This window comes from Coturnix japonica, chromosome 2, assembly GCF_001577835.2.
Source record: "Coturnix japonica isolate 7356 chromosome 2, Coturnix japonica 2.1, whole genome shotgun sequence".
Classification (NCBI taxonomy): domain Eukaryota; kingdom Metazoa; phylum Chordata; class Aves; order Galliformes; family Phasianidae; genus Coturnix; species Coturnix japonica.
Window position 1 is genome coordinate 41,985,148 of NC_029517.1, and position 60,948 is coordinate 42,046,095.

At 42.5% G+C, this 60,948-nt stretch overlaps 1 protein-coding gene across 1 annotated transcript; it reads right to left on the reverse strand.

The window, feature by feature from the left end:
- Positions 1-28,280: 28,280 nt before the first annotated feature.
- On the reverse strand, positions 28,281-54,783 carry DCLK3 (doublecortin like kinase 3). Its single transcript, XM_015854247.2, has 5 exons — positions 54,627-54,783; positions 40,853-42,726; positions 34,563-34,695; positions 33,358-33,525; positions 28,281-32,467 (listed from the first exon to the last, which is right to left on the reverse strand). The coding sequence occupies exons 1-5, from the start codon at positions 54,694-54,696 to the stop codon at positions 32,271-32,273; spliced, it is 2,442 nt and encodes an 813-aa protein (XP_015709733.1). The 5' UTR covers positions 54,697-54,783; the 3' UTR covers positions 28,281-32,270.
- Between the last annotated feature and the right edge of the window lie 6,165 nt (positions 54,784-60,948).

Here is a 60,948-nt window from a genome sequence, read left to right on the forward strand (position 1 = left end):
GCAATAATTATCTCAAACAGAGACATTAATGAATCATTCATCAAATGAAAGGGAACAAGTGTTATATAAAATGCTTTAGAAATTTTGCCTTTGTTCCAGTAATTTAGCAGCTGGCAGCTGCCTCATCTTCACACACACACAGAGGGATTAAACAATGAGAGAAAAAATGGGCTTAAAGCTACTATGGCCAAAGGCTAGAGGGTAAAATTTTCAAACAAGCCTATGTGATTTATACACTTGTTTCCTACCCAAGAACACAATTTTGAGCTTTCCATCACAATTCTCTTGCAAATCATTGTGCAGGAATCCGGTTTCCCTGCTGGTACCACAGCCCCCAGTCATGAAGGCAAGTGGACAGTCCTACCCACAACCATCCTTCTCTGGCCCTAGGAGATCTGGCACCCAGATGCGCTCCCCACAAGGATGGGCTCCTCTCACAGACTGGTCCCTATGGACAAAAACCACTACAGTCAAAACAAAAACGCAGCTTCACACCATGCCTGGTGCTGCTTCTCCGGGCTGTGTGGAAGTTCTCTTTTGCAACAAATTCTGCAGCTGAATTACTCCTCCTGCCAAAGGGTCAAGCCCGTCCACTTGGACAGTTGTATCTGCTTGCTTAGTACATGTGTTTTATTATCTTTAACTGCTTAAACAGAAGAGATATGACAGTTTTTGGGCAGGTTTAGGGATTTTTCCGTTTCTCTCCTTAATGTGATGAGTAGTGTGTCATTGAATAAACAGACAAGCAAGACCCTGGGAAAGGTCAGGATTCATTATGAGTAAAAGGAAACAACTTCTCCCCAACATGCATATAATTGAACCTGACTTCCATTAACACAAGGCAAACAGGCAGCTTCCAACTGGATAACTCAAGGGAGTACTACGAAAATAGCTGCAGGCTCAACCAAGTCAAGCCATATAGGACAGGAGATCAGCACATTAACCAACTAGGAGACACAAAGGAGACTAGAAAGAGGTACAAAGGAGACTGCAGGTGACTGTTTGGCCCTAGACATGTTTGCTGCATGCACTGTGAAGAATCCCAAGTTAGTCTGGAAGGGACAGAGCAGGAAATCTTTCCAAGTACTTGTAGTGCATCTTTTGTGCAGGTCTGATACTGAAACAATGCAGGCTCCTTCTAGACAGCACATAGGTATCTTTGGTGTTCTTTCTTTGCTGTTAGCTTTCAACGAGAGGGTCTAGTTTTGTGGTTGTTACCTCAGAAAAATCAGCTGGTGGCATACCGAGTAACTTCAGCCTTATCAGCTTGGCCAATGCTGCAGTCAAGAACCACATATTTAAAGAGCAGATCACTCATCCTAGTAGAGTTCTGGCCTGAGATTTACTTCTGTCATAGTTCCTCACCTCTATTCAACACAGAGGCCCTGCCACAAAGCTAGACTAACTTACTGTGGGGGTAAGTAATACAATAATATAAATAAAAAAAAAGCAGTTTCACAAAATTCAGTTCAAGAAAAAAGTAGAAGATAGATAGTCATGCTTAATGTAAAATTTCTAACCTCATTTCATTTGTAATCAATAAACGGGACTAAGTACTGAACACAACAGAACAAGTAATTACAAAACAAAAAGTACAAGCCACACTTGAACTGAGCACAGTGCAACTCCCAAATACATAAAGGCTGCATCTCCTACCCAGACCCTACAAGATTAAAAAAATGCTTCTTTTCTCCTATTTCACACCCCTGAAACTATCACAGTCTATTAAATTAAGATAGTAGAAAATGGCAGCATTCAGGAACATGTGCTTGTTAAATAAAGTGTCATAAACATGCAATTAAAGTTAGAACATGCTTAAGTCTCATCAATTTTGGACTAGATGTCTGTGCTGTTCTGAAAGGATGCCCAAATACATCACAAGCTTTGCAGAACATCTTGGCCTTGAAGGACATCAGAGCCAGCTGGGAAAACACAGAAATGTGTGACAAGAAGCATTAAGAGTGGTCTTTGAGACATAAGAGCCAGCTCTTCCATGAAAGGTGCTGATACCTCACCCCCCTCTCAGGCAGATTAAGACAGAAAGTGCCATGTCATAAATGGGAGGTCAGGGAAGTAAATGCCAAAGATCTGAGCATTTTCTGGCATCCTACAAAGCTCACCTGCCTCTCTATTGACTACATCTGGTAATGCTGGTTTCTGGCTCAGCAATGATCAGAGTGACTGCAGTCACCACAGTATGCCATGGGATACTAGTACATGTCCACTGACCTTACCATCTTCTGTGGGCATAGATGTGGCTCTAATTAATTAGTGTTAAAACTGATTTGATAAAATGGCCAACAAAATGATGAGACTAAAGGTCTTCACCAACAGCTGCTACTGAAGTGAGCAAGACCTTACCAAATGATGATGCATATGGGGCTGGTAGAGGCAGTGTGGAAGCATAACCTGCTTCTGCTGATTTAGCAGAGAAAGGAATTAAAAGAGAAAGGAATTAAAATTAATGCTTTCAAGTGAACAGAAACATCCCTGAAAAGCAATCAAAGACCCAAGTACTTGATTAGTTATTACTGAGAAAAGTCTGAGCATTGGGAAACCCATCCAAGAGTTTCCAGTAGGTCTCTCACTGTCCATAGATGTGGTAAGGAAAAAAACCAACACGAGTGCTACAAGACTATTGTAAGAAATGCAATATGGTGTTTTGCCTATGACAATTGACAAGTGACATTGCTGTGCCCTCCAAAACACTTTGGCAGCTTCCCCGAAAGGAGATGTGATTTCTTTTTAATCTTTAATGACTCTCAAATCACACAACAGGCAGTTTACCTACTTCACCCAACTACATCACTGCATTTCTTGCCAGCAGCAAACAGAAAAACATAGACTTGCCCTTGCACATTTCTACACCTATTGATTACATCATTAGGTAAGCATAATGGTTACCTCACCTCGGAGTCAGTGCTAAATTACAGTCACTAAGGTTTGTCATCACCTTAATAGGATATTGATTGCAAAGAAAAGAGTATGTTGAAAATCCCTGTATTCTAGGAGAAGATACTGTGAAGGAACACTCTCAGCTGACTCAAAGTAGTACAGATATATTCTATAGCATCATTTTGTAATAAATCGTAATTTATAGCAAGGTCAAAATTCAAGCCATTTTAAGTGCTGCAAGTGTTCATTTTAACAGATTAAATAGGCTTCGTACCAAACACAGGTTTTCCTAATAGATAAATTGCTCTGTCAATGGTCAACACACTAGGCTCCCTGCAGACAAGTATTCTCGATGCATTAGTGATGGATGGGCTTCCTAGAGGCAGAGATGGAGCAGAAATGAGGAAGTTTCCCACAGCAGAGACGCTGCTCTGGTCTTGCCCATCTGACTCTGGGGTTTCATCTCCTTCCCTGCTGCTTCATTCACTCAGAACTTCAGGTTCTGCACACCTCTTCATGAGAAAAGGGGATCAGACTGCTTTCACCCAACTGGAACACATCTCTAGCAGGGGAAAAAAAATTGTCAAAGTGATTGAATCTCATTAGATCCAGGAATTACCTGACTTAATTGCATGCCTGGTTCTTCTTACTCTCAGTATGCATGCTCTGAATGTGAACCACAGCCAGCAAACAATCTTCTTTACCCTGCTCTTACACGCAGTTTTCACCTTATAGCACAGATATAATGAGGGTGTAATGTTTTGCATAGCTGCAATACAAAGGCTGAAGGAAACAGTTCCTTTGCTGTTCACAAGTATCTCAGTTGTCATTATGCCCAAGAAGTGAAGCTGTGCTCTTCCCCTCTACAGTGGAAGAAATCGGTGGAGGACAAAGCACCAGGAGCACCCAACGTGGGAGAGGCTGCAGGTCCAAGGCAGGATAATGAGTCAATGAAACAGAGCATGTTTTTTAGTCCGTGCAGCTTCTCTCTGAACAAACAATATGAGAAATCATCAATAGGAAGTGTCTTATCATACTTACATCACCCTTGAGTACTGCCAGAGCCACTAACTACAGGATAAATACATATTGCCATAAAACTCCCTAGGTTACAGACACTGGACAGTTGTAGTTAGGTTTCTTTGAAAAGACACTAAGGAAGCTTATCATCATCTCCAGCACTGAGTTCAATGAAAGATTCACTCAAGAACACACACAAAAATCCAAGCAGCTGTATGGAAAATAGATAACTCGGTAAGACTGACTCGTGCCCATAGGAATTAGAGTCTGATGCATATTTATTCAAAAAATATACTCTCTCCTAAGAGCAGCCTGATGCATATTGATGCATATGTCTTACTGCCTGCTTGCTAGTCAGACTGACCAAGACCAAGAACAAGACAATATCTATGCTCCAAAATGTCAGGTCAACAATGGGCTGGCAGAAACACGAGCTTCTGACTGACTGATGAAAATGAGAGCCCTGTACCAGACAAATTCAAGAGAAGAGCTTCTTTGAATTCTCTTGATAACATCCATGTGTCTCCAAGAAAGAAAATACTGTTAAAGCAAGTAGAGCTGAATTTCCACAACTTGGGAAAATACTGAAAGCATGAAAAAAAGGGCCAAAATTATCCGAAGTATTACATGAATAGCAAGAAATGCTTTTAGAACAGTGTCCAGGTACTCGGCCTTTGCTCTGAAGTCTAGGTTGGTCCTGTGTGGAATCAGGAGTTGGACTCGGTGGTTTTTGTGAGTCCCTTCCAACTTGGGATAATCTATGAGTCTATGAACTGGTGTCTAAAGAGCTTCAGTACTGCTGGGTCTATTTAATGGGGATCTTTTATGATCCCAGTAGACCAGAAGCATCAGATTTCCCTGCAGGGGCCAACAGGTACACTCAGAAAAGTATTCTGTGGCAAGTTGACACAGATCACAAGTACCCCTTCCCTGCTATTTGATCTCAAAAGGATTGGTTTTTTATGTGCATCCTTTTGTTTGCCTCCTTACTCACATGAAGCATAAAAGCTCACTGCTTTTTCTGGTGTGACATCACCACACCGGTTCAGTGGGATTCAATAACACACGCATGCTTGAGTATGCAGCTCTGAGGGAGTCATCTAACCATCACAGCTGTGCCTGCCCAGAATCAATGCAAGGAATTATAACCCAGCTGATCCCTGCTGATACAACAGCCAAGACTTCCAGTTCTGAGAAACAGAAATCAGCTCAATATAGATATTCCTTCACAGTCCTTGGTAAGGGAACTGGGTAACAAGGGATGATGTGAGAGAGATGCAGAAGTTAACAGTGCATGTGAATAAAGACGCCTGTGCTGAGAGAATGCCTGTCCCAGAAATTCATCTTGCCTCAAGAATATTAACAGAGTAACTTTGGTTAACCCAATGATCATATAGATCAAACAGAAGAGGGGGAATCTCTAAGAGACTTCAGGAAAGGAGTTGGGGGGGGGGGGACTTAGTTTTTAGAGGAAATTTAGACATTCATAGGCATTAATTAACATCTAGTAACAGGGTTTATCTTTTGTATTACTAATACTGACACTGAACATATAGTACACAGACAGACAGTTTATTACATGCCTGGTCCAGACCAAGGAAATGCTTTAATCTTTTCTTGATTTAAACCATGTATGTCAAGTAGATTCTCCCTGCAACACACCAGAAGTTTTCCTGACTGCAGGGGACAGCATAACAGGAAGGTCAGGCTTGTAGAACCAAATCCTTCACTCACTCCTGAATTCATCACTCATCCAGCAGTGAAGATGCCCATCATCTGGAAGTTCAGTGCTTCACAGAATGCTATGAGATGAAAAACGCAATAGAAGTATATTTCATGTTTAACTCTTTGGCAGGTGTGACATTCCATGTAGTGGAAGGCAATCAGGGATATCTGAAGGGTAACACAATACAACTTTATCTAGTAAATCAACCCATCAGAGCTTAAGTTTTTATCCTGCAAGTCAGACAGAAAGAAAAAAAAAAAAAAAAAAAACAGGAACCATCCAGAGGACTTTATTTCTAATATTATGTTTGATTTCCTCTCAAATCTTCTTATTTATTTAGTTTTTTATTTTTAAAGGGCTGAAAGAAGTCATATTAAGTATTTAAACTTGGGTGCCTTTTCAAATGGGAACAAACTCAGAGCTCAACTTTTAAAGCCTACATACACCATTCTCTTCCTTCAAGCAGTTTGTGCTCCATTCAAGGCGAAACAGATACAGTCCCAAACACAAATATGACTAGATAATATTGTCTTCTATAAGCCAGGCATTTTCTGAGCTGGTACAATCAGATATTTTCTAAAATGAATTAGTTGGCAGGCTTATATTCCCACAGTACTTTTATATATTTAGATTAAAGGACCCAGGGAATGAACTGCAGCTTAAGCCAGAGCCTGAAGCTCAGGAACAGGTTGAGACATGAAGGAAGGAAAGGAACCTCTGTTTTCTCTTAAGTTCCTCTGGGTTCTCCAAGCATGTAAAGGAAAAGAAAAAAAAAAAGGAAAAAGAAAAAAAAAGAGAGAGAGAGAAAGGGAAAAGGAAAATGGAAGGAAGAAAGGGAGGGGAAGGATGGGGGGGAGAAGGATGGAAGGAAGGGTTGGGGAGGGGAAAGGATGGGGAGGGGGAGGGGAAGGGAGGGGAGGGGAGGGAGGGGAAGGGGAGTGGGAGGGGGAGGGGAGGGGAGGGGGGAGAGAGAGGAGGGAAGGGAGGGGTAGGAGGGAGAGGGGAGGGAAGGGGAGGGGATAGGGAATGGGAGGGAGGGAAGGGGAGGGAGGGAGGGGAGGGAGGGAGGGGTAGTGGGAGGGGGAGGGAGGGATGGGGAAAGGAGGGGAGGGGAGGGAGGGGAGGGGAAGGGAGGGAGGGAGGGAAGGGGAGGGGAGGGAGGGGAGGGGAGGGGAGGGGAGGGGAGGGAGGGGAGGGAAGGAGGGAGGGAAGGAAGAGGGAAGGGAGGGGAGGGAAGGGAAGTGAAATGGGAGGGTAAAGGAGGGGAGGGAGGGAGTGGAAGGAGGGAGGGGTGGGAGGGGGGGGAGGGAATGGAAGGAAGGAAGGGAAGGGAAGGGAAGGGAAGGGAAGGGAAGGGAAGGGAAGGGAAGGGAAGGGAAGGGGAGGGAAGGGAAAGGAAGGGAAATGCTTATTCTTAAGATTCTTTATTAGACTAATGAAACCCATACAATCCTTAAAGTTCCTCAGTCCTAGTTGCAGTTGAGTGGAAAACAAAGTTCCTCCAAAATATATATCCTGAAAGTAACTCAGTGCTCTGGAAAGTTGGTGATCAAACCCATTTTTCAGTAGTTACAGAAGGGGCAGATGCTCAGCAAATTCCAAGTTTTAATACAAAATTAAGAACCTGTGCCTTGTTCCTATAAACTCTGTCCTGTCAAGGGGACATCTGACACACCTTGCAGCTAACAGCGAATCTGTGGCATGCACTAACCTGCTTTTGAGTAGCATCTCTGTGACAAAGCTAGGAAGCTCATTCATAATTTTCTTGCCCTGAAGATTTGCATCAGATAACAAATGCCTGTAGCACAAGAACGTATATTTTCTCTGTGATTTCAAATATTTTTGCCTTGAGGCTTGCAAAGCAAATTACATTTCGTATGTGGCTTTTATTTTTCCTAAGCTGCATATGTGAAGGGCTTCCTACCTCTTTCAAAAGCATCAGCAGTAACATGATTTCTCATTAAAAATGTGCTCTAGACAGGAAATTTCTTTTAAAGCAAATTACTTACTGACAACTCAGGTCATCCCCTTAATTTCCAGGCTACCAAATCAATGCAATGATGAGTCTTTTGAATCCCCAAATATCTTTTTACTTATTCCACTACCACACTGAATATGTTTCACTCATGCACACATAGGCTCCTGCCTTCAGACCCAGCCTTTAATGCCTACTCAGGAAATTTTAGTGCCCATCATGGGATTTAGAAACCCCAAGGCTCAAGTCTTGTGCCTCTTGTCAAGACTCAATCAGCAGAGCCAAAAAGCTCAGTGAGATGAAGGAAGATGAAGATGGTGCTGAACTGGCAGGATCCACCTTCAGAGGAGTAGGCTTCCCAAAAGGCTACAGCCTGAGTCCTCCCTCAGACCACATGTCTCAGGACTAAGCCTTGTAGGCATTTCCTCATGAGGAGCTCTCCAACTTCCACCCCTCACTGACAGCAGAAAACTTTTAAAAGTATTTTATCTACTCATTACTTTAATGGAGGGTTGTCTTCCCTTGTGTATATCTGAATTCCACTAGTTACGTTCCATCTCAAGAACTGGAAAACCTCGATTTGCCAGAAGACATAGAGGACCTATTAGATCATATAACCTATTTGCTGTCAAAGCTGGATCACTTTAATTCCATCTGAGTTTAAAATCAAGAAAAAACAACATATGTTGCTACAAGGTGATACTGTACGAAGAAAGATCAGAGGGATGTACAAAATACATCTCCCATTACTCTGACACCATTTCAGCTATCCTTTGGAGGGGCTCCCACAAAGCTGAGCTATTTATTACCGGATTCAGCTCACCAGAGCTTTGTAGTAGATGGAGAGACCTCTTGTGTAAGAACAACGCACTGCAAGCATAGATATCACAATAGCTTCAAGTTAATTTTGTGCTCAAATAAGAGGGAAACACCCTCAGAGGACCTGCTCATCCCTGTCCTGCCTGATGAGAAAGACAGCTCTCTAGTCACTTTAAATCAGCAGCGAGAATCAATATTCATCCACTGTAAAAAAAAAATATGTTTATACCAACGCACTTGAAATCAGATCCATCTATGTTTTCAAAATGCTTACAGATACCTCGTTCACCTGATTTTGGTCCTTCAGGAAAGAATGTGAAAAGAAAAAAAGAAAAGAACACACACACACAATAAAAGTGTGTCAGAGAGCAAGGGAAAATGAAGTATTTGGTTACAATAAAGAGACACTGAAAAAGCTGGGGGGAGGGGGGGGAAGGAAAAGCATCTGAACTCAATTTCTCTAATATAAAAGCCCTTCTGTATCACGTAGAGCTTGGGCTCAGCTGGCTGCTAGCAGAACTGGGTGCATTATATACTGACAGCAAAAGTGGTCAGCACATGAGCAGGTGTTACAGTAAATCAAGTTCTCGCAAAGTATCTGAAAACATACACTTTTGGTAAATAGGGTGTTACAACAGCAACAAGTCTGTGTATAAGTGCTCCAACAACTCCTGTGCCCTAACCCAACTCTAGGAGCAGCTTCTTTGGCATCACAGAATGCTTTGTACACAGAGCAAGCCAAGTTACCAAGCTGAGCAAAGAGAGCATGCTCCACCAAGCTCAGTGGTGGTCCTTTCTTTCTCAGGTTCAAACTCTGGCTTCTGAGTTCACCATTACCTGGATAGCAGCTAAGCTGCAGCACTTACTGCTAACTGCACCCACTATGACAATAGTACTGGTTACCCTTGTTCTCTTTATTGAGATACATACAGGCAGCAATTTGGAAAGGTTACCTGTGTCACACCACTGTGTTTACACCATGCTCAAACTGCTACCAACTACATCTTGGCTTCCATCTCCTGTGCTGAGCAGAGGAGTGCTCACCAGCACCTCAAAGGTGACCTCTCTACCTTGCATCTCATCAAGCTCCAGCAGAGCAGGGTCAGCCTCAGTACAGCTCAGGGACAAAGCTCCTCAGTCTCACTCAGAGGAAGGGACACAGCCCACAGAGTTTAGTAAGACGAAGAACAACATATCACATTTTACCTCATTTTACCTTTACCACCTTTGTTCACTTTCAATCTGTTTATGACTGAGACACAACTTATAAGACCATCCTCCTGCTTTCCTCCTTGGTATCTAACAGCACTGGATGGCATCTCACTGATAGTTCATCAGCTTGTCTTGGCAACAGGTACAAATGTTGGTGGTCATCTTCCAAGCAGATAAAATATGGGAAAAAGTCAGTTCTCTCAGTTGAGGACAGCTTGAGAGACACCAGAGGGAAGAGGTGAGGAGGCTGCCTTCATGATCACAATTGCAATGTTGGCCTTGCTTCCACAGACATGAAAAGGAGGTATCAAGAAGATTTTAATTTCAAACTGGTCATTTTCCCATCCTCTGGAGATGCTGGAAGAATATCTATATATATTTCAACTGGTTTTGGTTGTGGGTTTTTTTTCTTTCTGAACTGATTTCAAAGTCAAGGGAATTTGGGGTAACCTGTAGGGGAAAAAAAAAAAAAAAAAAGAAAAGAAAAAGAAAGAAAAAAAGGAAGAAGGCAAAACAAAACACAAAAGCAACAGCTGTTCGTGTTACAGTTCATTTACAAATTTATACTGCAGCCAAAGCAAAACCCTTCTGCAAAGCTAATTCCCAGGCAGGACTAGCACCTTGTACTATCAATTGCTCCCATTCTTGTACCAAGAGCACCACCAGGTGGCCTGCCCCGACCACCGCTCCTTCCCCTAGAAACTAATAAAACTGAAAGATCTGAAGGGGGAAGAAAATCAGAAGCTTAGGGTTGTGCAGAGTTAGGTAAAAGCCCTGTGTTGTATGAAACCCGTCCAGACAAAGAGCAGTGAACAAAATCCCATGTAAGACCACAGAAAACTCATTTCTACAGAGGGTGTTTTACAGGCTTATAGTACATATCTAAAGTTTCAGAGATCTTGAGGTTTAATATTGGGAGTTTAGAATCAGAGAGAATAGCATCAGTAGCTATTCTATCAAGGCAGTGGGGTTTCTGTGTTTATTCACAAGCTGCCTGAAGTAAGAAAACAATGAAATCATAGAGTTGTAGAATGGCCAGAGTTATAAAGGACCACAATGGTCATCTAGTATCAAACTCCCTGCTATGTGCAGGGTCACCAACCACCAGACCAGGCTGCCCAGAGCCACATCCAGCCTGGCCTTGAATGCCTCCAAGGATGGGGCATCCACAACTTCCTTGGGCAATCTGTTCCAGTGCATCACCAACCTCTCAGCAAAAAACTTCCTCTTAATATCTAATCTAAACCTCCCCTGTCTCAGTTTAAGGCCATTCCCTCTAGTCCTATCACTATCCACTCTCGTAAACAGCTGTTCCCCCTCCTGTTTATATGCTCCCTTCAAGTACTGGAAGGCCACAATAAGGTCTCCCCAGAGCCTTCTCTTCTCCAAGCTAAACAAGCCCAGTTCCACCAACCTTTCCCCATAGGAGAGGTGCTCCAGCCCTCTGATCATTTTAGTGACCCTACTCGGGACCTGCATTTTATGACACTGGCTCCAAAAGTAATGCCTCCTAATTGACTGGTACAGAACCATTCCACCAATGTCCTGTTACATGTTGTTGTCATGGGACAGATGACAGCAGAGCAGCTGACTAACAAATGGCATTGAAATGGAAGTGCACCCAAAGCAAAGGTGTGCCTTTGAACAAAAATGGCACCCACTGCTGTTCATTGATGCTCACTGAACGTTTATGGAGACCCAAGAGTGGATGTGAGCACCGTGAGGCAGCGGGTGGTGTGTTTCAGCGGTGGCTGTAGTGGGTCACCTCCACAGGTGCAGGCATGAAGGCATGCAGGCCCTCGTTTCTTGGTGGTAAATATGCATAGGCCAGCGGTGCTGAGTGCTGAAAAGTAGTGTTTTGTAGCTGAGAATGTGTCCTATTAAGCAGTGTTATTGTTCTCTTTGTATCAGTTGTAGTTTCCATGGAAATAAATAGGAGGCATTACTTTTGGAGCAACCTACATATATGCAGCCCAAGACAATTCCTCTTCACTCAATGCAGCCCAGGCAAGACAAAGGGTGGACACCCACCCTCTAGTTCATAGGAGACCTTCCATAAATTAAAGCCAAATCTATTTCCTCATTTTCAACATTATCTAATATGGCTGAAAGAAAAATTCTGCCAATTATTTTATCCTCTGCAGCACCCATACAATGATTTCCACTCTCCAGCTCTATTTACAAAGGTATCTGCTTGAGGCAGGTTTCAATTATTTACCTTCCAATTGGGCGTCTTCTTTGTCACGCATTTCCCAAACATTACCCAAACCAAACACAGTCAGTATCTCTGTGTCTTGGAAGTCAGCAGCTCTGCTTTATTCACAGGCCCATTCAGTAGCCTCTGGAATCAACACCTAACAGCCTACAGCCTATCGGTACCCAAAGCACCATTTTGGTCAGTAAAATAAAGGGTGAGAAGGAAGAAAAGGATAGCCGGGGTTTCTAGAGTTTATAAGTACTCCCTAAAGTGGGATTCACTGTTATCTAACAGGATGAAAAAAGCACACACATAAGGTTTTTCCTTTGGGCCATACTACACTCTCTCCAGTGCTCCAGTGTCTGGTGAGGGATCTCCTCACCAGAATAAAACCATTAAAGGCTGACTTGGTAGCTGTAACACAGTTAGTGATGGGAATGTTCCTCTGTGTTACCACCAAGCAAAGTGTGTTTCACTCTCCAATGTCCAGAGAAAGCTGAGAAGGGCTTCTGAAACAGTAACTTCTGAAACAACCACAATCCTTGGCATATGAGTGAGAATATTCCCATGCAAAGTCTACCTGGGTACTTCACTTACAATAGCAGGAATCAAAAACAGAAATGGAAGACTTAAAGAGAATCTTTAATTTCCTCATGCCTGGTAGGTCTAAAAGTAATAAAGAAAAACAAAAAACAACAAACAACAACAACTAAAGCCCTCATCTTTCGTATCAAAGTTTTTAATCTATTTAATCTTTGTAGCCTGCCTGAATGCCACAGGAAATTTGGGTTTTTCAGTCATGGGGCCATTTACTCAGCACCCAGTCTAATGGCAGCAAGTGGGTGTCACTTGTCTCTAAGAGGGAAAGGGATCCTACTCCAAGAGCCAGAAGGGCTCACTAAGAGGGTTTTAAGCTAGGTTGGAATGGGGATGCAATGAGGCTTGCTAGGACAAAGCAAGCAGCTTGGGATTTTATACTAGATCCAATGGGGGAAAAGAGTCAAGTGCGGCAGGACAAAGAAAGGCTTGAAGTTGCTGTTATGGCAGGAGAATGCAGAGAAAAACCTCTGAAATGTCCTGTAGGATCTTCTGGGAACTCCTCAGAGGAGGTAATGTTGCTAACTCCCTGTCTGAAACCTTCTCATGTCCCTCTAGGAAGCAGTGGGGGAAAACTTCAGATTTCTTTTTTGAGGAAGGGCCCCTCTAGAAAGGTAGTGTGCTGGAAAGCCCAGTTGAGGTGCCTTTCCCTAATGCACACAGCATGAGAAAGAAGCAGGACGACTTGGAAACCATGATGTGCTTGGAAAATTATCATCTGCTTGCTAGAAATGCGGTGAGACAAATCTTGTGACTGGCATACAGTGATTGAGGGTTACAGGCTCTTCAGAAGGAATAGACAAGGAAGCAGGGGAGGTGGAGGTGCCCTATGAGTTAGGAAGTGGATAGGTTGCAAAGAGCTGCGCCTGAGGAACAGCCATGGCCAGGGTGAGAGCTGGTGGGTTAAAATCAGGGATTGGTCCAGTAAAGGGCATCTAGTGCTTGAGGTCTGCTACAGGCTCGGAGGGTTGAAGCTGGCAGGATGACACCAGAGCGTCTGGCTGCAGCAGGGAAGCCCCCAACCGCCCCGACGGCGCTTCCAGGCAGGCCGCAGAAGGCAGCGCCCCGAGCGGCAGCTCCCAGCATTAGGCCGCGGCCCCGCACGGCACAACGCTGGCTGGTACCCACGGGCGAGCGGAGCGGCTCCTCTCAGGCTCGGCCGACGGCCGGACCACGCCGCAGGCAGCGCCTGACGCTGCTGGACACCGCCCAGGCCGCACCGCGCCGCTCAGCACGAGGAGCTCCGTGCCCGGCACGGGCCGAGCAAACGCCGTGCCCGCAGCCTGCCCGGCCCTGCCGTGTGCCCGGCCCCCTCCCCAGCCCTGAGGCCCGGGCTGCGCCTCACCCCGCGGGGCACAGCCGTTCCAATGGGAGGGGACACGGGACGCCCGGGGCAGACCGACAAGTACCGAAAACGACACGAGGCGCTTTCTGGCTTTACTTTGACATTTTATTGTTCCGTTTTCTTTGCTTGTCTTCGCCTGGTTCCTCGTCGCGCCTCTCTGCAGTCCTGACGGAGCACGTGGCACAGCCCTTCCCTCTTGGCGTCCGATGCATCTTCCTCTTCCCCCGGGCAACAGCTGCTTCTGTCGCTTCTGTGGCACCGCCTGGAGGCCGCAGGGAGCGCGGGGCCTTTCTCCGTCCTCCTGCTGTTGGCAGCGGCTCCTCAGAGCCCGCTGGTCCCGGCCCTGCCCTCTTGCTCGGGGCTCGCTCTGAGGCCGCACGGAGGTCGCTCGCGGCCGCCCGCCGCACTCCTCCCGTTGTCCTGGCGCAGCGGCTCGGGACGCCGGTGCCGGTGCTGGTCCTTCCCTTCTCCTCAGAGTTAGGGAAAGAAGAGGGGAGGGGTCTCGGGGCAGGAAGGGAAGGGGGGCAGGGAGCAGCAGCGGGGGCTCTCGGGCGGATGATGGCTCCTCAACGCCCAGATGGAAAGCGAGAGCCCCTGGAGCGCCGTTCCTGGATGCGGCGACGTCGACGGGCGATCATGATGTTATAATGGATGCCCAGCCGTGATGGAGATGGATCCACCTCCATGGGTTCTTCCTCAGGAGGCAGGTCCACCTCCATCGGCTCCACGCCGACGTCGCCATCATTGGAGTCAATCTCCATGGGCTCCGGCTTGCTGCTGCTCTCCTGCAGGCGACGCCTCTTCGCTGGAGGAGGATCCATCGTCCTCCTCCACAGCTCGCCACAGGTGAGACGGGAATTCGAAAGTCGCTCCTTCTGTCAGGACTCTGGCTCTGAAGGCGCAGGTCGAAGACAGTTCTGGGCTCTGGGTCCCCGTATTTATAGGGGTCCAGGAGGGCGGTGGCTCATGAGATCACAAAGCTGTGGCACAGTGACCCCACAAATGTCCCATGACAACCAAACATATCCGTTGGGTGGGGGGCGGCCGTGGCCCCAGCGTTGCCCTGGTGCCGCTCGTTGGATTCCACAGGCCTCTGTGACTTTTCATCCATGGCTCCAATAACGATTTGAACGTTCTATTAAATAACAGTGTGCTCATGTGATGCTAAACTGGGAGGAGGGTTCTGGTTGGTGGCACATTGAATCTGAGCAGGCCCTCAGTCCCACCACTCTTCAGTCCCACCACACCTGGGTCCCCCAGCTCCATGCTGTGGATGTGTGTACACCCACAGTGTGTGTCAGGCCTACAGCTGGACTGCACTGCCCCCCACTTCTCAGGTTGCAGAGGTCTCTCCTCAAACCCAACAGTGAATGTCTCCTTGGTGTGTTGGCAGTTCTAAGGCTTATTTCAAACACATCTTTAAGGTCTGTTTTAATACCCTCATACATTGATTAGCCATAAGATCATAGAATCATAGAATCACAAGGTTGGGAAGGACCTACAAGATCATCTAGTCCAACTGTCTTCCCTTTACCATACCAACAGAAATCCACTAAACCATATCTCCAGCTCCCTATCCAGATGCTTCTTGAACACTGCCAGGGATGGCGACTCCACCACCTCCCTGGGCAGGCTATTCCAGTGCCTGACCACTCTCTGAGAGAAAAAGTTCCTTCTTATGTCCAGTCTAAACCTCATCTGATACAACTTGTGGCCATCTCCTCAGGTCCTGTTTGTTGCCTGGCAGAAGAGACCAAGCCCCTCCTCATCACAGCCTCCCTTCAAGAAGTTGTAGAGTGCAATGAGGTCTCCCCTGAGCCTCCTCTTCTCCAGGCTAAACAATCCCAGCTCTCTGAGCTGCTCCTTATAAGACTTGTGCTCCAGACCCCTCACAAGTTTTGTTGCCCTTCTCTGGACACGTTATGAGGCCTCGAAGTCTTTCTTGTAGTGAGGAGCCCAAAACTGAACACAGTATTCGAGATGCAGCCTCGCCAGAGCTGAGTACAGAGGGATGATTACCTCTCTGCTACTTATACAGGCCAGAATGCTGTTGGCTTTCTTGGCCACCTTGGCACACTGTCAGCTCATGTTCAACTGAGCATCGACCAACACCCCCAGGTCCCTTTCCTCTTTACAGTCATCCAGCCACTCAGCCCCAGGCCTATAGCGCTGCATGAGGTTATTGTGGCTTAAGTGCAGGACCCAGCACTTGGCCTTGTTGAACCTCATCCCATTCACCTCAGCCCAGCGATTCAGCCTATCCAGATCCCTCTGGAGGGCCTCCTTATCCTCAGGCAGATCAACATCACCTCCCAACTTGGTGTCATCTGCAAATTTCATTCCCTCATCCAGGTCATCAATGCAGATGTTAAACAAAAGGGTCCTAGAACCGACCCCTGGGGGACACTACTTGTAACAGGTCGCCAGCCAGACTTAACTGCATTAACAACTACCCACTGCCATCGGATTAGACTGATGCACTGATGTCACAGAAACAAGGCAGGATCTACCACCAGTTCTGTGTTTTTGTTGCTCATTTTTCATGCTTTAATTGAAACAAAAATACTCGGATTTCTTGCTTAGATGCATTAATTCTATTACATACAAAGATTGCTTCACCTTCAACCACCCATTCCACAGCCAAGTAGAGATCAGGCTGAGGACAGCAGCCCTTAATCAGTCTTCCCATCCTCCAGGTGCAAAACCCCAGCACCCAGCCCCAAGGACCTCACAGACCCTCCAATGCACCCCCCTGCAGTCCCAGTGCAGCCACCCAGAGGATACCAGGTCCTCTCCTTCACACCCCTCTCCTTTGGCATCAGGGCAGAAGAGATGACACCTTCTCACACCCCAGGCTCAGAGGTCAGGATGGCAAAGGACAGTCCATACAACTGCAGAAACTCCACTGGTTTTAATGACTGTGTCTCCCTTGGCTGCCTGTGTGATGCCAGTATGCTTTGCTCCCCCTCTGCTGCTATAGGCACCAGGATGGCTCCACCCAGGCAGCTGCAGGGTCTTGAGAACTCCCTGCCCTGACCAGACCCTCTGGCTACATTCTTGCCCCTGCCTCCCAGAAATGGCCACAGGCCCAACTGCCAGCCGCCATGTTTGGGCCAGCCGGTGGCACTCAGAAGCCTGTCGCCATGGCCACCGAACAGCCCTGAACCGCAGTCCCTGAGCTGACCCAGCAGGAGACGCTGCTCTCTCCTGCTCTGCATGAAAAAACTTCCACTTTTTGTTACTTCTCACTGCTGTCTGTCGGCCTCAAACATCACAGGGGCCTGACAATCCTGTAAGTTTACCCTTAGCCAGGAGGAAGAGCCCAACTCAGAGCCATCCCTTGGGCTCCATTTCCTGGTAATCCTCCTCTTGACAGCCAAGGCTCTCATGAGCTCATTCTTCCTGTTTCCATCCATAATCACTCCCCAGGGGGGATCAGAGGAATAAAAAGAAGTCACAGATTCATCTGGTACCGTGGGGAACCAGACTTTGATTCGGATAGGAAGAAGTTCTCAACTTCAGCAGGAAGATCCAGTCCAGATGCTTTGTTTAGACTGTTCTTTCAAGACTGGACTATCAACTCCATTTTCAGCCAACATAAATGCACTCTCTGCAAGTTTTCAAATGGAATCTGTAGAGTTATAATTCCACTCAGTGATCTGATTGTCTCTTTACCAGACCTTTATAAGCTCCCTCTGACCAGATGGGTCAGTTATGCCACAATGTCTTTGCTGCTCCTTTTTATATTTTAACTGAGTATTGTTGCTTATACACATTAATTATAGTACATACAAAGGCTGCTCTGAAAGTAGTGCTTCCTACTTTATTATATCAGCTCACAGCATCAAAGGTGGATGTTGGTGGTATGGCAGAAGAGGCTGAACTTTCTTGCAATGTTTCATTACATTTTGTTGCCATATCACAGATGGCAGCAGAGGGGCAGTCTGAGTACATGATTCTTCTGGACGTTGGCAGGTCTATGATGAAACTCATGTTAGAAAGATCAAAATAGAGAAAGAACGAGGGAGAAAGAGAGAAAAAAAGAGAAAGAATGAAAGCAAGAGAGAGAGAAGGAGACAGAGAGAAGAACACCAAATTATCTGTTTCATTCTTTAAGCTACATGCAAATCTATTCAGATATTTTTTTGTCCTACACCATTAAATCGAAGGTAAGAGATGAGTTATCACTAAAGCATCATTTGCTTTTAAAACACAGTAGCATTATTGTATTCTACTTTGACACGTGTTGTGATTTCAAGAATATAGTGTGACATTTTCCAGCAAGTTAATACAATATTAGTATCTAAGGTATGCCCTCTCTTAAACATAATTTTTCACATAGTCATTTTTTTCCCTCTAAAATGCAATTCATACTGTAACATCTGTCTGCAGCCTACAACTACATCTATTTTTCAAAGCCAGGTTTGCAGGTTCTAGCAATGAGACAGGCAAGAAAATGTTTTCACTGCAGCAGCTGCAGAAATATTGTTTGTTGCTCACTTTCACTCTGAATTTCCACAAAGATTACTTTTCAGCAGCTACACTTTGAGAAAAGTTAATGGATTCTTTTGTTTATTTGTCAGAATCCTCTACCAGCTCAGGTGAGGCCTTTGTGACTTTTTTGCTCTTCTCCACGCCCTTGCTATAGCATGTGGCCTTACACACTGAAGCGCACGGTGTGGGCAGTGCAAGGAAGGAGCTGAGTTCAGATACACAAAGCCAGGTGGATCTGCTCAGCATCCTTCGTACTCTACTTCACTGCAGTACCCTTGGCTGGCCAGGAAGAGTGAATTATAATGCTTATAATGTACACTGACATATTTATGTGGTTATAACTAAAAGATTATATTTGTCAATCAGTCTCCAGCTGCCCTTAAACTCACATGTCCCAGACACCCAGACAGAAGATGTTTTAAGTATAATCTACTGGCACTTCCTTTCCATTAACTTCTTGTGCTGAGCCCCACTGAGTCTGCCTCCAGAAACTGAACTTGCTTGGGGAAATCTATCCAATTAGAGATTTAAGTCAATTAGGATAACTGACAGAAGGATTGTGTCTAGCATGCATTTAATTATAAATGCAAACACTCAGCTGGAATAAATACCTGCCTCATAAGAACTCGTTGAGGCTTAATTAGTTAACGTTTGTGAAAAGAAAAAGAACAAAGTGCTGTACCAGCACTAAGTGCTCTTCTTGCCACTCCCACTAGCTGAGGCTTCAAAGTTGGACATAGCAAAGGCGAAGTGGAAGGATTTCAAGGAGAGGTGACCCTGTGGCAATGCTTCTGCAGACCGCAGGTGCAGGAGTGAGAGAACAAGCTGACGTCAGACTTTGCTCTAAAAAAAGTCTCTGCTCTTCAGCAAATGTAGCCATGAAGTTTTCCGTGTGCCTCTGCAGGATGGGAGCAGCTCCTGAGCTCTCATCCAGACCTCCACCACAGCCCTTTTCCCTGCTCCTGAGCTGCCATGGGATAAGTCCCATCTGGAGGCCAGCTAGCTCCATGTAGGTGTCATGGTTTTGTAATTTTGTAATTTTGCTATCAGTATTCCACATCATGTCCAGTCTAGGATTCTCTGTTTGTGATGTGTCAGTCTCAAGAAGAAAGAACTTACAGTATCCCAGAGAATTCATACAGGAGTAACAATTAGTCACGGGTTAACGCAGGACTCTATATTTGAAATAATCCCCTCCCCCCTCTCCCCCCCCCCCGTTTTTTTTTTTCCCTAGGTCTCCTTTCCGTTCTCTTCCTCTCTTGTGGGGGGGGGAAAATTAAAAAAGAAGAAGGGGTTGCCTCCTTCCTTCCTCTCCGAACTGCCGAGAGTGGGAAGCGTTCCCAGCCGTTGTCGCCTAGAGTTAATCAGTAGGCTTCTCTTCGGTTTTCGGAGACTCTCTTCTCGTCTGTGTTTCGTGTCGATTTGGTTAGCCTTGAATTTATATGTTATATTGGGTGTTATCTTGTATTTCGATTATCATATTTTATAAATAGTTTTTCCATTCCTTTAGTATTTTGATCTCCTGTTTTATCCCACTTTTCCCTTTTGTGCTCCCCTCCTTTTCCGGGCCCTCGGGGGGGGGCGTGTGGGTGGCTTCATCCTGTCACGGGGCAATAGGTAATAGTCTACTAAGCCCCGTGACGAGGATTTCTTGGTGGAGGATGGCGGGCTATATGAAGTCCTTTTTAAGCTGTGGTAAAACACAATTCTCTCGTTTTGTCTCTTAATGAGCTTCGTGTACGGGAGTGTATTGGAGTGGTTTATACTTTCCGTTAGCGCTCACGAGGGAACGTGACCTTGAATAACCCAGACAAATTGTTCAACATTAAGGGCTGCTTACATTCTCAGTCACTGCTTATCTAACTTTTGTGTAGAAGAAAAGGATTCTCTTCTCCCTTAGAGCAGCTTAGCTAGCTATGATCTTTACAGAGACCGCATGCCAGCTATGAGGATGCTTTGAAGCCTTATAATGTTTGATAGTTGGATAATACCGTCAAAATAGGTTTATTTCCGCAGCCCATGAGGATATTTGGCCATGGCGAAAATGTTGTACAGCCTGTATCCAAGCGAGACTTTGGACCCTGAGAGAGTGAGGTGCCGATCCTTGGAAAAAAACATGTGGCAGAAAATTCACAAGACTAGCACCAGGAGGGAGAATTGCACAGTCATTGGTATCTGGAATCTAAAGGGATTCGTGGGACAGATGCCCCGAGTTTGTTGAGCTGATTATAATGCTTTCAAACTCACCGATCATGCAGCTTCCCCCAACTGCATGCCGCAGTTTTTCTGCCTCTCACGGCTAGAAAACCGAGTAGATGAAATGTGCAAGAAATTGTTTCATCAACTTAATTGTAATGATCCCGTAATAGTATCAGAAACAAACTGATGAAGTCATATCCTCGTACGGGCCTTCCGGTCTAATGAAGGATCTGATTCAAACTAGTCCAGTCCTACTCCCCACCTGCTATCATCAAAAGTCTTCAGCTGTTAAAACGCACACGCTTCCCAGTCTCGAGCAAAGAACAACAGTACGTTATTCGCACCGCAGTGTTTCCATGTGGCGCTACCTACGTGGACCGTGGAGAAGACATGAGGAAGTGTGCTGATCAGCCTACTTTCTGGCACTACGAGCCACGGGTGAATAGAACTACTAGAACATCACCAACCACCAGTGGGGTTGCTCCAGTCATCACAAGGTAACCAATAGAGGGGCCCTGCCTCAGTCGAGGGAGGGAAAGGGATAATAGAGTTTATTGGACTGTGTGGATTCGATTGTGCCTTGCAACATGCAGAACCACAGAAATATAAGGCACTGGTGGATACCGGTGCACAGTGCACCCTAATGCCCTCCAGTCATGAAGGGACAGAATCAATCCATATTTCTGGAGTGACTGGGGGCTCTCAAGAATTGACTGTGCTGGAGCTGAAATTAAGCCTCACTGGCAAAGACTGGCAAAACATCATCCTATTGTAACTGGGCCCAGGGGCTCCATTGGTTTACTGGGTATTGATACCTCAGAAGGGGGCATTTCAAGGATCCTAAGGGGTATCGATGGCCTTTGGATAGCTTGCTGTAGACATGGGACAACATTAAGCAGCTTGTCTGTTTGTGCTGGCCTGTCAGAAGGACCCGTCTGTTTGTGGGGCTGCTACGAGTAAAAGAGCAGCAGGTGCCAATTGCTACAAAGACAGTGTCACAGACGGCAGTTATCGCACCAACAGGGGTTCCTTGCTCCCCATTCATGATTTGATTCGCCAGTTGGAGAATCAGGGAGTGATCAGTAAAACTCACTCACCTTTAACAATCCCATATGGCCAGTGCGTAAAGCCAGTGGAGAATGGAGGCTGACAGTAGACTACCGTGGCCTGAATGAGGTCACACCCCATTGAGCGCTGCTGTGCCGGAATGTTGGAACTCCCAGTACGAGCTGGAGTCAAAAGCAGCCAAATGGTATGCCACATTGACATTGCCAATGCCTTCTTTTCTATTCCTTTGTGGCCGCAGAATGCAAGCCACAGTTTGCCTTCACCTGGAGGGGCATTCAGTATACTTGGAACCGTTTGCCCCAGGGGTTGGTAAACACAGCCAACCATTTGCCATGGGTTGGTCCAAACTGTACTGGAACAAGGTGGTGCTCCTGAAACACCTGCAGTACATTGATGACATTGTTGTGTGGGGCGATACAGCAGAAGAAGTTTTCACAAAAGGAGAGCAGATAATCCGGATTCTTCTACAAGCCGGCTTTGCTATTAAGCGAAGCAAAGTAAAAGGACCTGCCCAGGAAATTCAGTTTCTAGGTATAAGTGGGCAGTGATGGACGTCGTCACATCCAGCAGATGTGATCGACAAAATCACTGCCATGTCCTCCACCAACTAGCCAAGAAAGAGACACAATCTTTCCTGGGTTGCAGTGGGCTTTTGGAGGATGCACATTCCAAACTACAGCCTCATTGTAAGCCCCCTTTATCAGTAACGCGGAAGAAGAATGATTTTGCATGGGGGCCCTGAGCAGCAGCAGGCTTTTGTACAGATTAAACAAGAGATAGCCGTGCTGTAGCCCTGGGGCCAGTACGGACTGGACAGGATGTAAAAGAACATCCTCTATACTGCTGCTGAGAGAAAGGCCCCACTTGGAGTTTGGGCAAAAGAGCCTCAGGAGAGACCCGAGGTCGACCCCTGGGATTTGGAGTCGATCATATAAGGGGTCTGGAAGAGTGCTACACCTCCAACTGAGAAGAGAATCTTTAGCCGCGTATGAGGGGGTTCGGGCTGCTTCGAAGTGTATCGGGAACTGAAAACACAGCTCCTTTTGGCACCTCGACTGCCAGTGCTGAACTGGATGTTCAAAGGACAGGTTCCCTCCATCATCATGCTTACGATGTTCACCTGGAGCAAGTGGATTTACGCTGATTACACAGCGAGCGCGAATGGGAAACCTCAATCGCTCAGGAATTCCTAGAGGTAATCATGGACTGGCCTGAAGATAAAAAGTTTGGAAACATCACCAGCAGAAGGAGTATCACGTGCTAAAGAGGCCCCACCATACAACGAATTACCAAGAAAATGAAAAAGAAATATGCCCTATTTCATCTGACGGATCATGTCGCATTGTAGGAAGCATCGCAAATGGAAAGGCTGCTGTGTGGAGCCCCACACGACAGGTTGCAGAGGCCACTGAAGGTAAGGGAGAATCAAGTCAGTTTGCAAGGGTAAAAGCTGTCCAGCTGGCCTTAGATGTTGCTGAAGCGGGAGAGGTGGCCAATGCTGTTATCTTATAACTGACTCTATGGATTGGTGGCAAATGCCTATGGGGGTGTTATCAGCGGTGGGAACAAAAATTAACTTGGCAACGGAGGGGAAAATTCTGTTTGGGCCGCTGAACTATGAAGGACATTGCTTCCCGAACAAAGAATATGGTTGTAAAGGTGCGTTCATGTGGATGCACATGTGCCCAAAAGTCGGGCTACTGAAAGAACAACAAAACAACCATCAGGTAGATAAGCTGCTAGAATTGAGGTGGCTCAAATCGACTTTGGATTTGGCAGAATAAGGGCGAATTATTTCTAGCTCGATGGGCCTCATGAGACCTCAGGCCATCAAGGAAGAGACGCAACATATTAAGTGGGCAGAGACCGAGGGGTGGACTTAACCATGGACGCTATTGCGCAGATTATTCATGATTGTGAAACATGTGCCATAATTAAACAAGCCAGAAGGATGAAACCTCTCTGGGAGGAAAGGGCGATGGCAAAAGTATAAATATGGGGAGGCGTGGCAGGTTGATTATATCACCTTGCCACGATCTCGCAGTGGTAAGTGTTATGTACCTCACTATGGTAGAGGCAACCACTGGGTGGCTTGAAAACATACGCAGTACCCCATGCAAACTGCTCGAAACACCATATTAGGTCTTGAGAAACAAGTCCTGTGGCGACATGGCACCCCAGAAAGAATTGAATCTGATAATGGGACACATTTCAAAAATTCTCTTATAAATACTTGGGCCAAAGATCATGGCATTGGAGTGGATTTATCATATTCCCTACCATGCACCAGCTTCTGGTAAAATTGAACGATATAATGGGTTGTTGAAAACTATGTTGAAAGCAATGGGTGGTGGAAATTTAAGCACTGGGGAGAGAGAATCTGGCAGAAGCCACTTGGTTGGTCAATACTAGAGGATCTGTCAATCGTGATGGTCCTAGTCAATCTAGCCCCCTACACACTGTAGAAGGAGATAAGGTCCCTGTTATACATGTAAAGAGCATGTTGGGAAAAGCTGTTTTGGGTCCTTTCAGCTTCTGGAAAGGGCAAACCTATCCGTGGAAACTGTCTTCGCCCAGGGACCCTGGGTGCACTTGGTGGGTAATTGCAGAAAGGATGGGGATGTTCAATTGTGTGCCACAAGGGAATTTTGATGCTGGGGGAGTGCAGTCAATAATTTTATGTATCTATATATATATATATATGTTTGCATGTGTAGTGTATTTTTAGTTATTATAGTTGTACATTTAGTTATGTTACATGCAATTTTACTATTTAGCTATCACAATTTTACATTACGTGTATATATATGTATATATATGTATTATATTAACCATGATGTAATAATGTAGAATAAGGGTGGAATGTCATGGTTTTGTAATTTTGTAATTTTGCTATCAGTATTCCACATCATAACATCATGTCAAGTATGGATACTTCTGTTGAATGTGCAGTCCACAGAAGAAGACTACATATCCCAGAGAACAACAGGAGTAACAATAAGTCACGGGACCAGGACTCTATATAATCTCGTTCCCAGGCTGGAGTGCCCTCCTTCTTCTCTCGAAACTGCTCGGAGAGTGGGAAGCGTTCCAGCCGTGTCGCCTAGAGTTCACAGTAGGCCTCTCGGTTTTCGGAGACTCTCTCTCTCTGTTTCGTTCGATTTGTTAGCCTTAATTATATTATATTGTGTTTATCTTGTATTTCGATATCATATTTAGTAAAATAAGTTTTTCCTCCTTAGATTGTCCCTGTTTTTATCCCACTCCCCTTTTCCCCCTCCTTTCCGGGCCCGGGGGGGGCGTGGGGTGGCTTCCCCTGTCACGGGCATAGGTAAATCTACTAACCCGTGACAGTAGGACAGCCTTTGCTGACTGCACAGCTCCAGATGGCCAGAACTGCTCTCCAGTCAATACTAACATTGCTCCAGGGAAGGAATTAAGGTTGCTCTGCTTTTACAAACAGCCTATTGCAAAGCCATTTACTGAGGCAACAAGGTGCTACTATCTTATTAATAATCAGGAGCTAAGTTCATTAAGGCTTGTGAGGATTCCCAGAACTACCATTACAGTTACTACAAGCAAGGTAGGAAAGCTTCCTGTTAACAAAAGATATCCACACACCTCAGCAACACAGAGTCTCTTTTTTTCATACAAAGTAGCATGTATAAAATGAGAGGCATCTTGGTATCAAATCTGAATTCTATTTTGCAAGTGATGCTCAGCACTAAAAAAGTCACATCTAAAAACTAGCAACACTACATGAAAATAAAAAAATGCTTTTTTCAGAGCACACAGAACACAAATGTGGCAATGGGTGTGTGTGAACTGGGAAGATTTTAGTTTGGAACTCATAAAATCTAAGAAAATAAATCTCTTCCAAGCTTGCCCTTCCTCTACCAGTTCATCTGACACTGGGAATAAGTTGAAAGGCAGCAAATCTAGATTCCTGATGATTTACCTTGCTGGAATTAAGCTGCTGAATTCTTGGCTATCTTTCCAGAATCCCTGATATGGGATCTGTCCAAAAGGTCACCTGGCATTTCCTCCTGATAAAAGCTGATCTGTTACTGGTCCAAACTGCACTGGTCTCATCAGTGGTTCATGAAAACAATGATCCAATGACACTTATTGTTAGTTCAATTTGAGTAAGGTAATCTTCTTTCTGATACATGGAGAGGTAGAAATAACAGTGGCAAACTGTGTGACTCCAGCAGCAGCTCCATGTATACTACAGAAGAGTATACACATCACAGCATTGATATCATGAACACAAAGTCGCACTTGTTAGAGAAGCTGGTGACCCCAGAAGCCTCAGGGGAATACTTAGCACCCTGCAGAAAAACAATAAATAGTCACACACAACTAGAGCTCAAAAGTTTCCACTATTGTATCACAGAATCACAGAGTCACAGAATTATCAAGGTTGGAAAAGACCTAGAAGATCATCTAGTCCAACCATTACTAATACTTCCAGGATATCAGGTATATCAGTTCCAACCCAGTGAAATCTCAGAAATCTTTTAATTTCAGTGTATATATTTTTGGAGATGTTTGTGATGGAATTTTTGCTGATGGCAACTACATAGATTTCTATGGTAGTAAACTTGGGTCCTGTCTTAAAATCTTAAATAAATAAATAAATAAATAGATAGATAAAAGATTAACAACCAGCAGGAGATGCTTTAAATGAAGAGTGGGATTTCCAAAGCTCATCGTTGCAGAAGCAGAAAGCTTATCAATAGCAGAAATCTTAACATTGTTATCACAGTGATCAGCTGAACCTTTTCATGGTGGTTTCTAAGTTCTTACCCTCAGAATTTCACTATAAAAGAAATACAGGATCATTTGCAACCTGCTTGGCAATTAGAGAATTGACTATTTTTTCCTGGACATTAAGAGCTTTAGCTGCATTATCAAGTTTTCCTTGTATTTCCTGAACCCCTTCTGCAGGTGAACTATGCACCCTCAACACAGTTTCTGAAATATTCTCATTTTACAACCTTATCAGACATCTGCCAAATTTATGTGAAGACACATCTGCCAGGAGGAGTTTATTCCCGTTACATTCTGGCACCCAGCTCTATCTGTGCCTTGAACATTAACTGTGTGAGTTATGAAAGCATTTAAGTATCATAACTTCCATAAAACCCTTCTGCGTCTGAATAATTGCTCCACTATTTACATGGCAGAGCAGTTGTGGTTTTATTTCTTTTCAGGGACTCTGCTCCGGTGCCATTGTTAGGGAGCAACCATGCAGGTGGAGGACATGAGCAGTTGCTATAGCATCTGCTTCCAATCAGCCACCCCCAGGGCACACTGAGCTCACTGGTTTGGGTTTTTTTCCATTCACATTCTTATTTTCTTGGGGCTACTTTACATTCTCTATTTTATTGTTGTTGTTGAAGTATATTGAAATAACACACTGGAATATGTGCCGGCCTTTATCCAAACAGCCTTAAATGCTCACATTTTTAAGGGTGCAGCATTAAACTTCCATTTTAGACGCTGGTCAGTAATAACTTCCAGTCACCCATCAGTCACCACATGAACATTGTATTTGTCAGAAAGCTTTCAGCAAAGAAATGTATCTGAGCCATTTAGTTCCATCCTTGCACTACGGGTAAGCTTGTACGTTGAAGCATTACAATATCATTAAAACAGTCAACACTGCAAGATGTGTAGTTGCAAACGTCCAGCACGATTGAATGGCGCTTTCTGAAAAGTCGATAATAGGATTTGCTAAACAACTCACCATAGCAGTTAATAATTGTATGCTTCCATTTTCTGGAACAATTGCCATCACTGTGATCTTTGTCACTATACATTTTTGGTAATGTTTTATGCTTATTTTCTGTAAGAAAGGCAGATTTACAGTACGATGGCAGTCACTGAAATCTAGAAAACGTTACCAACACAGCAATAACAACATAGAAATAACCTTATGTATATGGTGCACTCCATTTTTCCAGTGCTTAGAAGGAACTTATTCAATCCTATGCTCCTCATTCAGTACAGCATTCTCCAAGCGTTTCTGAAAGTTGATTGTTGCAGCACTTCTCTCTAGCAATGCACTGCATGGCTCTGCATTTCCAGCAGGCAAATAAATGCTCCCATTGCTTGGATTGCTGACATGCTTACTACAGGAATACTTTTTGCATTTCTCTCCATTTCTAGTTGTTTCAGTCCTTCACTTTCCACACTCAGAAAACAAAAGTTACTTGCAGTAACTGTTTAGGGTTATGAACTTTACTTTTCCATTTTTCTAATGTCTACGCTATCTCACCTCAAAAGACAGAGTTCTGCAGGAATACAACACCTGCCTATAAAGCAAGGCACAGTGTGAATCAGCAGATTGGATGATACAGGGGATCGTCTTTTCTGAACTAATAGCACATAGCTGTGACAACACTAATGGCTCATTTCAATAAGATATTGCCAGACTCTGACTTCAGCTATTATTAACATGGGAAACACTCCTAACAGCAATGCATTAAGTCAGTTTTAATTAGCCCCCTATATATAACATTTAAAATGCAGAGCAATAAATTGGTGTGGCTATCATAAAACTCAGTCATTCTTAACAGTCTGCCATCGTTCTAAGAGTAGTGAGGCGGCCGTGGTCTCTTTAATGATTAATATGTAATAAATAAGTACATGTTCTGCTTCTCACTAGCAGACAATTCATTCCACATGCTCACATCCAAAGAAAAGGCAGATTCTTCCAAAACATGACTGATACATTAAATACATTTTTATTTCTACAGTTTCAATCAAGATTACAGACCTGCAGGAAAAGAGCATTTTTTAATAGAAGTTATACACAAGCTACTAAGAAACTCTCTCCTTTGAATCAGACACTAAAATCAACTCAATTTAAAATACTATGCCTGTTTCCCCAAATAAAAACTATTTCTAAATAAACTATATATGTATATACATATATAAAAGAATTTATGACAGAATTCAGTTTTGCAGAATAGCTGACATCAGAAAATGATTAAATCTGCATCTCTGTACAACATTCTAACTGGCATCACAGGTGTATCTGCTGTATCTCCATTATTGCCCTTGTGGTTCTGGGGTATAAGGACAGTGGAATCCTGCACTTACCGTATATGTTTGGATAGTGCACCTTGTGAACGGTTGACAACTTAATTACACATCGCATGTACCTTTGTGCACACTTACAATCACTCATCCCAGTGCTGCAGGTCTTTGAGTAGTTACTAACTGTAAACATGTAAAGTAATGAAACATAGCTCAAATGAAGAAGAGAGGTCCCTGAACAAAACAACCTACAGGGAACTGTCTCTGCTAAGTTTCAACTATGAGTCTCTTGGGCACAGATGTTTAATTATTCATTGACAAAAACACAAAAGGAATACAAAAATTCCTACTTTCCATTTCTAATAATCTTTTCAGGAGTTACCAGCATGAATAAAAATACATTGACATCATTGGACAAAAAGAAGGAGGCTTCTGCAGTCCACTTCATCTTCAAACATCAGAAACTGAATCACTGGAGAGTGATGCCACTTTGTCAGTCAAAGGCAGTCACCAAAAACCCGAATTTAATGCTCAGGAATGCCTAACAGCATCAAGGAAAGATTATGACACACAAATCTAGTCACATTGGCATTCCAGGTTGTTCAAAATGCTTCATAAGACTCTTGGGATGATCTCTGGTAGTCAATATAGCCTCAAACAGACCCCAGCTATTCTGTAGGGACAACGTTTTAAAGCCAGTTCTCTTTAATGTTTTTGTATCTTACTTGGATACAAGACCAGAAGGTGTTTAGAGCAAGCTTGTGGATGACACTAAACTGGGAGAAGCAGTTGATTCCATCAAAAGTGGAAAAGGCTTACAAAGAGTTCTGGACAATCACCAACTGCATGAAGATCATCAAAAGAAATTGCCAGACTCTGCACTTGGGAAGGGGCAACTTTAGCTATATGTATAAACTGGGGGCTGAGACACTGGAGAGCAATTCTGCTACAAGAGAATTGGGGTTCTTGGCTGACAGCAAGCTGAACATGAGCCTGCTGTGTGCCCAGGCAGGCAGGCCAAACATATCCTGGGATGCCTCAAGGATGGCATTGCCAAGCCAGTCAAGGGAAGTGATTGGCATAGTGAAAACAGAAACACTACTGAGGGCATGGGCATTGCAAGGAAATGAAATACACTTTTTATATACGGATCAGCTTGTATGTATGGATGTTGGTGACATGAAAGCCAAAGAACACTGAAAGCAATGGAAGAAAAGAGGCATTTTTCTCAGTAGGAGAGAAACAGGAGGTGGCAAAAGCCCTGAGAAGCACCTGGAAGCCTTCTGAGCCTCCAACCTGAAGAAGGAGGGCTTAATGCCACCTATTTAGCAAAACCAAAGCAGTCCCTCAGTGCTGCCAGAGCAGCACTGGTGCTTACAGACACTGGTGGCAGCACACTGTGCTGTATTTGGTCAGATTGGGACCTACATAACATGAGAAAAAAGATCTTTGAAAAAATATTATATTCATCACATGCAGATCTACCTTGAGCACCATAAAGCTGTAGACAGGTTCTTAAAGGCAACAAAGAAACCTGTAACACAATATCAAAGCCCTAAGCTTAAGTGTTGATAATAGTTCTTTCTTACCCACTTCAAACTTTATTTCCAAACTACTATATTAAAAATAATTACAAAATATAATATTGCAAATCATAACCTATTTTTTCCATAGTTTCATATCCAAGACAGACAAATCAGCAGAGATGTTATTACTAGCAATCAAAGAACATAACAACATTTAGAATATGAGGTTACACATAAGAAAGCTCTCAAATTCATTCTCATTTTCAAGAGAAGTCTTCTTAACTCAGGGCCTCGAAAGCAGAGGTATGACATAGAATATAAATACCACTTGGGCACACCGTAAAGTTTTGTTTGTTTCAGAAACTGTTGAATTCCCCAGCAAGCCTTTGTCCAACCTGTATTAAAAATAGGCGAGCTCGACTGAAAACACAGTTCTGTTGTATGAACCAAGTTGCCTCTACTTTCTTCTTTCATTATTGAGGCAAAGCTGTCAAAGCTTGAAACAGAAACATGATGACGGTGTCACACACACGTTAGTAATTCAGGAAGTTCACACTATTTTAGCACTCAGCATAAATGTTTTTTTTTCTTATAGTTTTGAAAGTGTTCTACTGATTCTGAAATGCCTCTGACATCTCTCATTATGAAATAGCCTCATTCAATTCTACACACTATGAACTTGATGCTAGTAGAATTGGTGCTTTATTGTCAATGTTATTTGCCAGCACACAACTCATGGACAAAGCACTATCAGACAACTAAAGTACTTTTTCAATCTGTTTAGTTAACCAAAAGTTCTGAGATTCAAAAGATCTTGTAGGTCACAGTCCTTCTCTGGACTGTAATCTTCTCCACTGGATTTCTTTTAAACTCCAATTATAGGTAGCATAAGCAATGAAGCATCTGACACATACCCTGGGGAAGCTTCCCACAGACTAACAAGAAATTGTTTTTCCTGAGTAGAATTTTAATGTAATTTCATACCATCATCTATTCTCATGGAATTGAGGAGATAGAGTCCCCAGAGAAGATAATTTGGAAAAAAAAAAAAAAAAAGTTTGCTAAACTACACTGAAAAGCATATAAAAGCAATTCAATTGTGAATTGTGTTGATAACAGGGGAAGCATGAAGGTAAGGGCTAACTTAAGTCACAGCAGCAGCTTCCAGCTCTCTGTTCTCCGTCAGCTTGAAAAAGTCACGTATCCATGTGGATGGCTCCTAAGAAAGACTTAAGTATGAGAAAAAAGCTTGGGTTAAAATTCCATAAACATGCCTTTGGGAAAAGAACTAATGCTCCTTCAGAACTGTTGACTTCCCACTTCCCAGAGCAGGAAGAAAAGCACTGTGAAAGGTATTATTACAGTCTTGAAGCTGTATCTGCCCATGGTATCTTCCCACCTCTTCTTGTAAAGAACCAAAACTACCACACTGTACAAACTACAGTAGCTTAACAGAACTATTATCCTCGCCCTGAGAGCATCCCATGAAAAGATGTTGCCAAAGGAGTTATCATAGAGTAGCCAATTTCAACTATGATTTTTTCCCCCTCACTACTTAATAAACAGTACTGCATCTTTTATTAACATACTAATGTTAACAGGCTAAATATTTATTCATCTATTTTTGTTTTTCTCACCTTCTAAATTGCTAGCAGGAACTGGTGAGAAATCAGTTTAGAGAATTAGCGCAGAACATGTGAGCGGACAGCCATTTTGACAATGCTACAAACAGAACACAACTTAAAAGCAAAAAGTAGAACCCATGAAAGATACCATATGAAGAGACAAGTGAAAGCATTTCACAGTCATCACTGGAGTTAGACACAAAATCGAACATTTGTCATCTGAAAAAGATATATATTATGTAATGTAAAAGTTCAAATCATTATTTAAAGAAAAAATAATAGATAAATTCTGAGAAATATTTAGTATCCAGTGCTGCCAGAGACACTTGCAAACTAAAGTACAGGAAGGTGGATGCAAATTTGACCTCTGTCTTTCTTCAGAATCTCAGAATCAATGAGAACAGAAAAAAGAAAAAGGCATAGCAATGGCCAGCAAGATCCATCAACTAAAGGCCAAATCCATTTAGAAAACATAAATAATTTGTTAATTACTAAAAAAGAAGGCTAGATGAACTCAAAGAGATTTCATGTGTCTTTATCCACAGCCTCCTTCCGGCGCTGGGTCCGGAAATGACGCTCAATATTTATCGTTACTTCCCTTTGCAAATTTCTGTTGTTAGTTTTTCCAGCTGTTCTGATCCAAGGATGCTGAAGTACTTGTCGTGCAGTGTAGCGCTTCTGGGGATCCACTATCAACAGCCTGGTAATGAGGTCTTTTGCTGCTGTTATGGAAGAAAGAGGGGAAAAGAAAAGCAATGTTATGATTCTGACATTTATACCTAGCAAAAGGTCCTCATTTTTCTTAATAGTTTGATCACAAAGATTTTTTTAAAGGAGGTACTGTATCAACTGGATCTAGAACCAGTGACAGGAGATGTTAGAACTCCAGCACATTCCTTACTGATTCCATTCTCCCCTGCACAATGAGAGGAGAAAGGGAAGGGAATTTAATCGTGAAGGCATTCTGAAGGCATGTGGCTAGGTGTTCTAATTCACAGGAGTTAGCACTAGCTATCTTGTTCCTCAGAGAGCACATAAGTCATATAATGCTGCTGAGAATGGTCTCTAAAAGATCATGAGCGGTGTTTAGTTTACAATAACGCAACATAAGCCTGGAGATATTTTGATGCCTTTTCTTCTGCAGGTAGTTCTTAAAAGCAAGGTAAGCAAAATCTTTGTTCTTGCCTCAGAAAGGGAGCAGTCTACTATATCAATCAGACTTGTGTTCCCTGGTGGCGCAGTGGTAGGAATGCCGCGTTGCAACACCAGAGGCCCGGGTTCGAATCCCCCCTGTGGTGCAAGTGGTAGAAGTGCCGCTCTGCTACACAGGGACTCGAATCCTGGGGGGTTGGACTCGATGATCTCTAAGGTCCCTTCCAACCCACACGAGACTGTGATACTGTGATACTGTGACTTGATATTCATATTCACAGAAAATGATACTATGAGAGGACTAAATTCACATGTAAAGCAAATAATCATATAAGACAAGAATGTAATATACTCCAAAGTCCACCAAAATCACTATTCTGAAGAGGAGTTCAATGTGCTCAAGCCACTCTAGGTAAGAGTTTTGCCAGTTTCCAGAACTGGTATACATGCTGAATCTTACCTGCAGAAATATTGTCCCAGTACGGGGAAAGGAACTCATAGTGACCCAGCTGTATGATTTGAAACAGCTCTTCTTGATCACGATCCTGACTGCGAAACGGTGGAAAACCACAGAGCAGAATGTACAGGATCACACCAGCTGCCCACATATCTACTTCGAGCCCATAGCCTAAGGAAGAAAAGACAAACCAGGGCTAATGATCTTTTACTGGAAGTTTTAGTGTGCTCTGTTGGGGTGGTTTTTGTTTTTGTTTGTTTGGTTGGTTTATTTTGCTTTTTTGAGGGAGGGTGGGGAAGAGGAAGGAAGACAGACAGAAAAAAAACAAAACCCTTCTTCTTATATTTGGTCGGGAGCTATTTCTTTTTTCATTCCATTCTCAAAGAAACAGAGAAGCTTTGCCCAGTTTCTATAAAAGACGAGGTCAGCAGAAGAATAAGTAGCTGGTACATCACACTTACAAGCTGATCCTCTCTGTTAATAATCACAGTTCTCACACAATACCTCTCTTCTTCAACACGTTTCACAAGTGTTGTCTGTCTAACAAGACCAGCATCAACTGGAGACTAATTGAGAAGATGCAGGATATGTTTCTAAAATAGCCCTCTCGTTATTTTTAAAAAGAAAAAGAAAGCTTTAAGAGAATGCCAGGTTCCCACTGAAATGTAATGTAACAGGAGACACGCAACCCAGCTCCACAGAACAAGACACAAAAATAGCTTTTCTTGAGTCATTAACAAGAATTGACTCCTTTCCAGGTCTGAATCTTTTTGGATATGAAATAGCAAAAAATCTCTCTGATGTGAACCATACTTTGGCTTACTAAATAAATTTAACATACAAGTTCACCATCCTTTTGCATTATTACAGGGCCTTGGAAAACTGTTTGAGTTAAAGACACAAAACGGGGGTGACCACCCTAATGTTCCATGATAACATTTTGCTTATTTCTTCATTTCAGCAACTGTTATCTACTGTATTTTAATGTCTTGTCTGTTTCAAAAATCACAGCTATGTATCACAAGACATTCATAAAGAAAACACAACTGATACCACGCCTGTGTTTGTCAAAAGCTAAGAAGTTTTCTTTCACAGATTTTGCTGCTAGCTGACCTACCAGTAGGTTTAAACATTCTGGAATATTTCCATGATTACAAAGTTAAAAGTAATTTTATGACTTGCTATAAATCATAGATTTATACACTCACCCTTCTCAGCAAGTATCTCAGGGGCAACATAGGTTGGTGTTCCACACACAGTAAATATGGGTTTTGTAACCAGCTTTGCAAGGCCAAAATCTGCTAGTTTCAATGTAGTAGATTTATCTGCGTTGTGCTGAACCTATACTCAATGAAAAAAATATATATATATATTTAGTTTGCAGGCATTTAAGATAGAAAAAGATAACGGAAGTAGATAGTACTTTCGTAGTAAAGAGTAAGAAGTTCTAATAACAATACCTTCAAGTAAAAATAAAATTAAATGGAAACCATATTTTGACAAATAGTATTCAGTAACTTTTTCCACATAAAAGGACTGTGCATGTACTTAGGAGGAAGAGCACTAATGGAAACGGACAACTTTGCTCTACTGGTTCTGAAATGAAAATGAAAAGGAAGACCACTGAAAATTAAGGAGAGTGAACCTAAGGATTATTTTTCCACTTAGGAAAGCAGAAAGGAAAAATGTGTCTTTCCAGCAGTTTCTGCCACCTGCATCCACACAGAAAGTGATCAAAACTCTTGTTTCCATTCCAGTTCTGTGTGCATAAGCATTTAACATTAATCTGTAATGCAGCTAATGAAACAGTATTTTAAGAAAAAGTACTGAAAGGTCAAGTCATGAATATGGTAGCAGGATAACTAAACACATCAGTATTTTTAATACTGGTTACTGAAACTCAAATATTCTTTAATTAAAAAAATAAATTGTTTTTAATGAGAAATTATCTGTCTCTAACTATGGGGGAAAAAAGACCTAACATGACTACAGGAAAGCCAAGAAAATCTGTTTTCAGGTTTTGAAGAGACAAACCAGATTATGATGTGACAGGCAAACTTCAGGCTTTAACACCTCATACTTTGCCATCAGGCAGTGCTTGAGGCAGCCAAAAATTCAAGATGGTCTCTCTTATAAAGGGCACAGACAGGACAAATTTGCTCTCCCCTACATTACAACCAATTAATTCCCATTTAACTTCCTCACAGAAGCTATAAGCAACCTTCCAGTTGTAATTAAAGAAAACCTCCTATGTTTTTTTTCCTCTTTAAAGAAAAAAATAGTACTTCTCAGTGTGAAAAAGTTGCCTAGAGCTGTGCAGACAAAGCTTCTTTAGGAGAAAGATGAAATGCTACCTTCTCTTTTATTGAATTAGTTAATTTCATGAAGATTTTTTGTCATCACACACTGTAGTCTCCACAACTAACAGAAATGAAAAATAAATAACATAAAGGTAATAGAGTTATTTTTAGAGTTATTTTCCAGAGCAGCATCTATCTACAAGATTAATATTTTAATAACGTATCTAACAGTGGTAGAAAGTTACCAAAAAAAAATAAATCACAGTTGAAATACTCAATTTCACACATACTACATGAGCACAAATACACTTTTCGACCATGTATATAAGGATTTTTTAATTACATAAAGAAATGGTGTCACATGTGGAATTTCAACTAATACCCTGCATTGCACCAGGACAAACAACACGGAAAAGTTTATACAATTGGTTTTTTGTTTGTTTTGTTTAATGAAAGGGGAGAATATACAGGTCTGAAGTCCAATCCACAAGAGGCAGTAGGAAACTGCTAGTAATTTTGCTTGATGGAATATGCAGTTATACTTTCTACAAGTAAGCCATAGCCCTAATCTCACATCAGAGCACAAGGTGGCAATACCACACCATGTGTTCTTGAGGACAAAACCACCCAACTTTCATTTAATTTCACCGAACAGCTCGGAACACCACGCTGCACGGATATATTTTTCACACCTTTGTGGTAATAATTTCAAAGACAGCATGATATCTGTCAGCACGTCTGAAAACCTCAGCATCCCCACTCAAAATAACTCAAGGTCAGCACAGATCAACTGAGCATACACTTCATCCCAAACTTCGTGTTCTGCAGCTCACCTTTCCATCACCTGGCAACAAAACTGAAACTGAGCCAAATATGCATTTCACAAAGAAAAGCTTCTCAGGATATCCCCTCTTGAGTGTTTACTTGCAGAAGTAACACAGAAATCCACAGTCTTCTCAAAAAAGATCAAACATCAGACTTCTGCCACATACACTTTGAAATGGTGCAAAGCAAAAAGCGTAATGCTAGAGGATTGTACTAACTTCATCATGATACCCGCTATATCATCTGTACTCAAGACTATGCAAAAATGGTTCCAAAAGTTCATTCAAAAGAGCTGCCTCATTTTACCTGCCTAAAGAGCTAATTGAGATGAGGAAGAGCAGCATTCAAATACGCTTTGTCAAGTAACAGACAATTTAAGCCACACAAGTACTTGCACCATTCAACTGCAAGGTAAGCCAGCACTGGCAGCCCCAAATCAAAGGGAATCAGAAATGCTTGCTACTCTCTTGAACACAGGATATCCCAGTGTTGTTGGCAGATTTCTAGCCATACACCTGGAAAATTCTATTATACTAATACAAAACAAAGCTCATCTTCAAAAAGGGATCAATCTGGTCTTTTCCTTTTATCTTGTTTTTTGATAACTCCTAATTTCTTGTTCTTTTTCACATCTATATTAGGAAATCCATCAGGGTGTTTAAAAGATGACTTTTAATATTAATATTCCTCTTTATGCATGTATGTTTGGTAGTCCAGATTTCTCATATCAACATAATGAAATCAAGCTGACCCATGAGACTTCTTGTATATTACAACTAGAGCTAAGGAGAAAGCACTGCTTATGCATTTGAGCTTTCAATCATCCCATGCTGCTAGACAGAAGAATCTCTCTATCTGTCATAAAGAAATACCACAGAAAATAAGATATTAGGAGATCTTTTATGTAGAGCATGGTGAGGCACTGGAACAGGCTGCCCATTCATGAACCAGTTTAAGGTCAGGCTGGGCATTCTGAGCTAGCAGTTGACAACTCTGCCCGCAGCAATGGCATTGGAACTAGATGACCTTTAAGGTCCATTCCAGCCCAAGCCATTTTATGATTCTACAGTTAAATGGGATTTTAACTCCACTGTACTTGGAAAACTCTGACAGCATTTTGTGTATTTGTAAATAGTGTCACAAAACCAAAGTTTCTTCATAAAAAGGCTACAATTCACAGCATCGTACACATGAAAACATGAGGAAAAAAGGAGGAGCAAGAAGAGGAAATAACCCAAACTTATTCCACTCCTATGCTCTTCCAGTTAGCCTTAAAGAAGTGACCACCTTATTTTGTGAGACCAAATACACCACGCTGCAGAAGCTCGGTAACAAAGGCTTTCTTGCTAAACATCTATTCCTATGCCAGGTGATTCTGTTAGTGGAAAGGGAGGGTTTCAAAGCAGGTGTCTTTACACCAGCTGTCACACAGATTTTGTTTTGGTAGCACAAGTCATCACCTTTCTGCCTCACAGCTATACTGCACGGAGTTGGAAAGCTGCGGGCAGACACAGTAATGAAAGACTTAGGGAGAAAGCCAAAAAGTGGCTGTTACGGAAGCCTTTAACTAGAGAATAGTGCCGTAAGAGCAACAGGAATAACGCAGCAAACTAATTAAACCAGGTTTCTAGTTCCTGTGTGAATAATTTCATAATTCACTAGACATCAAAGTATATTTGCACCTTGTCCTCTGTAAGGAGAGAAACAGGGTTTCTCTTCTTTACCCAGCTGCTTATTTTCATGAAGCTTCTGGATCAGATTAGATCAGATATTAGGAAGAACTTCACAGATAGGGTGGATGAGGCATTGGAACAGGCTGCCCACAGAGATGGTGAAGTTGTCATTCCTGTAGGTAATTAAGAGACACATGGACATGTTATTAAGGGACAGGGTTTAGGGGTAGAATTCTTAGTGTTAGGTGATGGTAAGACTTGATGATCTTGAAGATCACAGAATCACAGAATTGTAGGTGTTGGAAGGGACCTCTAGAGATCATCGAGTCCAACCCCCCTGCCAAAGCAGGCTCCCTACACCACGTCACACAGGTAGGCGTCCAGGAGGGTCTTGAATATCTCCAGAGAAGGAGACTCCACCACCTCCCTGGGCAGCCTGTTCCAGTGCTCCGTCACCCTCACTGTAAAGAAGTTCTTGCGCACATTCGTGCGGAACTTCCTATGCTGTACTTTCATCCTATTACCCCTAGTCCTATCCCCACACACTACTGAAAAGAGACCAGCCTCACCACAATGACTCCCACACCTCAGGTATTTATATCCCCTCTCAGCCTTCTTTTCTCAAGGCTAAACAGACCCAGTTCCCTAAGTCTCTCCTCATAGGGGAGATGCTCCAGGCCCTTCACCATCTTAGTGGCCCTCCACTGGACTCTTTCCAAGAGATCCCTGTCTTTTTTGTACTGGGGAGCCCAGAACTGGACACAATATTCCAGATGAGGCCTCACCAGGGCAGAGTAGAGGGGGAGGATCACCTCCTTCAACCTGCTGGACACGCTCTTTTTAATACACCCCAGTATGCCATTGGCTTTTTTGGCTACAAGGGCACACTGCTGGCTCATGGTTAATCTGTCGTCCACCAGGACGCCCAGGTCCCTCTCAGCAGAGCTCCTCTCCAGCAGGTCTTCCCTCTAAATCATTCACTGAAAAAGTAAGGGCCTATTTCTGTCCTCTGTGCACAAACTGCCTAAAGAGACCAACCCAGACAGAAATCTGTGGTGCAGAAATGTGAAGTGAAGCAAGATCTATCCCATAACCAAGAACAAAAAGGAGATGTCACAGGATGTCAGCACTTCCAGAAGACAACTTCCAGCCCCTTGCCCAGTAACAGCATATAAACCCATAAAATTTGTTTCACTAATGGTTGTTACTGTTCAGCTCTGGCTGTCACTAAGCTTAGCAGGAGCTGTCCTTCCTATTCTAAGGAGTCAGTGCATTCAAATTCAGAAAGCCACACACCTGCTCAAATGGCTTGTAATTTTAGGGATACTTATTAGATAGCTGTTGAGCTAGCCAATATTATCAACAATTTACAGACTTTTTGACTTGCTGAATATACTTTTTTTTTTTTTTTTTTTAAGGTTGTTTCTAAAACAGCTATTCAGCCAATTAACAAGCAAGGTGTAATCAGAAGAGGTAAAATTTTCTTCCTTGTTCAGTTTGTGCAACGCAGTTCTTACATGACAAAATACCTATGCAGTGAGGGACAAGTCTGTCCTTGCAAACACATATTCTTTGCTTTCAGATGGTGCATGCAACACAATGACTTCTGTGCTACAAAACTTTGCCCATGAATCTCTGGATCGCAGTGCTGTGAACTACAAGGTGAAAACCATCAGATGAGATCTGAGCCATGCCTCTCTTTTCGTTTACCTGTATTACTGTGAAGATTACATATTATACACAGAGAAGCATCTGGTCTCCGGTGTTTTATACGCACCAGTTTAATCTCAGTAAAGAGGAAGGAGCGGAAACTGGCTTATAATGGAAAATCAGTTTCTGGTAGAAATTGCTTCTACTCAGGCTACACTAATGCCTTTCTGCAGAAATTCACACTTCCTTACATTAATTCCCTTAAAGAACTGACTAGCACATAGGAATAAATCATCTATTACCCTTTTTTGGCTAACTACAAACTTCCATCAGCAGATCAAATTAGCTCTGTTAGAGAAAGGCAAATATTTGATAACTGCCTGCTATGAAATTTGGAACCCTAAGAGAAGAGTATAACGAATGACTGGCAAGGAACAGTTGTTTATTTTCACACTCCCATAATGGGTGTCATACCACGAGTCAATATTGAAAACATTTCTATGCATATTTACATGAGAGTAATTCTACTAACTTCAGTGACGGATATAAAGAATGTGCTGGAAAAAAACCTTATAGAAATCACTACAGTAGAGGATTATCACAGTGCTCTTCAGGATGAGTGACTGCAGTGGACAAGAACTCTACCAAATGTATTAAAATTGCTGATGTCACTTGTTAATTTTGATCTGAAAGGAAAACAGCTTATGATTCAGTACATGCTCTGTGAATGCAATACATTCAAGCCTGAGTACCTAAATTCAGATGATAAATAACATGCTGGAATTTCAGTAAAATACAAATGCTCACTAGCCCTGAAAGCCAGGTCATTATCATTTGAATTTCTGCTTGCAAGCAACATCATCTGCAACTTGCAGTAGATGTATGCAAAATGATCTGAAAAGCTAATTTCATTTTAAGGTTGTATTCACTTTTCCAAACAGTACTGCGACGGTGTATTCTCTCTGCATATTGCTTGCATAAAACTATTCAAATGTTCATAATAAAAAGGAAAATAAACCCAACTCCTGCACAGTGTTTGCCAGTGCTTACCAGAAGGTTCTCTGGTTTGAGGTCCCTGTGGACAATGTTCTTGCTGTGAATATACACCAGGGCTTCACACAGGTCAGTGATCATGACAGCAGCATCATGCTCTGTGAACTTCACGCTTTCTATGATCGCATCAAATAAATCCCCTCCTGGGATGTACTCCAGGATTAGATAGATCTCAGCCTCCGTCTCATACACTTCAATTAAGCTTACTATATTGGGATGAGAAAGACTTCTAATGATCAGAATTTCACTTTCCATCATGTCCTCCTTCCCCTTCAGCTTGGATTTATCAACAATTTTCATGGCGTAGATCTGATTTGAGTCACAGCGGCGACATTCTTTCACCACTGCAAAATTCCCATCCCCAATAGTCCTGCCAATCTCATAGTGGTTTTCTACATCAGTTCTGCTTTTTATGGCACGCCTCCGGCTTGTGCTTTCCAGCGCCTGAGCCTTGTTTTCTTCTTTATTCGATCTGCGCTCTCCTGTTTTCTCTCGTCGTGTCATGTTACTCTCTGTATGTATGCTATTTCCCTCTCTCCTGACACCCTCCTCTTTAGTCCTTTGCCCCTCTCTACCATCCCTATGTGTTTTAGATGGTTTCTCAGCATCTCTTGGAGTGTCTTTCATTAGCCAACCATTTTGGTTTGTTATACAACTACTTCCATTTTCCTCCTTCATTTCAAGAGCGATCTGTAGCCCTTCTACAGCATTCTTTATTTTTACTACTTCCTTCTCACGGTTTTCATGTTTCTCCAGATCCCTTTCCTTCTCAATGCTCCTCTTTTGTTTATCCAGTCCTTCATTAACATTCCTATGTAGAGACTTCCAGGTCCTTCTACAGCAATTATCTTTCCAGCCAATATCTTCATCCTCTAGAGGAATTTCTGAAGATTTCTGGCAATTCCTGATTTTGGCATTTCTTTCCACATGGTACCTCTGACATGCGCGTGCATTCAGATCTGTGTTCTCAAATGAAGTCTCAGCCTGCCTTTCTCTTTGCAACTTTTGCCTGGCCTGCCTTTCCCATTCACACTTCTCACACCTCAATACCTCCATTGAACTCTCTTCTAACCCTTTCTCAGGGCTCCTGTCTTGGTTAAGGTACCTCTCATCTTCTCGAGCTTTTCTAGAAGGCCTTACTCCTTGTTCACCATTCCAACTCCCTCTAGTCCACTTTTTTTTGGTTCTCATTTTTTCTTCTTGCCTTGGCTTGGATTGACTTTTTCCAGCTGCCGTTTTGGGAGACACAACATCACTGCAGTTCTTGGCAATTTCAGCCTCATCAAAGCCAGCATCCACTACTGAAGCTTTATCACACAGCCTGCTCTTCAGCTTTTGAGACTGCTCCTCATTCTGCTGAATTGCACTGGCAGCATATGGATTTTCAGGACAAAGTTCTTGTATTGCCACTTCCAAGTTCTTCAACGTAAGGGGCTCCCTGCCCAGAGCTATGAATGCATCACCTTCTCTGAAGAAGTCAGAAACACTTTGGATTTCTTTGCCTCTTAGATTGTAAAGCTTTCTCACTCGATCATTCTTCCAGCGTGGAAATCCCATAGCTTCTGAAATATCAGCTGTTAGCTGTTCAAAGGTCTGCACTGATCTCCTGTTCAGAAGCAAGGTTATCTTTCTGAGTGTATGCCCACAGGGTCTCACCACTGTAATAATTCTTGGCTTCACAGGACTGTGCTCTGAATGTATTGTGTGAAAACCATTCCGGGGATTAAAACACGAAGACCTACAACTGCTTGCATTCACACATTGTTTTCCACAGTTTCCACGACCAGCAGAAGGACAAGTCCCACGCAGTGTCCTCTCTGTTACCTTTGAGCTTGTGCTTTGTGACATATGGTCAAACATGCTTCGGTGTCCTAAAGCAAAGAAAGAGTAGGTATATTATTCATTTTTCATCATTAGATCTTTATGAGTAATAGTTTTTTATGTAACTACTGAGTTACAACCTCAAAGTAAGGAGACTTGCATTGAGCGCTTCAACAAAGCCACTAGAGTGCAATTTCACATACATGCAACTACAGAAATTGTTTATGAGGAAATACATACTTATGTTTGTGAAAAAAACATAAATACCAGGTTTACAACAAAGAGATTCTATTTAGAAAAAATATGGTGTCTAAATGCCTTCATCTGCTAAAATCCCCCCCTCACCAAAAAAAGAGGGTTACTTGTTTAACATCTTTTTATAAATTTACCTTCTGTGAACTTATGTTTCCTTTCTGAACCCAATTACAATTTTCACCACTAAGCCCTACAGCAAGTTCCACAGCTGTACTGCATGAATTAAGAGATATAAGTTTAGTTTTAAAATTGCTATCAGATGAGGATGCATGTGCAATCTGATATTCTTTATAAATACCTCCCCTTTGCGTTCCTTGGACCATGCATTTATTTTCTAGACTTCTATAACAATTAGATTATTTTATAGCTATTTTTATACAACCTTTATTTTTTGTACTTCTATTTTATTTTTTTCCTTAAAGGAAGGCCGTCTTAGCTCCATTTGATATTTTGGTTTGACATTTTATTCTTAAAGCCTAAGTAAAATCACAAAGTCTTCAATAACTTTCAGGGACAATTCTTCCTCCAATATTTCACCTTTGAACACCAACCAACAAAGAAAACTGCATCATCCTTCACATATATTTCTGAAAAGGAAGAATTGAAAACATGATACATTGTCATGGCTGAATCATCACACAATTCAGTTTATAAACCTGAGAATAAGCTAAGAATAGTATCACCATAAAGTATTCAGATCTCCTGTACTTAATAAAACTTGATTGCCAGGCAATTCTTTTCATTCTCAAGAAATAAACTTCTGTGATGAGAAAACAGAATGATTCCAACTCCATTTAATAATCCTACAATTCAATAGGAAATAAAAATACTTTTGAACTAACAGGATCATCCCAAAAGAACAGAATCACGGTGATTATTGAACTTTGACCAGGAAATTCCCATACACAAACAGCTTATCTCCCGGAGAATCCCACCCATTTTTAAGACATCATTATGACTGCATTGCCACATGACAGCGTTACAATCTGCAAAGGAAAACTCCTGCATTTGATAGCTCCTCTTGGGGCTAGAGGTAAGACATGCACATTTAAGAGCTCTGGCAAGCTGAAATCTATTATGTTTTGGTTTTCAACTGCTGAAATACCATTTGCAGTATTTCAAGTTCTGTACTTTTTCTTTCTTCATGGTAAAACAGAGCGAAAAGCAATTATACCCCTCACCTAGGAGAGCAAAAGGAAAAACTACACCAAGTAATGCTGCTGCAGCCCCCCTCTCTGCCACTGCCTACTGCTTGGTGCTATGATGCCAGGCAGTGCTTCACTATAATGCTCTCACCCCTAAGTGCTGCGTGCCCCTCAGCATGTCCCTTAGCTCTTGGCTTCAATTTGTTCCTCTGCCAAACAAGATAGATATTTCTTCTCCAGATAAATATTACAGAGACACTCAGCTGCCAGTATGCTGATTGAGGACGTAAGCATTATATAAGAGCTATGTGACTAATGCTTGGTGGTGGCACAAGTTATTTCTGTCTCCATTCTAGTTTTTATGGATGATCTTGTTACTGAGAGATGATAACACGTGCTAGTAATTTTTAAAGCAGGTATTTACATCGTACCCAGAATAAAGCCAATTGTGAATGTGGTGGTGGGGGGGGAGTCACATATAATAATAGTTCTCTGAAATCTAAATCAATTCCAGACTATGTTGGTTACCAGGAACTGCTGAAACTCTGAATTTAATCAGCATTTTCAGATTCTTGCATACCCACTGTCAAAGTATTACCTTGCTTACAGGAACTGCATGTGATATTTTCACATCTTATAATCTCGATGCAACACCAACACAATGCTGCACTAGTAATGACTTTCCCCACAGGTGATGTTTCTCCCAGCTATGCCACCATTACCACACCTTTTGCAAACCATTCATTTCAAGCGCCTGGTTTCGCTGTTGACTGTTTCAATTACATCAATAATGTTCCCTCTCTTCACTAAGTCAGCAAAGCTTTAAATGGAAACCACATTTATTTTTTATTCTATAACTAACAGAATAAGTGTGGTTTTATTCAATTAAAACGAACAACCCAGGAATATGTTTTTGTGCTCGTTAAACTGCCTTCATTCCTAGCCAAAACAGCTTGACACAAATCATAAGTTAAAATATACATATAACCATTTAAGGAGTAAGAATCACATCTTTTTCTAACACGAAAAAAAAAAAAAAAGAAGTTACATGAATGCCTAAATAAATACAAAGTTATCTCCTACTGTTTCCTGAGGAAAGTGGGAAGTGCCAAACTTTGTCAAAGCAGTCGCAATGACTAATCTGTATATTACATAAACTAAAAAAATAATTTCAATTGCCAGTTACAGCCATGAATTATATTCTAGTTAAGCAAATCTTAATTATCTGATATGAAGCAAGCCCCAGTCTTTCAGGAAAGAACAGGGCAAAACAACAAGCATTTCTAGAAAGGCTTTAAATATCTTAAATGAATCCTAAAGCCTCAAATCATATTGCTTGAAACCTCGTTTCTATATTTAAACAGAAGTGGGAGAGAAAGGAAGAAGGAGGTGGGATTAGAAACACACTTCAATGAGTCTGAGTGCTGGGAACTGATACATCAGAGAATAAAACTTGTTTTCCTTCTCACTGTCTTTGTGAGAGCTAATGGTTATTAAAATTCATAAGAAATATGTATATTTTATATGCACAAATGCATGCATATGCAGTGGTTGTTTGTTTTTTATAACCATATACACTTGCATACCGCTAAGTATTAAAAAATAGAGTGATACAGAAGATGAAGGCAAAGAGCTAGGGTTCATTTATGAAACCAAATTCAAAACCCATTTGCAAAAGTCACAGACTACTTGAATAGGAGTAGAAGGTGAGTGGGAAGTATAGGATTATATAAGCATTAAACTTCCTTTAGATGACCCCTCCTTGCAGGGGTTTTGTTCACTTTAGTACTGAATTGCACGTGTAGCAGAGTTCACCAGAGGTCACTGATCGTGGCAATGAAAAATTTATTGCTGCTATTTGCCCTTCTAAAGTTCTCCCTTCCTCTGACCAGCCTAAGTTTTGCTTGTTAATTAAAATATTTCCACTCATCTTACATTCCTTCTTGGCTCTCCAGTTGGAGATCACAGTTTCAGTCATTAACTCAATGGTTTACCCAGCAGCTAATTCCGCTATCAAGACACAGGTTGCCGTGCAATTAAATTTTTACACGGAGTATTACTGCACAATTTAAAACAGAAAGAAACACTGAGGTAGGATTGAGTTATGGCATCACTTTCTGTGAGTAAAATGTTCTACTTAAGGCCTGTAATTTATTTCGAGGGCTTTGGATCAACACAAGAGTCCTCACTCATGAAAGCTCCATTAAAGGTTATGAGGATTACCCACACAAGTAAAGCTGTACATGATAGAAATTGTGTATTGGGAGTGGTTTTGATGTATTGGCCCCAAAACAGCATATGTGAGGCTCTGTTTCCAAGTTGAAGTGAAAGAATAGCACTAAAAGCTGTCTTCTCCTTAGGCCCCAGAAATTCCAATTGAAGATATACAAAACAAAGATGCCAGGGTGGGGGTATAGTCTCAATGCGAACCCAACTCTTCTTGCGAGGCCCCACCTGCAGGACTGCATCCAGGCCTGGGGCCCACAGTACAGGAAGGACATAGAGCTCTTGGAGCAGGTCCTGAAGAGGGCCAAGAAGATGATCAGAGGGCTGGAGCACCTCTCCTGTGAAGAAAGGTTGAGGGAACTGGGCTTGTTTAGCTTGGAAAAGGGAAGGCTCCAGGGAGACCTCACTGTGGCCTTTCAGTACCTGAAGGGAGCATATAAGCAGGAGGAGGAATGTCTGTTTATCAGTGAGGATAGTGAGAGGACAAGGGGGAATGGCCTTAAACTAAGACAGGGGAGGTTTAGGTTAGATATTAGGAGGAAGTTCTTCACTGAGAGGTTGGTGGCACACTAGAACAGGTTGCCCAAGGAGGGTGTGGATTCCTCATCCCTGGAGGCATTCAAGGCCAGGCTGGATGTGGCTCTGGGCAGCGTGGGCTGGTGGTTGGTGACCCTGCAGGGGGGTTGAAACTAGATGACCGTTGTGGTCCTTTTTAACCCAGGCCACTCTATGATTCTATGATTTACACCGAAGCATAAAGAAGCATTTCCAGTAGTTGGGAGCAAAGAATCTCTCTAACCCTTAACTCAGAGCAGCCAAGTACACAGCTTGCACAGGTTACCAGTGTTTGTACATTAGCATCCAGATGCTCTGGAAGTGTGCTACCTTGAGCTCCTCTTCTTGCTATAAATTATTAAATGTTGAATGTTTCAGGGCTAGTCTATACCATTAGTGTCCAAGACTGAAGAAGTAGTACAAACAGTCTCAATGTACTAAATTAGCTTAGCGGAAACAAAATATGACCACAGGCATCCTTTTACAGCAAGTAAATTTTACATGGGCATTATTTACAGCTCTACAATTGGAAACACTGGCTTTGTTTTTCTCTCTAAATAGCCATAGCTATAGCTCCTTATCTTTTCTGCCCTCCTGAACACTGTGCCTCCCTGCCTGGCTTTACAGCATTTTAAGAAGAGGTTTTGTTTGAGTCAGGAATTCATTACAGGAACAATGAAAGGCAGTTACCCTGCATCAATTTTGACCAAATAAAATCCTATGCAGAAAGAGGAAGTCAACATTCACAAGTTGTGGACAGAGACAGTGTTAAAGACTGCAGGATAATCCCAGCAGGCTCATAAGGACGCTCTAAGGGCTTACACTGCTCAGATCCAATGAAGGACATTCAGGACTCAAGCCCGAGCAGGATCAGGAATTACGTGTGAAACATGGGATAAGGAAGCCTGGAAAATGGGTTAAAACAGTGGGACAGAGGGAGAGAACAAGAAGACTGGGAATAGGAAAACAACCTGAGCATGGCCTTGCTCTGATATCACCATTCAAAAGCCAGCCTGCATGTAGCTGAAAAAGGAAACCTAGCTGAAATTTGGGATGGGAGAATAAGAGAAAAGACCAAAAAGTCACGTGTAGGGACTGGGAGAGGCTGCAGAGAACATGGCAAATAGGCCCATAGTTAGATCCTGGCCAGCAGTTATTGCTGGCCCAGTGAAAGCAGATGGAGACTGTAATTCGGATGCAATAAAACATGAGAAGGAGAATATGAGCAGGCTGGAAAGTCAGCCTAGGTGCTGAACTTCAGCAAAAGGACAGAACTGGGAGCTGTAACTCAACCATCCTCACCCCCTGGACAGCTTCTCTGCAGTTCTGGATATCCACCCCTTTCTGTTGCAACTTTACTCTTTTACAGATAAACTGGAATCAGGACCATATGGTCAAAAAGTGTTCTCTATAGAAACTTAATCTCTGCAATTCAAGGAGCTGAAAAGAAGTAAAGAATATAGGAAGACGAGTTATATTGCCTAAGGGAGCACAGGCCTGGAGAACTGGGCAGTATCTGAAGCAATTCCACAGAGTTTCAAAGCAACATACATAACACTAAGCCATCCCCAAATCCTTGGCCTGTGCATCTCAAGTGATATTTCTGCCCACGTTACAGAATTTTTCACTTCCTATTTTTATATCTCGACTTCCACTGAACAAAGTGCAGTGAATGTCCTCCCTTTGTGAAAACACTAAAGACATTAACCCACATTTGCTCCTGTAGCAAAAAACCATAACAGAAAATCCTACAAGTTAATAAACCAGCGCTAAGAGCAGTATTCAGAAAGCATGCAGTGAGAGGCATTAACAGCCAGGGTAAACTGCAAGCAGATGCTCATTATTTAAGCTTTGTCCATGCTATGCACTGATGGAGCCAGAGACCCTGGGGAAAAAAAGCAGCATCTGATAATTTAATTAATGGTTATATCATAATGCACATGAACAGGAGTAGGTGGCAGCACCACTCATCAACAGTCATAAAGGCTTGACTTTGTAACCTAAATAATGTTAGATTCCAAGTACCTGGTCTGGTAGAAGCGTATTCGGCAATGATACATGTTTGGAGTATCTTTGATGCTAAGACAGATCTAAAACACATTACACAACAAAACGTTACTGTAAATCATACATGATCATAAACATGATCTACAAAAATCAAATAAAATAAGCACAATCCAAATATTTTTAGACAAAGTGCATTTTTCATCAGATGACAACAGAAATCAATCCATCATGCTGTTTGCATGTATTCCAATCTGTATTAGCTACTGGTGTACAGCATGAAAACAAAAACACAATCTTCCAGGTACTCCTTATCATCTGGACACCTTCAAGAACAGCTGTAATATATCACAATCAAAAAAAGGAATGTAGTTCAATCTATACAGCATCACTTCTACTACCCTAATGGGCATCTCCCATCATACTGATGCGTGTTCGTGTTCAGTTTGTAGTCGCAGAACAGAGATTACTGTTCACCCAGTCTAACCCAATCTGTAGAAGAATAAAATTCCTCAGCAGTTCAGGCAGCATTCTAAGTTCACTGAAGAAAAACGAATCCGAGTTTATCTACAAAAAGGACAACCAAACCAGAATATTATATCTGTCTCATAAATATGCAGTTTCAGCCCTAATTGATCCTATAAAATTAGTATGATGGGCTTCTAAGTTCATCATATTTCATGATTTCACTTCAAGCATGCTTAACTTTGCATGTGGTATTATTTTTTCTTTAACTGTCAGCCCAGCAAATTCAGCCGCGTGTCAAGTTAGGTTCCTTCTTTCCCACACGTCACCAACAGAACTAAAGTTTCTCCTGGGCAAATTATGTCTGGTCCCATTAAGTGACAGCTAAAGTCTCAGCTGTGAGGAAAGCAAACATCCTTAGTGCTGATCCCGGAGTACAAAAGACTGGGAGATACACACCTTTGTGCCCACTCCCTGATCTCATAAGCCCTCAGCAGGCACTGTGCAAGCTTTTGATTTTAAGAATGAAAGAAACATTATGCCATGCAAACCAGAAGATAGAGATCTCCAAATCTTTCTGTCCCCAAAACACCCATTCTCATTCTTTCACATATTTACTCTACTTCCTTCTTCCTGTCCACTACTAGTTTTGGGACAGCATATCACAGCACCCAAAAAGTAGGCAGATGTAGTGAGGGCACATGTTAAGATGGGAAGGACTATCTGTTGGGTGAAGAATCATAGAAGAACAAAGTTGGGAAGGATCCACAAGATCATCTAGTAAATCTTGTATCCGGTTGGTTGCACTATGACCAAGGGAGGAAGCCTGAGGGATACCCACCCTGGATCTCTTGCTGTATCTATGCAATCTCTGGATTCTTCCATTCTGAGGACTGATGCTGCCTCTGTGTCACCCACAGCCCAGCGTGGGTGCCAACCTGCAGTGGAACACATGTAGGAGTCTCAGCATGCGGGAGCATGTGACCGTATTTACTGTATTTGGGAATCATGAGGGATAAATGACATTTAACAGCTATCCTTCTTTCTTTCTCCTCAAAGAAGACAAAGGCAAGAGTTTTCCTTTCCTCTGTTTTCCCTGCACTTCTGTGAAATGCCCAGAGTTACTTTGTAGCCTGACCTGTTCCTCTCCCATCTGGCTCCCCCCAGAGACTGAGACTGCTGCGAGGCAGCCAGATTTGCCCTGATGCTTTTACATTCCCTTCCCCCATCTGTTAATGGTGACTGGGCAAAAATTACCCTCCTGGCCGCTCATCTGCTCCCCCTGCAGGCCCTCAGCAACCCCACCACACTGAGATTTTCTCAACCAAGCCATTTGTAATTAAAAATAAAATATTTACAGCAAACACAGATGGCTATTGCCATGTTAGTGTTAAACTGAGCTGAATCACTCAGATCAGCAGATGAAGGTAAAGATTACATGTAGTCTGGTAATGAGTCACAAGTGCCATCATTTTTATGGGTTGTTTTTTTTTTTAGAGTTGAACTCCACTTTCATTATCTATTCTTTCTGACATTTTAATGGTAGAAAATTAAAAGAAGTGAGCATGAAGAAAGTCCTTTAAAGAAGTACACAAACGCATAATCTGTAAAGACTAAGCGCACTACATGCGAAGTCAATCAATGCTTTCAGATACACGAAGCTCAGTTTAACTTCTAACCCTGCATAATACCAAAAAAAGAACATTATGAAACTGCTCATTTATTTCATTTTTTTCCCCCCCATAGATGACAGGCAATATATCTTATTGGGAACAGTCCTGCCTGCTTTCTGCAATTTGACAGGTTTAAGGTTTGCCCCGGTAACCAGAGAAGTGAGCTCTGCAGCCTGGGACCCTCCAGCACGAGAGGACAGAACTGATGGAGGGAAATAAAAGCATCTTACACAACAGCAAAGATTGCCAGGATCCATCTGGCAGAATTCTCCATCTGTTTCTCAAGGCTCAGTGCACAGGCAGTTTCACTTCCACACTGATGCTCCTGACCTCTAAACTATAGGTTGCTCCGAAAGTAATGCCTCCTATTTATTTCCATGGAAACTGCAACAGATACAAGCAGCGCAATAACACTACCTGGTAGAGCAACTTCTTAGATACAAAGCACCATTTTTCAACATCATCACCATCTGCTACGTATTTTCACCTGCAGCAAACAAGAGCCTGCATGCCATGCTTAGAAACTTCTGCACCAGCAAAGATGACCCACTGTCATTGTCCACTAAAACACACTACGCACCGCCTCTCTGTGCTCACCATCTGTTGTTGGGTCTCCATAAACATTCAGAAAATGGCAATGAATGTCAGTGGATGCCATATTTTCCATACGGAGGAATTAGGTGACACACCTTTGCTTCTTCCAAGCTTCCATGTCAGATGCCCATTGGTCAGACTGCCCCTCTGCTGCCATCTCACATCGCAACAGAATGTAATGGGATACTACTGCCATACCATCAGCATCCACCTCTGACATCATGGGTCAACGTCATAAAATGGGAAGCATTACTTTAGGAGCAGCACTCATATTTCTAATTAATTGCTGCTGTTTCATCACAGGTAATTTTTTACTGCTTTTTAATCCTGTTAGCCAACATTGTCTCAGTTGGAGGAGCAGGAATCTGTTTCTTTTAGTTTGGGATTTTACCTCCATTGCTTCCTAAATCTCAGTTTGATGACTAATCAGTTGCATCTGAGCAAACCCAGTGGAAAAGAAAAGAGATCTTGCAGAGGTGTCACTGAGGGTTTAATTAGGCTTCTAGATCCTTTATTACCCATAACTTTGTTGCATAACTGAAGACCTGCCAGAGTCTGATTCTGTATCCTGCTTTAAAGAAGGGTGTTTTACCCAATTTTTTTTCCTTGGAAATCAAGTACATTCAGGAGATGTTAACTCACATACAAATGTAGAATTCCCCACCTCGTTATTACAGAACTATGTTTGAGGAGAGTCAAATACTGAAGTAAATGTTGCAAAACAAATGGCTTCGCAATACTTCTATGGGTTTTTCAGGCAAAACTCTCAAGCCTGCATTAATTATACTTACAAACACGAAGACAAGCAGAAAGCATCTCTATTGACTTTATCCATTACCTATATATTTGAGGTGACAAGAAAACTTAAAATAAAAATAAAATAATAATAAGGAATCTTAGGCAGTCTATCAATACTGACAGAACAGGAGGCTCAGAATGATCATTGGGAGCTTCTTCTAAGGATATAAGGCATTGCCAATTGTTTTGCACTCCTTACAACAATTAGACAAGTAAATTACACTAGTAACAGAGGGAAGCTGGTAAACGCACCTGACTTTCATTTGCAATGATGGGAAATTACTGCTAGATAAGATGAACAATTTGCAAATACTACCAAAACCTCAAATTTACATTAGAAGCAACTGAGGCAGAAGCTCGCCTGTCCTCTGGTTAGCATTTCCATTATCTGATGGACATTCTCCAAACGGCTGGAGCATGTACTCTGAGAACAAAATCAGCCTGGCAAACAGTATGCCTTTATAATACAAGAAATGTCACATTCACCTCTTTCAACAGCCACGTTCTCAGCTGCGATCCAAGTTGCACTGAAGTTAATTAAAAGAGCCACATTATCTTTAGTAAGAGCAGGAACAGAGCTAAGTGAGACTGCTAGTCTCCATAATGTTCTCATGCTAATTGCATGTACAAGAAAATTTATACAACACTGACTTGAAATGTTTTTGAAGATTTAGGAATCAAGGCAAAGCAAAAGGGCACAAAAGCAGTAACAGAAACCAAGTCAATTTGCCCAGGAACAGCTGGACAAGAAGGAAGGACCACCAGCTTCCCTGATTTCTACAAAACTATACGTGTTTCTGTGGAAAACCCACTGAATTCAGTGATCTGAGAAATGGGGAAACGAATCCCACACAACTTCCCTTAGTCACCACGTGCTGAAAGCCAGGCAGATGCCAAAAAAGTGAACTTCCACTGAATGCAACCAGAAAAAGCAGTGATGCAGACATTACAAAGCATATGGGGCCACTGCTAAAGATACATTCAAAATGCAGCTTACCACAGCTAAGGTAATTAACTTGGAAAACAACGGACACCACCACAAAGTAACTTCTGCACAGCTCAAATTCAGAGTCTTGAACAGTTGCCAATAAGCTGAATTAAAAAGTTATCTTTGCCGACAGTTTAAGCCCAATTAACCAATTCAGGTTAATGAACCACAGATGGAGATTTATCAGAAGCTCTCTCTCAGTGGAGATGCGCTGGCATCCTACGACCACCTTCATGGCAAGTACTGAGCCATTTTGGTAGATCCACACCCACTGCACTGCAAGATCCCACTCTGTGGGATCAGTCCTACCCAAAGAGCCGCAGGACAGCTTCCTTAGCTGCATAACACAGCTGCCTCTTCAGGCAGACTGTGACAAAGTTGCTGTAATAACTGCACTTGCACCACATAAAGCAGTTCTAACATGTGCTGTAAGCTTTGTTGTGCCTGCTGCTCTGTGAGTCTCTGCTGGTTCTTAACATTTCAGAGTCAAAACTGCGTTTTAAGTATATAAAAACACACTGAGAGGAAAAAAGGGAGCTGAATAAAAAGATAAAAAAGGAGGTGGGAAAAGAAAGCCACATGCAACCAAGTGCATGCATATATTTTTATTTCTACTTCAAGCCCAAAGCAAAAGCATGCAAGATGCACTACCAGAGTCAGTATTAATCTCTTAGATTGGTCCCTCACAAAACAAACTCAAAGAGGCTCAGAGGAAGAAGCCAGAGTTTGGTTACGCTGTTGTTGGGCTTGTCTTTTACCTCCGGGTTTTGTCTTTCAATGAACTTTTCAGCACACAGCGCAGAAGTTTCAGTCTACAGGGTTACTCCAAGCTCAGCATCTCACAACGCAAAAATCGTTCCACCAGCCCAAACCGGCAGCCCAGCCAGATTCACAGACAGTGCTTACTGCACGTCCTCAGAGAGAGGCAGAAATTAAGGCTGTGGAAAGTTAAAGGGCACCTCTCCCATAAACACCGGCTCTGTAATTAAAAAGAAGCGCACACAACCGATTCCGCTACACAAGGCGACGCAGCCGGCGTTCCCCGGGGGCGGTTCGGCTGCCTCACACCGCGGCACCTCGACACGGGGCACCCCGACCCTCCACACCCTCCGAGCCTCCACGGAGCTCACAAGGAGCCCACAGGGGCGATTTCCAAGCCCACCACCACCCTGCAGCCCCGGCTGCGGCGCTCCCCCGCCTCCCCACACGACCCTCTCGGGCTGCAGCGAGGCGGGCAGGGCACTCACCCGCGCAGTGGCCGTAGTGGCAGCAGCAGCCCGCCCCGGGGTGCAGCGGGGGCGGCGCAGCAGCCGGCATAGCGCGGAGCTTCGGCTCGCCGTCTCGCCACACCGCGCCGTAACGAACCGCGCCTCCCGGCTGCGAGGGCAGGGAAAGGGAGGAGAAGCGGCGGCGGGAGGCGGTGCCGTGCAGCGGTCACGGCCACGGTCACACCCCTCCGCCTTACCGAGGCGACACGGCTGGCGGGTTGCTGGCTTTCAGCTGCCACCGCCTCACACCGCCGTCCACACAGACAGTCTTGTTCAAACCCCTTGAATGCCACCTAGACTTAATAAGTCGTTTAATATGGGATGGATTATGAAGGCGAGCACTTAACCGTGTAAACAAAGCGTGTATTGAATGCTTGAACTACCAGTTGCTTAACAGCAAGTCAAAGAAACAAAGCGTTCAGTAAAGTCATGAGAACGCTCTTTATCTGTTATTTAGGAGCGAATCTAATACCGTTGTGAGTCGGTGAGCAGCTAGCAGAAGGATGGGCCTGTCATTTAGCAGGGAGCTGTGGCCTGCCAAGGGTCTGTGAGTCAGAGCTCCTCAGGCCTTGCAGCCTTTGGCAGCTGGTACATGGAAAGGGGATGCACCAGAGAATGGGATGTGCCCGACCTTGGGCCCCTCACTACAAGAAGGACACTAAGACCATGGAGTGTGTCCAGAGAAGGGCAACAAAGCTGTGAGGGGTCTGGAGCACAAGTCTGATGAGGAGCGGCTGAGGAAACTGGGGTTGTTCAGTCTGGAATAGAGGAGGCTCAGGGATCCCAGAATCACAGAATGACCCGGGTTGGAAGGGGCCTCAAGGATCATGTAGTTCCAACCCCCCTGCCTAGCAGGGCCACCAAACATACACATTTACTAGATCAGGTTGCACAGGGCCCTGTCCAACCTGGTCTTGAAGGGATGACCTTATCTCTCTCTATAACTGCCTGAAAGGATCTTGTCGCAAGGTGGGGGTCAGCCTCTTCTCCCAGATAACAGTGGTAGGGTGAGAGGGAATGGCCTCAAGTTGTGCCAGGTTCAAGTTCAAGTTGGATATTAGGAAAGATTTATTCTCTTAAAGTGGTAAGTAAGGCAAGATGGGTGAGAGTGAAGTAATGTACCAGCTGATTTAAGGACTGTATAAAAATCAGTCCAGGAGCTTATCTTATTGAGATGAAGGAGATGTAATCTTATAACTGCACGTACATATCTTCATAGGGGGAAACAACAGGAGCTAAAAGGTCCTTTAATCTTGTAGAGGAAAAGAATAAGGAGAGACATTGTCTGGAAGCTGAAGTCAGTAAAATTCAAATGACCAATTTTATCAGTGAGAGTGAATAATCATTGGCACAAATTGCAGAAGGAAGCTGTGTTTTCTTCCACTCCTGAAATCTTCAAATAAAACAAGATCTCTGGAAAATATACCGGTTGAGATAATCAGACTCACCACAGGGATAAGTGGATAAAATTTAGTGAGTATGTCATAGGTCAGATTAAAAAACTTAGTACTCCATCATATTGGCCTCAAATTGTATAAGCAGGACAAAGCAGAACATGTGAAACATATCCCTTATACTCTTATTTTCTGAAAGATTTGTCCTGCTATCCATTTTAACTAATTTGACTCCTCTGATTTTGCTTCCAAAGTACTTCATCAGTACATCCTGACACACTCACATTTGTTTTAGTTTTCATTAACATTTATCCTGAAATGTAGTTTACTGTAGGCCTTCAGGATTAGAATTGCTTGTCAGAGTCTGGGCTCCAGTAAAGTCAATGGGAGTTGTCTTCTGCTTCTTCTGCTACTGCTCATCTTTCTTTTGGTTCTTTAAGCAATTGCAATAGCAAAAGTGTTTCCATAGTGGTAAAAAAAAATATTTAATCCTTCTGACTCTATAAACAAAATATAGACAAAATACAAATTTAAATAGACTCTAAAAGAGATAATCTGTCCTTCTCAACTTTCCAGTGTTTTATTAAGAGCATGACTATGTCCAAAAAAGCAGAGACCAGGAATACATCCCTGTCCTGTGAATTCAGGGACTGTGATCTATTCCTGGCTTTCTAAATGCTACCATCAAATTACTCCAGATTTGTAAGTGACCTTTTCCACCTGTAAAATGTTGATAATTACAGCAGTTAAAGAGATGTGATGTAAATGCAAAATCCTTAGAAGATCTACATATCAATCCCGATTATCTGTTTTTACTCCCTATAGCTGGTTTCCAAACTAAGAATGTAACACAGATGCACTCAAAAGTCAGCATTCCTCAGCAACATGCACGTTATTATGGCAGAATAAAAAGAGGTAAAAAGAGAATGCGGACTTCTGAAGACATCTCATTCCTATGAGCTTCTGAAAAATTGTTACCTCTGTTCAGTGGACAATGACACCAATTCTTTTTAATCCACTTTTTTACTAGCCAGTACCTCAGCCATCCTATTTCACTACTGAATCACATGCAAATTCTGTCTTTGTAAGCATAAACTGTAGAATCATAGAATCATGGAATCACTCAGGTTGGAAAAGACCTTAAAGATCATCAAGCCCAACCCCAACCTAACCACACTACCCTAACTAACAACCCTCCTCAATCATGTCCCTGAGCACCACATCCAAATAGTTTTTAAACACATCCAGGGATGGTGACTCAACCACCTTCCTGGGGAGCCTTTTCCAGTGCTTAACAACCCTTTCTATGTTTCCTGATATCCAGCCTAAACTTACTCTGGTGCAACTGGAGGCCATTTCCCCTCATCCTGTCACCAGTGTGAACCCTGCTCTCTCTTGTGAGACCACAAGATTTGTTTCTCACTGGTGTCGGCGCTCAGTTGAGTTAGAGAGCTCTCTTAGTTTCTTGTAGCATCAGAATAGTTCTACTTTATTGTGTTCAACATACATCTTATATACCATTCACTTCAAACAAGAAATCCCTGTTCCTCTAACAGTTCCTCTAATCAGTTAATTGGTCCTAGCTTCTCCCAAACAACATTGATAAAGGATGAAAGGTTTATTAAGAGTAACAAGATTAGCAATGCATATAAAAGGAACCTCCTGTCTACCCTTAGAGGCAAACAGACACCGCTTGCTCTCTGTCTCACACTCCGGTCTCCCAGGGTTTCACAGCCATAGGGTTTATCAAAGAGTCTGATAAGCTCTTTGGTGATTCACTGACAGTTACATCTTCCCCCAACACACTGGTAGTCTTAATTTTTGGAAATTCTTAATGCCTTTGTTCACAAAGTTACAGGCTAACGGCCCCATTCCCAGGAAGCTGTCAAATACACTTCTCCGTGTGTTCCAGAGCCAGGTCATACAGAGCACCTATACATGGCTGCGACTGACAACACAAGATGTAGAATAGAATAAAATAAATAGGACATAACAGCAGAAAAATATGGTCAAGCTCTTTCTGTAAGAAAACCTGCTTTGTTTTGGCCTTGTCCTAAATTCAATGACTTCTTTCTGTCTTAGAAATCACCTGCTCTTTCCCCGTCCTCTTCCTGTCCCTTGAGACCCAGGCTGTTGCTGGCACCTGTTCTGTTTCAAGGGTTGGATTTAAATTAAAGGAGATCTGTAAAATATAAGATCCTGCTGTTCCTGTGGAGGAATTATTCTCTCCAAATGTTCATGCTCTGGCATTGCATTTGCGTGTTCATAGGAAAACTTAATTAAATTAAACCCACTTCTTTTTTGTCCCTGATGGATCTATGGAGTTGTACCCTAAATATGACAATTCTTTCTGGTATCACAACATACTAATTCGAGAATGTTAATTCCCCCCTACAAATATCAAGTCTGGAAAACAGTAGCAAGAGCTGAGGGACAAATGAACTATGTGTATTTATTTGCCCCTGTTTTCTATGTAAATTAAAAGACAGTACAATCACCATTGACAAAAAAAATCCCCATACATCCACACACAACAACTTTAAGCTTAATTTCTTCATTTTCAGTGTCTGATGAGAGCTGTTTTCCTAATGTCCGGGCATCTGATCTAGAATAATGAACATGTCAGCATAAAAGTAGTAGTTTCATCATACATTTTCAGTAATAAAAACATTAGCTTGTCATTTCTGTGAGAAAGTCATTTGTACACAATGGCTTTCCAGCTTGCTAACAGTCCACGATGAGGCAAATTATGCTTAACACCTTGAGACCCCGCACTATAACATAAACTGCCCTTAGTCTATAAAGTAAAGTTGGTGTATCCTTTTCAGATGAATCTCAGCACTGTAGCACAGGGGTATTCTAAACACTCAAGGGCCAGTAGCTGCCTTGGGCATTTTAAGCTTTGTCCCATCATGTGGCTCCAGCCAACACAGAACTTGAAATGCAGGCATCCACGACAGGCATCCTGACACAGCTGCTATTGGCAGAACTACAGAGATGATTTCATATTTGCAAAATGTCTGTATTTTAAATAAGACAACAGTTAATATGTCTGTCTTTAAATAAAGAACCCAATGCATTTGATATAAAAATAAAGACAAAAAACTTGACCTTTGAAGAGGGCTAAAAATAAGATTAAAATATATCTTAAGTGGGATCTCACTGAGCCGTGTTTCTATCTCCTGTTTTATGGCTGTAATACATGAAATACAAGGGGCAAAAGATGAAGGAATTAACATGGATAAAGGTGAGAGTGACCAATGAAAATGAGATGCTGTTAGAACTCTAGAGACAAATTTTTCAGACATGCTCAATAAGAAGTAATAAAACATCAGTAAAAAAGTGAAACTGGAAGGCGTTATCTAAAGCGCTATAAACTCATGCCTAACTATATGGAACGAGATGGATTTTACCCTCCATCATCAAAGATTAGTTTGAAAAATCAGAGTTTACATCCATGCTATGCCTTAGATGTGTGCGCCAAATGTAATGAAGGAAATAGCTCCCAACAGAAACTGAGTCCTAATACCTGAATGGAATCAAGGAAATATATCGTTTTGCTAAAACAGTGACATTGCAGATCTTTACACAGGAGCACTGAAAAGAAAATGGCAAAATCTAGAAATCCAGAACTTCTTCATTCTTCATTCACTGACAGTAGACCAGACTCAAAGCAAAACCCCACCTTCAGCAACTTACTACTGTGTAACCATGAAAAACTACCAATTGCAGGCTATTAGAATTTGCAGTGGAAGAAGTATTGATAATAGGTGCCATTTCGGCAACAGTTCCATGAGGTGGGATAATTCCCAATAGATTGCTCTCAAAAATAGTTAATGTGTTTTTGGAAGGCAGGCTCAATGGTATCAATTTAGTAGAAGCTGTGAGTGACCGGTGTTCCCTGGCACTCTGAATTTGTGTAATTCCTGTGCTAAATGAAGAAATGCTGGATTGTGGCTCTTGCCCTCTAGAAGGACTTGCAGGGTAGCATGACCCTCATTAAGGCGCTTCTCAGAGGAGACGTTTTGTATACTAACAATGTCCTTCACATAAAGATCTCAAAGCTTATCAACTTGGTCTGAAATCTCATACAATGATGTAATGCATATAAGATCTTAATTAGTGAGTGACCTGATCGTAATGTGGAGTTAGAGCAAAACAGTTAAGATTCATGAACTTTATTTAGGTTAATCTTGAATGAATATTAGAAGACTGAGGCATAGAGAGACCTGATGGGTGCCACACAGCAAGCCACAAGCAGATAAAGAACTCAAACTGCCTGACTGGCCATGCCTCATTATTTACCATTATTGTTACAGATATTTGATTCTGGATGCCTTTTTTGAAAGTATCCTGGATTCTCAAAGGTACTTAGACACCTACATACACATGTATCTCTCCTTTGAATTCTTAAGAAGCCAGATTCCCTGGTTGACAACATAGCTGTAAAAATATTCTCCCTTCCTTGCTCAGAAGTTGTGAACATTCTTCCTGCTATGAATATCCCTACTTGCTGTATATCTGTTTATCTCATGCCCTCGTGTCAATTGAGGAGGAATCTTAGCATATAGGAGACATTGATTCTTGTTGCCACTAATGGCTCAGGCAACAGAGAACTTAGCTTCAAACAGCATGAGATAATGTTTGCATCCATATATTTGTAAATGACACAATTTATAGCATTTGCAAGCAGCCAGTGTGTAGTTTTTAATCATGTCTATATTCTTAATGTAGAAATTGAATACTATGAAGAAAATAGGAGATGGGAAAAACAGATCAGTAAACTCTAAGCACTGGCGTGACACAGTGTTTCACCTCAAGGTCATTTAATCTAGCGTGGATCAGTACTGATGAAGATGTCTGACTTCTGAGCACTGCCTGAGCTAAACAGCTGCTACTTACAGAGC

Coding starts and splice junctions, on each gene's coding strand:
- DCLK3 (XM_015854247.2), bottom strand. CDS start 54,696: ATGCCGGCTGCTGCGCCGCCCCCGCTGCACCCCGGGGCGGGCTGCTGC. Junction 34,696..40,852: donor TCAAACCAGAGAACCTTCTG/GTAAGCACTGGC, acceptor CATTGAGTATAG/GTTCAGCACAACGCAGATAA. Junction 32,468..33,357: donor CTGGGACAATATTTCTGCAG/GTAAGATTCAGC, acceptor CTTCCATAACAG/CAGCAAAAGACCTCATTACC.